This window comes from Mercenaria mercenaria, chromosome 5, assembly GCF_021730395.1.
Source record: "Mercenaria mercenaria strain notata chromosome 5, MADL_Memer_1, whole genome shotgun sequence".
Taxonomy (NCBI): Eukaryota; Metazoa; Mollusca; class Bivalvia; order Venerida; family Veneridae; genus Mercenaria; species Mercenaria mercenaria.
In genome coordinates this window covers 76,100,894-76,161,841 of record NC_069365.1, presented here as the reverse complement: position 1 = coordinate 76,161,841, position 60,948 = coordinate 76,100,894, and the positions used below count along the sequence as shown (strand labels likewise).

Genomic DNA, 60,948 nt, shown 5'->3' with positions numbered 1-60,948 from the left:
ATTGCTGTATAGGAGCAACTCCATTCCCGGGACGCAACCCCATTCCCGATTTTTTTTCCCAATCTTTTCCCAAAAAGCAGCATTTTATGCAAGAATACGTAATTAATATTCATGGCAGTTTTACACGTGTTTGGTCATTAGAACCGTCACATTTCCAGAAAGAAGGCATAAGAATTAAAAACTATTTTTTTCATGATTACATACTTCACGACAGTTCGAGCCAGCAGAGTTTTCGTAATAACACGGCTGATTCTTAAATCAATAAGCTGATAGTTCACGCATATGATCTTTATTCATTTTTGTGTGGAACGTGACATTCTGTTATTTTTTGTTCATGCCAAGATGCTGTATTGGTATGTAGTATGTTTTATGAAAAATGCGGGGATGTTGGTAACTCTGTTACAATTTTTGTTTATGAAAACAAAAACCCTCCTACCTTGATATTTTATATACTACAGCACTAGCAACGGAAGTCAAGCGTATTCCCAGACGGAATTGGATTGCGCATTCACCACCCGTGTAATAACCCCATGGTGGCGAGACAGTTCCTCGGAAAATGAGTTAAAAACCTGTCATTTTATAATTATAACGAGTAGTGGAAACTTCCCGTTCGGGAAATCAATTTATGGTTTTTCCCTACTTCCCGAACTGGAAACTTGTTATTGAATATAGTAACTTGTTTCCCGTTTGGTAAGCGAAATCATCATTTTTGACTTGCTTCCATCACATGGCCCGGTGCATAAGAGTATACATTGTGTCATCAAATTAGATATGCCAATTTAAAGTTAGAAACTTTATCTAAATTTCCATCGTTGTCATAACAAAATTGTTATTTAACTTATATAGTTTTATTTCAGAGGTTCCCGAACCGGAACTGTAGTTTCCCAACCGGGAAACATATATGTATATTTACATTGACTTTGTATTCAATCACAATAATGACCCTTTTCCACTCAGTTTTTTGTTATTTGCTTAACCCAAGTACTCTTTGAAAGACAAATAATTCAATAGACTCACTCTGTCTGATCTATATCATGAGCATCCCGATGAGAGAAGTTACGTTTCCTTTTTTGTGAATTTTTGAAAAACAGTAATTGCAATGTTATTTTCTTGGGATACTTGGCATAAATGCATCGACTGGGTTTTGCATTTTTCTTTTCTTAGGTTGCGTACAGCCATTTTCTCGTTCTAAACTCTTTTTTTTTCAGTCTTACTATTTTTGGTTTATGCAACCACAGAGAGGACTTCGTTTTCTTACATTGAATCTAAAATAAAACAATATTGTTTGTTAGGGAATGAGAAATCTATATTGTTCGAGGACGTTTGTTTCAGTAGAGTTTGGACACACCTAAATAGCGTTTGTATAATATACGAGTTCATACATGAAAACAGCTACTGAAGAAAAGATTTTGTGAGTTAGAAAAACTAAAGAATTGTAACGCATTTAAACGGTATGTAAGTACTAGACATTTATATCAAAATCAGTATTTTTTCAGGAACGCGTATGTTAACACTTTTTCCTTACACCATATATTGTGAAGTCAATATGTTATTAAGTTTACGAACTTTGTGAGTGAAGATGTAGAATAAATAGCTTAGACCCGGTTCTATATACATGTATCGTCTCAAAACCGTCTTAAAATCCGACAAAAACACGGTATGTTACTTATCTAAGTGTTTACAGATTGTCATACAACTTAAAGGGAGTCCGGTGCCATATATTTTGGACAATTTGCATTTGCGAAAAGGACTCCCGTGCTTGTGAAAATACAGGAACCTTATAAAATATGCTTTTTATTCGTTTTACGGAGCAATTGTCTGAATGGTCATTTAGGACTGTGCGTGGAACTAATTTGTTTAACTCTTTTACACTGTATAAAGAGATATTTATACTGTTACTACTATACTTTAATCAAATATTTGTTATGGCTTACATAATACGCCGTGATATGGGCAATTTATTTTCGATACAGACCGTTGTCTTGCCATTCATTGCATTCAATGCATATCATACTACAAAAATAAACGTATCAAAAGTTCCGTGAGACATGGTGAGAGTCTTAATAAATCATACTTATTCTTTATAAAGAATTTTTCAACAGAGTCCCTCATACCTAGTTTATTTTGAGCTGTGAGGCTCCTGTGCCCTGCGTTTCGGGGTACTGGGCACGTAAAATTGCACTACAAGGTATCCTTTACGGATTGACACCGTGATATAGCTATTCTCCAATAGTGACGCTTATGCCAAATTTGGTGAAGGTTTAACCACATTATCTTCTTACAGGTGTATACCTGAAAGCTTATGTTACATGGTAGTATCTGTGAAATGAAATTACCAGTCTGAAGTCATCATTTTATGTTTTATAATTTCAGTTGCATAACTGAGGCATTCATTCGAGAAATATAGATTTGATCATACACCGTTGACATTGAGTCAATCATTTAAAAGTAGTTTCGATACGATTGTACATATAACAGTAAAGCTGTATGTATAATGATACGCTTTCCTCCTGCAGTCTTTGAATAACGACAAGGTTAGTCAGCACGGGTATAAAGAGCACACAGTCCTAAGAAGAGAAAGTAGACTGCCACCCCCGTACCAATGATTTAGAAAGGACATTGATTTTTCACGTTATCATTGTGTTTTACAAACTGCTACACGGCTTTAAAGCGATTTTCTTGCTACATAGAAGCTAACGTTAAAAACGATTTCGATAAAATGTGTATGTTACAGTTATAAAGTACATAATAATTATGTTTTCCTTCAACAGTCTTTCAAAAGGGCTTCAACTATGTTAGCAAATACTAGTATAAGAAGCACACGGTGCTACAGAAAAAAAAAATCATTGTCTTGCTACCGCAGGGTCCGGTATGTATCACACGCTGATATATAGACCATTTCTCCTCGCCCCACCCCAAACCCCTCATCCCCATCACCCCACACATACTCTATTAAAAGAGTTTAATTCCACCACTGTCATAGGAATGATTTTTCCTTGCAGCAAAACTTACCTCTCTAATATGAAGAATGCCATTACAGTATGAAACTATGTCTTAATGTTTAGATACATGTAGTTTCAGTTGTGTATTTGTTATTTATTGTATTTTAATTGGAAGTCAGAACATTGGATTATGGAGAAAGCACTATTCTACTTTGATGTATATTTTTTTCTGATAGAGAATTAAACATAAACTTAAAATCTATATAATATACACTAAATAGTTTTGCTTACTGACTGGTAAGCTATTAAATAAGAGTTTGATTCAATGACATTAAAAATATATCTTCACAGTTTTATTTTTAATTCTTTAATTAATTATCCCAGTAAATATGTGCTGAATATAGCACGGTCATATACCTCGTAACACAAATTCAAATAGTTCTTTGAGCAATAAAAGTAAATGTATTGTAACTTTTGAACAAATGATAATAATATATATAATATATGATGAAATGGCAATTGTCTCTCGGTATTTCCGTTACTTAAATGCACAGGGACCGGAATCTGAAAATGATTTCAGGACTGAAAGTCATTAAGTATTAGAGCTGCGGCTTTCAGACTTCAGGCTTATTACATAATGTACACTGACTGAGTATCACTAGAGGAGAATTCCTAATGGTGTCATAGGTCAAGGTCATATGGTCTTTACTTAATTTCTGGTACCTTCTTTGTTCTGGGCTATACACCACGAGGTACAATAGCTACATCTTTCAAACTTGACAGGATGACCAAGCAACACTTGAGGAGGAATTCTTTTTTAGGTCAATAGGTCAAGGTCAGAGGGACTTTAATTAAATACTTTATTTTTGTTTAAATGTGTTACCGAATTCTAAGTCACAAAGTATATTAGCTACAGCTATTACAGAAAGACTGAGCACCACTTGAGGAGTATTCTGTTTTAGAGGTCAATAGGTCAAAGGTCAAACATAAGCAAACTGTAACACATTCAGATATTAGTAAAATGTAACATAATTATTCTGACCTTTACAAAATGTAACATATTGAGACATTAACACAACGAAACATGTTCAGACATTAACAAAACGTAACATATTCAGACATAACAAACTACAATTATTCAGACATAACAAACTACAATTATTCAGACATTAACAAACTGCAACATATTCATACATTACCAAAATGTAATATATTCAGATCAAACAATGTAATGATGACTGAAAGTTGACACGTGACCAATAACTCTGTTCATTGCCTTGTTTACAGTTATAACAATTCAATAGGCTTTAAATCAAATACTGTTTGTGGAAGGTAAACCAACCGTGCCTAGCTAAAACCCCTACCCCAGAGATATTTTTCTGTTAAGTAGCATTTTTTTCTCTCAAAATTTAGCAAAGAAGAGGAAGTTGTAAATTTTAGCTTCTGACCTATGTAACAAGAGCACCGCCTTGCGGGTGCTGACGCTCATCTGATTTTTTTTGTATAATAGAAATATTGTCCTACCCATGATGTTCTAAGTCTAAAAAGGGCCATCACTCTTGGCAAGCAGGATAGAGTTAAGTTTCTTGATGTACAGTGTCCACTTATGATGGTGAAAAACTGTTGCAAGTTTTAAAGCAATAGCTTTGATAGTTTATGAGAAAAGTTGACTTAAACATAATATTCAACCAAGAAAATGATTTTTCTAAGTCCAAAAGGGGCAATAATTATTGCAAAAAGCAGGATGGAGTTATGTTGCTTGCTGTACAGGGTCAGCTTATGATGGTGAACAAGAGTTGCAAGTTTTAAAGCAATAGCTTTGATAGTTTAAGAGAAAAAGTTGACCTAAGCATAAAACTTAACCAAGAAATCTGATATTTTCTAAGTCCAAAAGGGGCCATAAATCTTGCAAAAAGCAGGATGGAGTTATGTTTCTTGCTGTACAGGGTCAGCTTATGATGGTGAACAAGTGTTGCAAGTTTTAAAGGAATAGCTTTGATAGTTTAGGATAAAAGCTGACCTAAACATAAAACTTAACCAAGAAAACTGATTTTCTAAGTCCAAAAGGGGAAATAATTCTTGCAAAAAGCAAGATGGAGTTATGTTTCTTGATGTACAGGGTCTGCTTATGATGGTGAACAAGTATTCCAAGTTTCAAAGCAAAAGCTTTGATAGTTTAGGAGAAAAGTTGACCTAAACACAAAACTTAACCAAGAAATCTGATATTTTCTAAGTACAAAAGGGGCCATAAATCTTGCAAAAAGCAAGATGGAGTTATGTTTCTTGCTATACAGGGTCAGCTTATGATGGTGAACAAGTATTCCAAGTTTCAAAGCAACAGCTTTGATAGTTTAGGAGAAAAGCTGACCTAAACATAAAACTTAACCAGGCAACGCCGACGCAGACGCCGACGCCGACGCCGACGCCGACGCCGACAACCGCTCAAGTGATGACAATAACTCATCATTTTTTTTCAAAAAATCAGATGAGCTAACAAGAGCACCGCCTTGCGGGTGCTGACGCTCATCTGATTTTTTTTTGTGTAATAGAAATATTGTCCTACCCATGATTTTCTAAGTCTAAAAAGGGCCATCATTCTTGCAAAAAGCAGGATAGAGTTATGTTTCTTGATGTACAGTGTCCACTTATGATGGTGAAAAACTGTTGCAAGTTTTAAAGTAATAGCTTTGATAGTTTATGAGAAAAGTTGACTTAAACATAATACTCAACCAAGAAAATGATTTTCTAAGTCCAAAAGGGGCAATAATTATTGCAAAAAGCAGGATGGAGTTATGTTGCTTGCTGTGCAGGGTCAGCTTATGATGGTGAACAAGTGTTGCAAGTTTCAAAGCAATAGCTTTGATAGTTTAAGAGAAAAAGTTGACCTAAACATAAAACTTAACTAAGAAATCTGATATTTTCTAAGTCCAAAAGGGGCCATAAATCTTGCAAAAAGCAGGACGGAGTTATGTTTCTTGCTGTACAGGGTCAACTTATGATGGTGAACAAGTGTTGCAAGTTTTAAAGCAATAGCTTTGATAGTTTAGGATAAAAGCTGACCTAAACATAAAACTTAACCAAGAAAACTGATTTTCTAAGTCCAAAAGGGGCAATAAATCCTGCAAAAAGCAAGATGGAGTTATGTTTCTTGCTATACAGGGTCAGCTTATGATGGTGAACAAGTATTCCAAGTTTCAAAGCAATAGCTTTGATAGTTTAGGAGAAAAGCTGACCTAAACATAAAACTTAACCAGGCAACGCCGACGCAGACGCCGACGCCGACGCCGACGCCAACAACCGCTCAAGTGATGACAATAACTCATCATTTTTTTTCAAAAAATCAGATGAGCTAAAAATGGCATTTCTAATGTTATATCAAAATAAATAAATAAATAGAAAGGGTACCTACGTTAGCGTTACCATAAACAAACAATACTTTTTAGATCTTACGCTCTGGTCTAAAGATGCATTTCTCTAAATTTTAGATACGGCTTTTTCTATACTATCACCACTTAACACTATCAGAATCAAGCGGCGTTATATTCAGTTTAAGATATCATTCCTACATTGGAGGAAAATAAGTTACATTGTATTACACGAAACAATCATACAATTTGAACAAGAATGTAAGTAATTAGTGATGTCATGTAAGTCTGGCATCATTACTAAATTGCAATTCTAGAATGGTTTTCTTCACAAGCTAACTGTGTGTTTCTTACTGTATATGTATATATTTTCACTCTATTTACTCTCTTCATATGTAGGACAAATTCTGAACAGAAGTCCTCAGTCACTAAGATGAAGCACAGTTATTGTATCAGATGACAAATAGCCAATCAATATACAATCGTTTTTACTATCGTAGCAAAGCGATTCTGGACATTTCTCACTGGGTATTTCCGGGACAAGCTGTCCTAGGCATTTCCCATCCTGACTGAACATTACGATAGTTTTGGATTGTTCGTCTAGAGCATACACTGTACCATCAATCGATATACATACACCAACTGCTCTGGTCAGTCTCTTATCTTGAAATCTATTTTTTATCGTACCATCTCTCCTTAACAGGACGATACCACCATTGCGATCAGCCATGTAAACCGAGTTTTGATAAACGGTCATTTGTCGTATTGTTGCTTTTGCTACGGCAATAAATTTTTCAAAAGTCCCATTTGTGTCATACAAGTCAACTGTGGTTCCAGACGATGTCCAAAACTTTCCATCTGTGTAAGCAATACCCCAACATCCACCTCCACTTTTAACAGAAAAACTTCTTACTTTAGTAATACAGGTACCTACTGATAACACGTCTATTTTGTTATTATCCAGCTTCACTGCTATTTCGTTGTGTCCTGTTTTACAAATTCCAGTTTGATAAATTCTAAGATCAAAGTGAGACTTTACATTGTGATTGGTGTCTATTAATTTCATATTTGAATTTCCCCGGTCAGCTAACATACAAGATCCGCTATCAAGTTGGCACACATCAATTATGCGACAGGTCTTTTTGTCATTCTGCATTCTAACATTAATCTCTTTTTGGCGTTTTATTTCTCTTCTTATTTATCCGAGCTTCATTTAGTTTTCCCAAACTTTTGACTTCTATTAACTGTCCTGTTACACTTGTATTTTCCTCAAAATCAATCGATACTTTACCATTCGATTCAAATTTTGCATGTAATGTTTTGGCATCTTTCATAATTTGCTGGCAAAGCTTCAATTGAACGAAGCGGTTTTCCTTATTCACTTCAGTCGTTGCCTGGAACTGGCCCCTTACTCTCTCCATTTCTGATAATCTTCTGTTCAGTTTTGTGATATCTGATTCAAGCTCATCTTTCACCTTACAATATGTTTCGTTGAGGCTCGTTTTATCTTGTTGTGAAATCATTTTGATATGTTCTACCAAAGCTTCTTCAATTTCTTGCAGCCTTTTTTCGATTGTCTTCCTCGTTTCTTCTACTGAAACGAGATTTTCTTTTTTCTTCTTCTCTGAGATTCTAAGAACCTCTTTGAGAGACTCATATTCCTCTTGTAGACGGTCTGCTTCTATTTGTTGAAAGTCCGAACCTGCTGCATCTGTTAGGCTGGTCACATCACCACAGGACCTGTTTTAAAGGATAAAATACGTTATTCTATTTACAATGTAACATATAAATCTTCAATAATTCTTATGCTGGCTAGGTATAAATGCAGCAATTCTGGCCAATCATATATAATCATGGGTTCGACCACAGAGAGAGGCAGTTTCTCATTGCAGATTTGACTAAAATACACTTTAAGTATGTTACTCTCATGTGATATGGGATTTTTAGACGACAGTACTTTCGACGTACAAGTAAGATCTCCCAAGAAATCAATTACAGTCATGCTAACCATTTCTGCAATTCTTTGGAAAAACGGCATTTGACCAACATAACGAAACAATACCACACACTATAACGAGGTGTTTTACAAATATCAAGCCACCGAGATAGGTCTACTTGATCTTACTTGTTTATACAGAAAACCATGATGTTAAACTCACTCATCAGAAAAGTCAACGAAAACAATGATGACCCTATATCGCTCACCTGTTAAACTTAGCCTTGGAAACATCAACATAAATATTCTGACCAAGTTTCATGAAGGCATTATCATAAATGTGACCTCTACAGTGTTAACAAGCTGTTCCTTTGATTTGAGTGGTGACCTAATTTTTGACCCCACATGACCCGGTTTCGGATTTGGCAAATGAATCATCATGATAAACATTCCTACCAAGTTTCATGAAGACAGGGTCAAAGATATGGCCTCTAGAGTGTTAACAACTATTTCGTTTGATTTAAGCGGGTGACCTAGTTTTTAACCCCATATGAGCCAGTTTCGAACCTGGCCTAGCAATCATCAAGATGAACATTCTGACCAAGTTTCATGAAGGCATCATCATAAATGTGACATCTACAGTGTTAACAAGCTGTTCCTTTGATTTGAGTGGTGACCTAATTTTTGACCCCACATGACCCGGTTTCGGATTTGGCAAATGAATCATCATGATAAACATTCCTACCAAGTTTCATGAAGACAGGGTCAAAGATATGGCCTCTAGAGTGTTAACAACTATTTCTTTTGATTTAAGCGGGTGACCTAGTTTTTAACCCCATATGACCCAGTTTCGAACCTGGCCTAGCAATCATCAAGATGAACATTCTGACCAAGTTTCATGAAGATATAGGGTCATAAATGTGGCATCAAGTGTTAACAAGCTGTCCCTTTCATTTGACCGAGTGAAATAGTTTGTAACCCCATATGACCCAGTTTCAAACTTGGCACAGGAATCATCAAGATAAACACTCTGACCAAGTTTCATGAAGATAGGATCATACATATGGCCTCTAGAGTGTTAACAAGCACTTCCTTTAATTTGAGAGGGGACCTAGTTTTGGACCCCGCATGACCCAGTTTCGAACTTGTCCTAGCAATCATCAAAATGAACATTCTGACCAAGATTCGTGAAGATATGGTCATAAATGTGGCCTCTAGGGTGACTACAAGCTTTACCTTTGATTTGATCTGGTGACCTAGTTTTTGACCCCAAATAATACAGATTCAAACTTGGCCAAGAGATTATCAAGATAAATATTTTGTGCAAGTGTGTATCTAATCAAAGCATAAACGAAACCTCTATATGACTGAAAGGGCCAATATAGTAAAAATTTCCCTTTCAGTGGCAGTAACTCTAGAACCCACGAAGGAATCTAGCCGGTTTTCAAAAGGAACCGAGATATTATTGTGACTCAATATTTTGGCCTTTTCAGGGGTCAATCAGGGACCGTAACTCCGGAACCTATGATTGGATCTGCCGGATTCATCAAGGAATCCAAGATCTATTTATTGTTAAAGATATTTTGCAAGTTTGTATTAAATCAAACCATAAAAGAAGTCTCTATATAGCTGCAAAAGCCAAAATAGCACTTTTTGACCCTTTAAGGGGCCTAAACGCTAGAACCCATGATGAGATCTGGTCAGTTTTCGAAAGGAACCGAGATAGTATGCCAATACAAGCTGTGTGCAAATCTAATTAAAATCAGTTGCAAAATATGGTCTCTATCGTGTTCATAAAAAAGATAAAGTGGAAACTCCACAGGTCGCTCAACACGACAAAAACGAAAATGTTGCAGGCTCGGTTTGATTGAGCCTGTTAATGGACGGCCGTGAAAATGCATGCTACCGTCCACGCCCTCTAGCCCCGGGTTGAGCAGAACTCAACATTTACACTTGCCACAAGTACAAAAACATTTACACAATCCACAAATAGCAAGTTTTGGTCCTTTAAGGGGCCATAACTCTGAGACCCATGACAGAATCTGGCCAGTTTTCGAGATGAACCGAGATATTATGCCAGTACAAGTTGTGTGCAAGTTTTATTAAAACTGAGGTCTCTATCGTGTTCACAAGAAATTGTAGACGGACGGACGGTCGACGGACAAAGGGCGATCACAATAGCCCACAACAAAATCAGATTTTGGCTCACATCAAAAAATAAACGTATTTTTTTTCGGGAAATTTTATATTTTCTTTTTGTTTTGGGCATTTTTAAGACGTTAGAATTTTTTTTTCTAAATTTTTTTTATTTCATCTGCAAAATTTTGCGAAAATACAGAAAATGAAATATGCATTTACTTAAAAATTAGTCGATAAAAATGAATAAAAATTGTACATAACGCGAGTACCTATTGACACAACAACATGTTTACATTTGGTGGCATTTGCCTTATTAGTTATTAAAATATTTAAAAAGAAGGAATATGTCGGACGATTTTTTCCCGATTCCGACACCTGTCCGACTTCGTCCGTCATATTTTTTTTACTTTTATATCCAACAAATTAAATAAATTCTTTCGATTTCTGCTCATATTGAAAATACCTATCGGATGTGTCAATTATTGTTTATATTTCATTATGAAAATGTGATTTTAAGAAGTTTAAAACACTGGTCGGAACTTTTCGTAAAATTTTACGAAAATGAAAAAATGAAAGAAGAGGCATTTCCAAGTCGAAAGAAGATGAAAAAAGAGAGGAAAGTCGCTTTAGTGGGTGTCGTTTACTTATGCTTGAAGTATGATGTTATTATCACCTTAGATGTTTCAGATATTAATTATAATTACCATTAGATTTGAAGAAAATTCACCAATCTACAACAGAAATCAAAATGTGAAGAAAAGTTGTAATAAGGATAGCTCCTTATCAAAAATAAGTGAATGAAATAAAAAGGACCGAGGCAAGATGATAGCGTTGGATATCTGCTTTACCATAGTATCAAATATTTTGGGACCGGACCTGGCAACGCAGGTTGAAAGCGCGGATCCCGGGTTGCCAGCAAAACCACGATATAAATATATATATAACTCGCTTTTTGGTATTTTGCCAATATCTAATAAATTACTGAAAGTATTTCCTTGACATCATGCATAAAATTAAATAAATGTGTTATTAATGTCATAATTAAAAAACAAGGATATCAAATCATTCAAAAATATAATTTAATGCATTTGGTTACTACTACCCATGTTCAAAAGTCACAGAAATACAGAAAACTTTGTGCTTTTAGAAAACGATTTAATTCAAATAATAAGAGAACAGAGATGTATATTTTGAGTTTTATTACGAAATTGTTTAATATAAGCGTTAGGAATGGTTGTAGTAGTATCAGCAGGGGCTGTAGCAAAAACTTTAATTGACAGATGCAGTAAAACTAGCGATAGTATAACCAGCTAGTAGTTTTAGCAGTGAGCAGTAGCAGTAGCAGCAACACTCTCACTGCTACTGCTTGCACTGCTTCTGCTGCTACTGTTTATTCTGCTTATACATCTACTGTTCACTGGTGCTGCTACTGCTGGTAGTGTTTCTGGTGTTACTGTTGGTACTGCTACTAGTGCTACTGCTGGTACTGCTACTGTTAGTACTGTTTCTGCTGCTACTGTTTTTTCTTCGATTTTTAGTTCTACTTCTGCTGCAGCTGCTACTGTTGGTACTGCTAATGCTCACTGCTACCGCTGCTATAAATATTCTGCTGCTACCGCTCACTGCTACTGCTAATATTTCTTAAGCTAATTGCTACTGCTGATTATTACTCAATTATACCATGCTGCTGCTGCTACTGGTTATGCTTCTGCTGCTACTGCTAGTAGTGCTTCTACTGCTACTGCTTACTGGTACTGCTTCTGCTGTTACTGCTTCTGCTCACTGCTACTGCTTGTACTGTTTATGCTACTTCTGCTTACTGCTTCTGCTGCTTTTGCTTCTATTTGTACTTCTACTTCTTATACTGCTGCTCCTCACTGCTACTGTTACTGCTAGTACTTCGTCTGCTACTACTAGTACTGATTTACCCGTATTGCTGGTACTGCTATTACTGATATTGCATTTGCTGCTGCTTCTGCTGTTACTACTGCTATTGCTGGTACTGATCCCGCCGCTAATGCTACTACTGGTATTGCCTTTGCTGCAACTGCTGCTTCTCCTTCTGCTTGTTCTCCTTTTGCTGCTACTGCTGCTTTTGCTTCTGCTGATACTTCTATTATTGCTGGTACTGCTACTGTTGGTACTGCTACTACTGCTAATACTTCTTAAGCTAATTGCTACTGCTGATTATTACTCAATTATACCATGCTGCTGCTGCTACTGGTAATGCTTCTGCTTCTGCTGCTGCTGCTGCTAGTAGAGCTTCTACCGCTACTGCTTACTGGTACTGCTTCTGTTGTTACTGCTACTGCTCACTGCTACTGCTTGTACTGTTTATGCTGCTGCTTCTGATGGTACTGCTACTGCTCACTGCTACTTCTTGATGATACAACTGGTACTGCTTCTGCTGCTAAAGTTTGTGTTGCAATTCTATTACAACCTCTGGTACAGCTTCAGCTGCTAAAGCTCACTGCTACTGTTGGTACCGCTTCTAAGCTCAATGTTGCCGCTGGTAGTGGTAATGCTTGTGCTGTTACCAGTACTGCTTCTGCTGCTACTGTTTCTACTGCTTTTATAGGTTCTGCTTCTGCTGGTACTGTTGGTACTGCTACTGCTTACTGCTACCGCTACTGCTGGTACTGTTTCTGCTGCCTTTGCTGCTACCGCTTACTGCTACTGTTGTTGCTGGTTTTGCTACTGCTAGTACTTCTACTGTCTATTGCTTCCGCTGATTATTACTGTCCACTCATACTGCTGGTAATGCTTCTGCTACTTCTGCTTACTGCTTCTGCTGCTTTTGCTTCTTTTTGTACTTCTACTTCTTATACTGCTGCTACTCACTGCCACTGCTACTGCTTCGTCTGCTACTACTAGTACTGATTGTACCCCTATTGATGGTACTACTATTGCTGATATTGCATTTGCTGCTGCTACTACTGCTATTGCTGGTACTGATCCCGCCGCTAATGCTACTACTGGTATTGCCTTTGCTGCAACTGCTGCTTCTCCTTCTGCTTGTTCTCCTTTTGCTGCTACTGCTGCTTTTGCTTCTGCTGATACTTCATTTATTGCTGGTACTGTTACTGTTGGTACTGCTACTACTGCTTATACTTCTTAAGCTAATTCCTACTGCTGATTATTACTCAATTATACCATGCTGCTGCTGCTACTGGTAATGCATCTGCTGCTACTGCTAGTAGTGCTTCTACTGGTACTGCTTACTGGTACTGCTTCTGTTGTTACTGCTACTGCTCACTGCTACTGCTTGTACTGTTTATGCTGCTGCTTCTGATGGTACTGCTACTGCTCACTGCTACTTCTCGATGATACAACTGGTACTGCATCTGCTGCTAATGTTTGTGTTGCAATTCGTAAGCTTATATTACAACCTCTGGTACAGCTTCTGCTGCTAAAGCTCACTGCTACTGTTGGTACCGCTTCTAAGCTCAATGCTGCCGCTGGTAGTGGTAATGCTTGTGCTGCTACTTGTACTGCTTCTGCTGCTACTGTTTCTACTGCTTTTATAGGTTCTGCTTCTGCTGGTACTGTTGGTACTGCTACTGCTTACTGCTACCGCTACTGCTGGTACTGTTTCTGTTGTCTTTGCTGCTACCGCTTACTGCTACTGTTGTTGCTGGTTTTGCTACTACTAGTACTTCTACTGTCTATTGCTTCCGCTGATTATTACTGTCCACTCATACTGCTGGTAATGCTTCTGCTACTTCTGCTTCTGCTGCTTTGGCTTCTATTTGTACTTCTACTTCTTATACTGCAGCTAATCACTGCTGCTGCTACTGGTAATGTTTCTGCTTCTGCTGCTGCTGCTAGTAGAGCTTCTACTGCTACTGCTTACAGGTACTGATTCTGCTGTTACTGCTACTGCTCACTGCTACTGCTTGTACTGTTTATGCTGCTGCTTCTGATGGTACTGCTACTGCTCACTGCTACTTCTCGATGATACAACTGGTACTGCTTCTACTGCTAATGTTTGTGTTGCAATTCGTTAGCTTCTATTACAACCTCTGGTACAGCTTCTGCTGCTAAAGCTCACTGCTACTGTTGGTACTGCTTCTGACCTCAATGCTACCACTGGTAGTGGTAATGCTTGTGCTACTACTAGTACTGCTTCTGCTGCTACTGTTTCTACTGCTTTTATAGGTTCTGCTTCTGCTGTTACTTTTGGTACTGCTACTGCTTACTGCTACCGCTACTTCTGGTACTGTTTCTGCTGCCTTTCTTGCTACCGCTTACTGCTACTGTTGTTGCTGGTTTTAATACTGCTAGTACTTCTACTGTCTATTGCTTCCGCTGATTATTACTGTCCACCTATACTGCTGGTAATGATTCTGCTACTTATGCTTACTGCTTCTGCTGCTTTTGCTTCTATTTGTATTTCTACTGCTGCTACTCACTGCTACTGCTAGTACTTCGTCTGCTGCTACTACTACTGATTGTACCCCTATTGCTGGTACTGCTACTGCTGATATTGCATTTGCTCTGCTCCTACTGTTACTACTGCTTATGCTGTCACTGATCCCGCCGTTAATGCTACTACTGGTATTGCCTTTGCTGCAACTGCTGCCTCTCTTTCTGCTTGTTCTCCTTTCGCTGCTACTGCTGCTTTTGCTTCTGCTGATACTTCTATTATTGCTGGCACTGCTACAGTTGGTACTGCTACTACTGGTAATGTTTTTGCTGGTAATTCTACTGCTGGTACAGTTACTTCTTACTGCTTAGTGCTTAGTACAACTGCTTATACCGCCTCTGATGTTAATGCTACTGCTGGCAATGAATTGCTGCTACTGCTACTGCTGTACTTCTTCGGCTGCTACTGCATCCTCTCATGTAAACTGCCCACTGGTACCGCCTTTGATGTTACTGCTTCTACTGATACTGATTCTACTGCTTCTACTGCCATTCAGTCTGCTGCTTCTTCTACTGTTGATACTGCTGCTGCTACTTCTGGCATTGCTTCTGTTGCTACTGCTACTACTGTTACTGCTTCTGCCGTTACTACTATTGCTTATGTTGTTTCTTCTGATTCTGCTGCGATGCTACTACTGGTACTACTGCTGTACTTCTCTGATGCTAATATTGGCATTGAATCTGCTGCTATTGTTACTTCTGTCACTGCTTCATTTGCTATTACTTTCTGTTGCTGATGCAGCTGCTGCCACCGCTCACTGCTACTGCTGCAACTAATTTTGCTGGTACGTCTTCTTTTTCTTCTGCTACGGCTTGTACTATACATGCTTGTACTGCTACTGCTGCATTGCTTCTGATAATGACACTGCTAGTACTGCTTCTGCTGCTACTAAATCTACTAATCTACTACTGTTTTCTGCTGTTTCTACTCAAGGCTACTACTAGTACTACTTCCACTGGCATTTCTTTTGCTGCTATTGGTTGTTTTGCTACTGCTAGCTGGTACTGCTACTGCTGCTTCTGCTGTAGCAACTGCTATTAATGGTACCGCTTCTGTCACTACTGCTACTGCTGCCATTGCCATCGCTCACTGCTACTACTGCTATCTTTTCTGCTGGTACTTCTACTGATTCTACTGCTATTGCTGGTACTGCTACAGCTGGTATTGCTACTGCGGGTACTGTTACTGCTTACTGCTATATCTACTGCTCACTGCTACTATTTATACTTCTGCAGGTACAGAAAATGATCACTGGCACTGCTGGTAACGCCTCTCCTGCAACTGCTATTGGTAGTACAGGTTCTACTACTTTAACTACTGGTATTGCTTCTGCTGCTACTGCTAGTGCTGCGGTTGTCGCTACTGCTACGGCTACTGCCGGTATTGTTTTTTACTGCCGCTGCTGCTTCTGCCCTTACAGCAGCTATTGCTACGACTCACTGTTGCTGTTGTTGCTTTTGCTGGTACTTCTACTGTTTCTATTGCTGGCACTGTAACCGCAGGTACTGATACTGCTTATTGCTACTGCTACTTCTCACTGCTACTATTGTTACTTCGTTTTTGGTATTAAATTTGCTAACTGCTACTCCTAAATTTACTGTTGGTACCACCTCTGCTGTAACTGCTACCGCTGGAACTGTTTCTGCTCTTACTTACTTACTTACTTCTGGTATTACTACTTCTGCCTTTAAGGCTACTGTATGAATTTCTTTTTCTGCAACTGCTGCTATTTTTCTGCTGCCACTGCTGCAATTACTGGTACTGCTACTGTTGTTTCTGCTGTAACTACTGTTACTACTGGTACTACTTCTGTCACTACTGCTGTTGCTGTTACTGCCACCGCTCACTGCTACTACTTCTATCTTTTCTGCTGATACTTCTATTGTTTCTACTGCTATTGCTGGTACTGCTACAGCTGGTATTGCTACTGCTGGAACTGTAACTGCTTTTTGCTACTACCACTGCTCCCTACTACTATTGATACTTCTTCTACAGCAGCTGCTTACTGGTACTGCTTGCACCGCCTCTGCTGCTCCTGCTACTGGTGGTACACCTACTACTTCAACTTCTGGCATTGCTTCTGCTGCGTCTGCTGTTACTGCCGCAGTCATTACTGCTACTTCCGGTATTGTTTTACTGCCGCTGCTGCTTTTGGCTTTACTGCAGCTTTACTTCATTGCTACTCCTCACTGTCACTGCTCATTTAAATTGCTGGAACTGCATCTGCTGCTTCTGCTCACTGCTGCTAAAATTTCTGCTTCTTACTTCTTCAGCTGGTATCTCTACTGCACTTGTCATTACTTCTGCTGTTGTTACTGCTGCCTCTTGTCCTGCTATAGTTGCTACTGCTAATGCTGCTACTGTACTTAGATATTTTCTTTGTTACAACTGCTTCCATTGCTGCTGCTGCTGCTGCTGCTGCTATTGCATCTACTGCTAATGCTAATACAGCTTCTGCTTCTTGTAGTGTTCCTGCACACTGCTTCTGCTGGTACTTCTACTGCTCACTACTACTATTAGCAATTCATCTGCAGCTGCTGATTGTTTTAGTTCTGCTTTTGCTTCTACTGGCCCTGTTGCTACTGCTACTGCTGGTATGTCCTATGCTACTACTGCTTTTATTATTATTATTATTATTATACCAGATTTATATAGCTATCGCAGCTTCTGATTCTTCTGGTACGCTGCTACTGCTACTGCTGGTTTTACTTCTGCTGCTAAGCTGCTACTGCTAGCGCTCACTGCTAGTGCTACTTCTTTTAATGCTACTGCTAGTACTCATTCTGCTCTTTACAACTCCTCATTGATACTTCCTACTTATAGTGCTCTTACTGCTTCTACTAATGCTAGTACTGGGACTGCTTACTGAAACTGCTCCTGCTGCTACTGCTACCTATAACTGCTCCTTCTGTACGGGCCCTGCTGTTACTACTCACTGCTTCTGCTACTACTTTATTGATTTGTCAGCAGAAAGCCCCATACCTTCAGTTGATAACGTTTGGAGTTCGGGACTAATCGGCACTTTATCTTTAGCTGGAGACAATGAATCAACGACGTTTTCCGATTCCACATTTTGTAAATTAACATCCTGGCGCTTTGTTTCGACTGATTTTCTTCTAGGTGTTCTGCGCATTTTTTGGATATCATCAAGTGTTAAATGATTCACAACGGGGTTCTTCGCTCGCATTCCGTTCATTCGATTTTATTTTTCATACACAGGGATCTGCATTCGTAATAAGCACGTGGCTACATATTACTTACTTTTGAGCTGCCATCTTTTTCTTCTTTTCTTGTATGTCCATTATAAATAATATCACATAAATACAGTCTGAGTCTTATACACGCCAACAAAGCATGTAGAACAGAGAGAAAAACACTTCGATATACTAATAGTAAATCCTTTTAGCAAAGCAGTAATACATACAAAGCAGTGATACAAATTTGTAATGCATTAGGGATTTGGAAAATTTGTTTATATACAGTGTAGAAATAGATGCAATAAGCATGTGGTCTCTTTTCCAGGCAGCCACATGCTGTTTAAAGATATCGCATGCAGGCATCACTATATATGTCCGCTCTGTGATAAGAGTGCCGTCCTGACTGTCACATATATGTCATGTGTGCTGCGACGCACTGAGACATACGTATGCCCTCTTACCATGTAACTGCAATGTCTGGCCTCGAATCCGTCTTATAAAAATGACCACGGACTCTCGTAAAACTTGGTGATTTTCCGATTTGATATTGACATCGAGTATTTTTATTTATTTTTTTTTTTTATTTATTTTTTTTTTTTTTTTTTTTGCGCAAAACAGTTTAGTTTTATTTCCTCATCAGCATAAAAAACTATATTGCAGTTTTAGAAAACGACTGTTTTCCAATATAACGTGATATATAAAGGAAATTGAACGTTTCCATATGTCATATAGTATAGTTCGCTGGCTACGAATTAATTAAACAATTTAAATTTACTAAAACCACAATGTTTCGTGTAGGAAAATTACCTTGCTAAAAACAGAAAATATATGTTGTATGTATATATACTGGAGAAAGAGAAAAGATCATTCTTATGAATAATTATTGTATCACATGTTAACCAAAACATCATATTTAAAGTCGAATTTTATATATCAGAAGATGAAACAATGGTCTTTGTACTCTCCAACAACAATATCGCGATTTTGACTGGAAAATAAACCTGCTACAGCATTCTTCCACTAAGATTAAATTTCATATATAGAAAGGATTCATGTTTAACCCTGTATAAAAGATCAGTGTTCTGTCTCTTAGATTTCAAAATTTCACAAAAACAAATCGACGGCATGCACAAATGTGTAGATTTATATGCTGAATATTGAATATTTAAAGACAAAATGAATTTCTATAAGAAAATCGCAATTTTCAATTCCTTTTTGATTTTTAGATTATATTATACAAATTACTGAGCTTTGATGTCGTTGAACATGCAATCCATTATGATAACTTTCAAAATGTAAATAATTGTAAAGGTGTATAGTTGTAAGTGTTCTAATAATTTATAGTAAAAAGATGCTGTAGTCACAAAAATAATTACGGAATTTCGTAAATTTTCGAGATTTTCCGACATCGATATTGGTCTATAACATCTGGGAATGAAGTTTCTTAGCCATTTGAATTAATGTTGCCAATCAAAAAAATGAAACAATATAGATTTTTAACACAATCGCTACAAGGCATCTTTAAAGTTAGCTAAAATTTATTTCTAAACTTTTTTGCCAAATAATCACCATTAATTATCAAGTGAGATGTTGTGCATTTTCTGTCAGCTTCGGAAGATAACCACTAATTGATAAGCAATAATACTGTTAGAAATATTTTGTAGTTATAAATATAACAACGGATTCTCGTAAAATTTGGTGATTTTCCGACTTGATAGTGACATCGAGTATCTTTATTTTTTTTATGTCATGTGTGCTGCGACGCACTGAGACATACGTATGCCCTCTTACCATGTAACTGCAATGTCTGGCCTCGAATCCGTCTTATAAAAATGACCACGGACTCTCGTAAAACTTGGTGATTTTCCGACTTGATATTGACATCGAGTATTTTTATTTTTTTTATTTATTTATTTTTTTTTTTTTTTATTTTTTTTTGCGCACAACAGTTTAGTTTTATTTCCATACCAGCATAAAGGCTATATTGCAGTTTTAGAAAAAGGGCTATTGGTTTACAAACATACGTTGTAAATAGTGAATAACCTAAAATTTAAAAATCACCTTAAAATAATTTATGTACAATAAATTCGAAGTTTCTTTTAATTTTCTAAACATCATGATATATCAGAAATGCAAAATTTGGATATTCAACGTACCAGTATCACATATTTCATTTGTGGATTTGTGGATTTGTGGAATATTAGTAACATAGCTATTCAGCCTTAATAAAAAAGAAACCCAAAAGTTTTTACCAGCTATACGGAGGGATTTCATAAAATTCGGTTGGATGGAACCAGGTTTCTTCTTAGCTTCTAGTTGAATTCTTAACGCGACATTTCTGCTAACATAATAATAAGAACTATCTGAGACGCACGTCATACATGGCATTTATTATACATTTATTGACTTATGTTTCAGTCAGTATGTTTTTACGGATCTTTAAAAATGATATTGACCGAAGACGCAGAGTAAATATGTATAGAAACATTTATTGACTGAAACATAAGTCTATAATTGTTAAATAATATGCCCTTCTCAAATGCACTCATTTGACTGACCAATATTTCATACATACGAAAAAAAGTTATTTTACAAGAGTCACCCATTTCGGCCAATCAAATGAGCGCACTTGAGAACGGTATATAACATTTATATTTATTTGACTCTTGTCCACATATATGATCAATATAATACAACGTCAACGTAATTCACACCATAATTTGAATCTATATTACCATTCTATACAAAATTACAAGAGAACATGTTCATACATATTAAAATAATATATTTACATCATTCACGAACAATTTACATGATAACGCCAAGGGGCAGTTTGCTAATCGTGTTGTTGAATTATAATGTAAAACAAATATAATATAGAACAGAACAGAACTTATAAAGCGATCAGATCGTAGGCGAATTGACTATAAAACAGAAACTATGATTAAAAATCAAATACAGCATTATTTACAAAGATAAGATAGATTTTCGTCTGATAAGAATATTGAATTTAAGCAGTGGGCATTAGTAAAAAGAAACACGAGTTTGTTGCTCTCTGGCAAATTAAAATATTCAGCACACTGTTAGTTAGTTATTCTATGATAAGGTGTGCATTTCAGCATCAGAATAATTGGATAATTACCCGTAAGCGATTTTACCAATAGAAACACCTTGTAGTGATGAAAATAACAGCGGACTTTCGTAAAATTTCGAGGATTTCCGACAATATTCTAGAAAAAGATATTGTGTTTTTCAACTTCTATTTTCGTTTTTGCTTTTTATTCGTATTCGCTATTGAAATCTGACATTATATTACTGGTTTTCTTCATCGTATACTTTAAATTTCTATATTTAAAGTACGTTCTTCTTTTGATTACTTCCCCTATAGAACAGTAAACATGAATATTACCACTGCCGTATGAACTTTATCATTTAAAATTGTATATGTATTTGTTCGCATGTATTCACACCATGTAAACTTTGACTCTGAATTAAAGTATTGACTTGACTTGGAAAGTGAAATGTAGTATAATGTAACACATAAATTGTGGCATTGAAGAAACATTATATTTACCCTTCACTCATTCAAACAATGGTTACAGAGTAAAATGTAAAAATGAGTACGACAATATGTACACACTCATTATTTATTTTCTGATAATTTTATTTTTTTTATTCTACACCGTTTAGATAAAAATGAAAAGTATATGATTCCGAATAATAATACGTTCAAAATCGCCCGATACAATTTTATGCTAAAAAGGGAATGCAATTTTCGTGTATTTACAAAAATAAAATGTATTATATATTAAGCAACGCAAAATGTTTTATAACTGACCCTATCGATGTAGAATAAGGGGCATTATAGCATTGAGTATATTTTCTTTTGTTTTGTTTTGGGTTTAACGCCGTTTTTCAACAGTATTTCAGTCATGTAACGGCGGGCAGTTAACCTAACCAGTGTTCCTGGATTCTGTACCAGTACAAACCTGTTCTCCGCAAGTAACTGCCAACTTCCCCACATGAATCATCAGAGGTGGAGGACTAATGATTTCAGACACAATGTCGTTTATCAAATAGTCACGGAGAACATACGCCCCGCCAGAGGATCGAACTCACGACCCCGCGATCCGTAGACCAACACTCTACCTACTGAGCTAAGCGGGCGGGCTAGAGTATATTTTCTGATACTTAAATTAAATAGCGAATCGTTGCATTTATCTCTTTGATTTTACGCAACAAGACGTAAGATTCGAATAACTAACCAAATAATCGTCGTCTATAAAGCAGATAATGTCATATAAGCAATAAGTAGATGTGATTATTTAACAGCGGGATGCTAATCATTTAATTACGGCAAGCATAATATCAATTATCTCTTGATCGTAAGCAATTCTCTAATTACCACTGTAAGATCAGATGAGGCACTTTAACAAAGTAGGCTGATGACACATTTAGTGTTTAAACAAACCAGTTTTATTTAAGTATGTTAATAAGGACACCCAAATTGCCTCCTATTGAACTATAACTTTTTTTTACGTAGTTTGCACATCACAAAAGTGTTGTTTTTTCTTAATCTGCATTTCATTTATCGAAATATTTTCAAAACTTACTATATCTGTTTTTAGACATGAATCTAATAATGAAGGTACGTGCATTCTTTGTAAAAATACGAATTTCGACAATTAAAATTTTATTCTACATAGTCTACATATTCATGTTTGATTTTTTTCAGTTGACTTTTCAATTTTTTCCCCGTTCAAAGCAAACTAAAAATATCTTAATAAACACTTATCAAGGAAGAAATTTTAAATGTTATGCTATTAGATGCATTTTAGAAAGCAAATAGCGTTCTCTTTGTTTCGTTAGGAAAAAGTTCAAAGACTATGTGGACAATTTCGCAAATATATACGAAATGATTTCGTGAGAATTATAACGGCATACATGTGTCTGATATTTTCTAAGACTTCTTTTTAAATATTTTCTGAATATTTACACATAAGATTTCATTAGATATCTATAATCCGCCATACTCAAGCACTGATTTGCTCGTACATTTAATTGCAGATCGAAGAGATATATTGATAAATTTTTCGAATTATTTCGTTCGATTCAACGTTAGTTGTAGACATTTCAAATTTGATTTTAATTTCCATTTTAATTAACAATAAAAAGCATTCCAAATGACTTCATTGTTTCAATCATGTATTATTCCTTATGATTACGCGATTAATATTGCGAGAAAAAAGAAGACTTTATAAATAACATTCTGTATGTTAGATTCAACGGAAAATCCACAAAAAATGCGGGATGGTTTCGTAAAAATCAGCGACATATTTCTGTTTCTGATATTTAATTCATTTAAACATTTTCTTTGAATACGTAAATGTAATAATATGTAAATAAAAATCGTAACACTACCAATAACAAGCACGACTTCACTAGTCATGATCTTTTACCGCAAATGGAAGAGACACGACTTAAAAGTACATTTTAAAATTTTAAAATTGTATTTCATTTTACATTGAAATTATTGAAAGATTAACCGAATCGAATTAATCATTCCAAACATGTACTATTTATTAAGACCACACGATAAATATTTCGGCGAAAAACAATTCTGTTAGATGTGACGGAAACTCGCAAAAAAAGACGAAATAATTTCGTAAAAATCTGCGGCATAATTCTGTTTCTGTTAATTCTTCTTTTAAACCTTTTTTTTTTTGAAATTTAATATGTAAAATATTATTGAGATATCTGTGAATTACCATTATCAAATAGGTATTTGATAGTATCTTTAACCACAAGATGGAAGATACAAGATAAATTACGTGCGACTTTTACGTAAATTGAAAAATTTCAAATTTAATTTATAAGTTAAATATTCCCAGAATCACACCCAAACGATCACATATCGTCAGTTATTAATCATTCATTATGATAACACGATAAAAAATTCGACATAATAAAGTTAAAACATTTTAAAGACAAAAACGTAGAATTTTACGTGAGATTTCCGCAAAATTTTGCGAAATCAGAAATGTTGTAAGCACAAAAGCTCACCCTGTAACACATGACAGGTGAGCTAAAACACGATGTTAAACTCATTAGAAAACTCAACGGAAACAATGTCATTCGGCCATATTTATTATAAGATTCTTCCATTGCTTGTAGGTGCAGATGGGAATGTCCGGTTGCAGTGTAACTGTTTAGGGGGTGACTCGGCAGAGCGAAAGCCGGATATTCCCATCCGCACCTATAACCAGTGACAAAATCTTTTTCTTGCATACCTTAGCCAAGAAATAATAGTAAAAATAAAATCAAACGAATGCCTTTCTTTGCAGCACTAATTTCTTATAGCGCTGTTTTTAAACAAAGCGCTAGAAATTAACGACTATAATCAGGAAAGACGTTATGAAATTTCAAAGACAAATTTCAGACTTTGCTTTATCACGTTATGTATTTTTGATAAAAAATGTGTTGTTTTTTTTTTGTTTTTTTTTTTGTCAAGTTTATTTTTCACATTATCATAGTTATACTAGTAATTCACAAACAAAATATAATTATGTTACTATACCTGTGTTCTGTGGCAATACACATCAGACAGTAGACCATATCGTGTGTCCCACAATACATTTCAATATCCCTATCTGGATGCTGTCGACATTTTATTTTTGCGGTTGTCTTGGCTATCTTTTGCTCGTGCTTTCCTTTTTCTTTTTCTACCAGTTTGTGGTCACGCGATATTTTCATTTTAAGATGGTACTTGGTACATGTTGTACAGAGGTACTCGTCACATTCCAGACAATATTTGATAGCCTCTTCTCTGGTTCCCTCCTCACTACACGGCGTACATGAAAAGGCGATATCGGCATCGGAACCATCCTGGATAGAAAACTGGTTTCCTCCTTCAGCCATGCCTTAATGGTCGTAAATTCCCCAGTTAATCTACATTTGCAATCTACAAAAATAACCACTTCTTAAATAAGGATGTTGATTACGCAAACCAAATTTCGTTTGAATCTGATACAAATATCTAAAGGAGTTGAGTACACAATTTACAAATATTTATCACATGTTTGATGTCGCGGGAGTGTAATAAAGCCATTACATAAAAATGATAATACACTAGAGTAATAAAGCTTTGACGTCGACGTCGTTTACAATATGAGAAACGTTGATCAAATTGACTTGTTTATAAAAGTTAAGGAAAGTAAAGTTGTTGTTTTTATGTTTCGACAGGAAAAAGCTATCATGTGATAAAAAGAATATTACATTTGTGATTTTTTTACACTGAATTTATTAAACTCGTTGAATAAAATTGATAAAATCATTTTATTCAACTCGTTTAATAGAGCCTCGCATTTTATCATTTTATTCAACTCGTTTATTAAATTCAATATGAAAAGACACTCATGTAATATTCTCTGTATATGTAATATCTTAAGGTACGAAAAGGGGTCGGTGTTGTTTTTTTCAGTGACGGGGAAATGGTGACATGGACTGTTATAAGGGTAAACTTCAGTAAAACTGTCTTGTAACGACTAAAATAGAGGAACGGGCCGTTTGCTGATGTTAATATAACTCGTGGCCCAATCCATTTGTATATGTTTCTTTTGTGTTCTTATTATTGTATATATGCCTAATAACAAATACAATAAAATACTATTAAACTAAACTAGAGGAACATCGCCTCGTAATGAAACAGTGTTTGTAACAAAATGTGTTACACTCCAGAAGAAAATTACTTAAACGCTGAATATCTTGTGTTTTAATTGATATAAGCATATCTTATTGCTTTTGTAAAAATGTAACATAATAAGTACACAGTAGAATAGATATGGAAACGTGAATATGTAATTTGTTTAAAGCAAATGTGTCGGACCACAAGTTTTACCAACATTAATGACAGCCCTTCCCTAACAAGGTTAAGTAACAAAATGTTCAGTTCATAGTTCGTAATGTATCTGCAATATTCATACCAAATGAATGAGAGGGGAAAAAACAAGAAAAAAACAAAGAATTTAGTAAAGCAAGAAATTAAAAAAGAAAATTATGAAGTAAGAACTAAATATGAGTGTAAATACCTTTAAAACAAAACAACAAAAGAAAACCCCCCAAAAAAATCTAAAACGAAATAGGAAAACAACCAGAAAAAGAGTTATTTGCTCGCCGTTCCACACCCTACATTACTTGAAGGACTCAGGTTTTCTGTTCTAAACGGTATGGTTGAAATATGTTTTAATATATTTGTTTAGAAAATGTAGTAAAACGTTTTTGGAGGATATGTCTTATCTAAAATGGAGGAAACATACTTTTTGGGGAGGGAACGGGTCGAATTTCGGTTTTGACCCCAAAACATTGCGGAAATTTATCAAGAAATTATATGAAAGTCACGATAATATGCGCATGTACAGTTTATATTCAGGATGTACACAATACAAATATATAAGTTCATTCGATTTGGACAGAAACTGTATATATTTCCTTCTGAGAGTTAATTAAAACATTAAGCAAAGTGTTGTTGTTTTTTTAAACTTAGCATAGGCAAAATCTAACACAGCACTTCATGAATTGTGAATATTTTTACAACGAGCGACTACATAATTTTGAAAAGAAAAATATGTTGTTACTGTCAGATCAAAATGTTTTTGTTTGTTTGTTTGTTTTGGGTTTAACGCCTTTTTTCAACAGTATTTCAGTCATGTTACGGCGGGCACTTAACCCAACCAGTGTTCCTGGATACTGTACGAGTACAAACCTGTTCACCGCAAGTTACTGCCAACGTCCCCACATGAATCAAAGGTGGAGGACGAAAGATTTCAGACACAATGTCTTTTTTTTGTAATCTATTTTTATTTCCAATAAATACAGCACATCTACAACAAATACATCAGTGACAGTTTATTTCTTTTCAATATTGAGAAAGAAGTACATTTTTAATTAATCTTCAATATTCATTTTATTTTTATTATAAATGTCTATATTATTGGAAAAATGTGATAAAAAGGAGAAGGAGAGTAAAAAAAGTAAATTAAAGGAGAGGAAGAAAAAGAATGAAAAAAAAAAAAATAACAAAAAAATGAAGATTTGGATGTTCTCGATATACTGTTATTGATGGAAAAATGCACGTTTTAGCTCATACAAAATGTTATTAAGACAGCTCATATTATTTCTCCAATACTGACCATTTTTGCCTGTGTTGTTCTATTTCCTGTTCTATTTTAATTCGTAGTTTCAAATATAAAATAAAACTGTCAAAGACAGGTAAGAGTTTTCTATTTTTCACCTGAAAAATATAGGATTTCATTAAAAAAGTTTATTACATTTCTGTTTTGTCCGCTTACTAAATGACCAAAACTGATTATTTCTAGATTAAAGTATGATGAGATGTTTAAGGCACTTAGGAAATCAGTCAATCTATTCCACATATGTTGAGCATATTGGCATTCCCAAAATAAATGCTCTCGACTTTCTACATACATGTTACAAAGATCGCATAGACTTGACTTGCTTAATTTTACCTTTAATAGATACTTATTTGTGGAAATAAGACGGTGAATATATTTGTATTGAAAATTTCTCAGTTTTGAGTCTATGGTTGATTTGAATACTTGTCGGTATACATTTTTCCATTTTATTTCTTCTTTATCTAAGACATCTTCCCATTTGGCTTCGTTTTTTAATTTTTGTTTTCCTTTTTTTCATTTGCATTTCATACAAAAACTTATTTGGTGCTTTTGGTTTAGACAATGTTGTAAGTAAAGATTCATTTCTATCATATAATATGTTACTCTCTTTCATCTTTACCTTTATGTTTTGTGGGATACATTTAACTAGCTGATGATAGTTTAAATAATGTCTTTTATCAAATCGTCACGGAGAACAAACGCCCCGCCCGCGATCCGTAGATCAACGCTCTCCCTTTTGAGCTAAGCAGTGGGTTAAAAAATGTTTTGAAAAAATCAAAGCTCGGAATAATATAATCTTAAGTATTTTACGATCTCCAACCATTTTTAAAAGTCACAAACGTGTATGAGGAGTTGAACACACCAAAGCTCTTGACTATGGCCTATCTTGTGAAATTCAGAAAGGGCCATGATTCTAGAAAAAAATAGCCACAGAAAAAAATCCGTTATTTGTGGCAATCTTCACATCAAGGGCCTTCATCTGTGAAACGTTCAAGCATATCCTTTCAATAGTGTTTGAGGAGTTGGACACACAAACATTTTCTCTATATTCTATATAGAAAACTACCAAAGGGCCGTGACTGCAGTAAAAATAGTCACAGCAAAAGTTCCTTCCTTTATGGTCATCTGTACATCAAGCTTGTTCATCTGTGAAAGTTCATCTGTGAAAGTTTGAAGCAAATCAGGCTAATAGTGTGGGTGGACGACGCACGTACGGACGCACGGACAGCAGCAACGCTTACATAAATACGAGGGCATAAACAATGTTATTCTGTCAACGTGAGTATATTCATTACAATTTTCGTGGTATTTGTGCAAATTTGTGGCGAAAATGGTATACCAAATATGTCAAGTGTGTGCCGCAAGAGAAAGAGCTTGTCAACGAATACGTCTAGACTAGATTTCAAGTGAGATTCTATAGTATACTGACCCATACAGAAATGCTGTATGCGGTCTCATGGCCCAACAACCCTCATTTACCATTATTTTCGTACTGTCATAAGATATCATACAAATGTTTTATCTGATTGAGATCCAGCGAACGTGCGGGACAGTCAAAACGTTCGCTAAATGCGCGAGTTGACTTAGTATTATAGGTAGGCGAACCACCATGTATCAGATGCACACTTTAGTTTGCATGCATTAAAACTTATGTAAGAAAAGAAAAATACTTATTATATACCTGTATAAATTCTGTAAAAAAATCGGCTTGTATTTCACAATTAAATATGAACAGACAGACAAAAATTCCGTATTGTACCTTTCAAATTCCGTATTGTACCTTCCGTATTGTATGCTGCCGGACTATTTTCATTAATATGCGTGACCCGACACATTTCTATAAATAGCGCACATAAAAACTTCACTTAGTTCCATTTAATATCGATAAACATTGAAGATTTCGTTCAAGAACAAAACAAGAATCAAAATGGTAAAGGTATATAATAAAAGGGTCATTATAACAGTAGCTAGATCTGGGACTTTGTATTCGGCTCTCGTGGATTTTGCAAGGTCGGATCACACTCGGCGCTTGCGCGCCTCGTGAGATCCGATCTAGCAAAATCCACTCGAGCCGAATACTGCGTCCCAGATCGAGTTACTGTTATAATAACCCTATTATATGGACGATTATCTGATCGATCCGCTAAAATTTTGACCCGACCCTAATGTTGTCGTTTTTTCCACTTGAATATTTTTTTTTTTTTAAATGTCAAATTCGATGGAAATAGAATCTATTATTGGTAAGAAACTGATAGACGACTAATTAAGATGGCATCTTAAACCAGAAAATAACACAAAATAAAACGTTTATTTTTCCATTATTAAGATTTCACACAGAACGTTCACTAAACAAAGCCTTGTTTATGCTTTCAAGACAGTGATTAATATAAAAAAGACAGAGGTACTAGATCTACTGGACGTTGTAACCTATAGATAGGTTTACTGTATCTGATTTTTTTTTAAATGCAACAGTGAGCAAAGTTTTCCGCGTAATGAGCTCACTCCTCAACTGCACACACAAAATATTAATACCCCACCCGTTCCAAGAGCGTGACCTAATCTGTCTTTCACACTTTCTTTATCTGACAGAAGATATTAACATTTTCATTAACTTATTTAAAAAATTAATTTTGTATACTACTAGTAAGTACAAATGTTATTAAAACCTGCTGTAATGATGAAGACTGTCCAGATGTAGGCGATATTATGGAAATCGAAAGTTGAACATGTTTTTTATCTAATAAAAAGACAAATCCCATCAAATACATGATTAAATACAAATGTGAACTTAAATAAATAAAAAAATAATCAAACATAATCAAATTCAATACCTACATTTATTTCTGTCTCGCCAGAAATAAATCAGTTTTGTTGATTGCAAATAGGTCACATTTTCTTCTATATCCACAATTAGGAAACTGCTACGCGGCTTTAAAGCGACTCCGCTCATGAAAAGGCTTGTTGATTCGCAGAGTTCGGATGACACACAACTTTTACGGCTAAACACCGAACTTATTATCAACAAGTTCAACCAGCTTTGTAGAGACCTTATTTCTAATCGCTTTATTCGTTAAATTATTTTTTATGTTTTAACGTAGATTATCTGGTGGAATATCAACTTCAGAAGAATATTTGACTAATTTTTTGCGTAAGGTCTAATTAGATATGTTTGGCTATTATTTAAGAAATAATATATCTCATCCAATGATTTGTCGTTGAATAAATCATTGTTTGGAGTTCAGATGCGAAGGAATTATATCACGAGGGCGCAGCCCGAGTGATATAATAATACGCATCTGAACGACAAACAATGATTTATTCAAGAGCAAATCACTAAATGAGATATATTATTTCGATTCTAACACGTTACCAAGGATTTTTAAGTATATCCTTGACGACATTCATTAAAAATTTGCCCGTTTTCAATCGGTTTCTTTTCCAGCGCGCCGCTATGCCGTTTGACGCCATGACGTAATAATTGTGACGTCAGAACAGTGATTTGTTGTAGTATAATTCACTGTTTTCTGCCTTCTTTGTTTAATAGGAAAATGAATCGGATCGTGTTAGAATAATTATTTTGATATTCTGCTATACGTTAAATTAAACGATGTTCAGTTTTAGTACACAGTTCACATGCTAAACACTGCCAAATACAGTTTGCAAATGCAAAATCTGTAATGCTTTTAGATTTTATTAAGACATCTACATTTCCTGGATAAAGTGTTCTAATTTGGTGTATTCTCCTTAAAGATGGGTGCAGACCGGTTTGTGAGTTTCTTAAAACGGGTATTTCTAGATTCAACACGCACATTTGCTATGGAATAATCACAAATATTGAAAAAATGGGTACAAACTATAGCCTGTTTCTGCATTTGCATATAGCAATACTCAAATTTTGAGGCTTATGAAGGTTTATTACATTAACTTCTTACAGGTGTATACCTGAAGGCTACTTATGTTCTGTGGTAGTATCTGTGAAAGGAAATTACCAGCATGAAGTCACAATTTGGTGTATTTTATTTTGAAGTTGTTTTATTTTAACCCGCAAAATTGAGATACTTTTCCGTCGACCAGTTTTATCCGCGAAAATATAGGTTTGATCATACATCATTAACATAAAGCCGATTATTTAACAACGGTTCTGATAAAAATGTAAATGTAAGAGCAAAAACAGGCTGTTAAAAATAGTAAGTGTTTTTCAAACTGATTGACAATTCCTCTATTGCTTTATACAGTTTAACGTTAACTGTTATAAAATACGTATGCTTTCTTCTAGCGTTTTAAATGCTTAGCCAGCATGGGCATTAAGAACATACGATACTACAGACCAAAATACATTGTCGCCACAGGGGCCGGAATCAAAATCTTTCGGTGGGACAATGATTTATGTATAATGCCCCTGTATCAAAAATGGACTGTATATAATTATACTATATAGGCAATCCACCCCGACCCAGCAAACACCTCTCGAAAAGCGTTTGATTCCGGACCCTGTTGTTGAGTGATTTTTCGAATTACTGTAGCTAAAATTATTTTAACAAACATGCTCTCTTATATAGTTATGATTTCCAGTGTGTGCCATTAAACGATGCAATTATGTTTTAAGTTTTCAATACAAGTAATTTCATTTGTGTATTTGTTATTCAGTGTACCTTGATCGGAGAGGTTAAGTGACTATTGTGCTTTGGATATATATTCTGTTGATAATAAAACGCAAACTTAAAATACACTTATGGAATGGCTTCCCGATCAATAGTTAGAACTATTGCCCGAGATCCAAAGAACCCAGTGCCATTACCGAAAAACTATTCAACAACCGTTTCAGAAATTAATTTCCTAATGTTTATTTTTAATTGAAAATAAATTGAATATACACTTAAATTGTTACTGGGATGAAATACTACCCAACAGTGATTGTATGGAGATCTATGCATAACATTGTGTATTTTCACTGTTAATTTGACTTATTTCAAAGTTTTCGCAGGATTCGTTCTGTTGCCTAACCTAACATTTTTGTGTTTGGAAACAAACAATATTAATTCATGTTAAAGTCCAGTTAGGCTAGCCCTTAGACTTTATTAATATGTTCCGATATACATTTCAAATCTAGCGAATGGAGGCAGTCTGCGTTCCATGGTAATTTCTCCGAGTCTCCAAAATAAACTGGTTGAAAAATTGAAACCTCAGTGTGATGGCTAAAATACAATCCAGATCCTAGCCTTTAACATAAAAAGGTATCTCTGTTTGTTCCATTTTTTATTGTTATGCATTTTTTCCTCTCACATTGAGTGACGATATTGACGTTGTTTATTTGTTTCCGTTGTTGTTAATGTTGTTTCCTCTTTTTAACATATGCGAGTGGCTGTCGGATGAATAAATGAGAGACATATTGATATACTGATTAAGAATGTGTGTATTATTTTTGTGACTTTCTTGCAAACCCCAGATATTAAAATCATTCTAAAGGGCTCCGAGTGCGATATTTGTAAATTTTTAAAGATATATTTTATATGGTTAGTTCTATAACCAGAATGTATTTTACCCATTATAAACATGAGACAAAATCACAGTTTCTAAACATAAGTTAGACATGATCCAAACATTTTGGATGGATATATTGCTTTGATGTTACATTAATTTTGTAGATCTAACTGATATATCCTGAAAGTTTTATAACAATCCATGAACAGATAAAGTCGTTTTTGAGGATACATTCAAAACTAATCAAGAAATTTTGAAAAAGAAATGTCTAATACCACCTGTGGCAACGTTAAATGTCGCAACGCCGCTAAATGTCGCAACCACCGTTAAATGTCGCAAGGTTGACGTTAAATGTCGCAACCACCGCTAAATGTCGCAAAATCGTCTGCCGCTAAATGTCGCACCTTTAACGTTAAATGTCGCAAAAATTTGCCCACCGTTATATGTCGCAATACCAACGCTAAATGTCGCACTTCCTATTTGACACTATGATTATCAATTCCTTGTGTATATTTACTTTTTTGAGTGAAGAAAAATTAACAGGTTTATGTAATACAAATAATTATCTTAATGATAAAGCAACAAGAGGGTCCTAGATCGCTCACCTGAGTTCCACACCTTGCTTGAACAGTCACGCAAGAAATATATTTGTGAAATTATTTTGTAATAGGGCCAGTGTTTTAGGACAGTAATATTCTGAGGTTTCTTCTAACTAAATACGATTTGGTAATAGTGTTGTATGTTTGTGGGGGTTAGGTATGGGTGGGGAACGGGGTGAATAACGACACAGAAATCTAAGACACAAACACACAGCACCAAGACAATTAATAGAAAATATAAATATTTACATTTCTGAAGTGTGTGTGTGTGGGGGGGGGGGGGGGGGGGGGGGGGGGGGGGGGGGGGGGGGGGGGGGCAGAGAGAGAGGGTTAGGTGTGGGTAGGCGGAAAAAGTAGGATAATGAGGGGAATGAGACTAAACCAAACAATTTTAAGAGACTAAAAGTAAAATAATATCAAAATTCCCGCTTTACCTGAAAGAATGTACAGAGGGCCACATAGGATCTTTCTCCATCATTGATGCTTGATAGTTACCTTATGACTTTAAATGTAAACCTCCAAACAAAGAAATAGAACCCATGGCTGATTAATAGAAAACTTTCGTTTTCTACAGCTACAAAATACAGTCTTCGTGTCGCGTTGTGTAACAGGCCTGGATTGTTGCCCGAGCCGATTCCCCGTCCCCAAACCCCACCCTTGTTGGCTTAATAGTGACTTATACTCATCAAAGTTGCACCCAACTATTTTGGAAATAATATTTTCTCAAAATGTAGACCCAAAACGCCCCAGAGGCGAACATTTTATAGTTATATTTCAAGAAGAACCGTTGACCCCTTAAAATGCGGTGGGAGTGGGGGGGGGGGGGGGGGGGGGAGTACCTCTCCAGTACCATAAAATTAAGAAAAATATGCACCAGAGGCAACCATTTTATACCTGTTTTTCAAACTTTCCCGGGGAGAGACCCTGAACTCTCGAAAATGACAGGGATAACCCCTCCCATACACCGAAATTTTGAACACAAACTGCAATAAAGTCCAGCATTCCATACTTGTATTTCAGAACTATAAATGGGAAAAGACCCTAACCACCTAAAATAAGGGGAGTGCCCCTCTAGTACGTAGTTACAAATAGACAAAAATGCACCACAGGCAAACATTTCATACCTGTATATATAAAAAAAATTATTATTATTTATTATTATACCAGATTTATATAGCGCCCTTTTCATGATAAACACGTTCAAAGGCGCTTTACAGCAACTGCAGCCACACAGGGCGCGAAATCATCCTCTACTAGTACAGACACAGAGCGATCTGACCAGAGGGACAGAGTGAGACAAAGCCCCCACAGAGAGATCAGAAATCAGATACAGGCTTGTCCGGCTAACTTAGCCTAGCTCGTTGCGAATAGACAGCCTGGTTCTTTAACGTGCCCAGTGTATAGCACTGATACACGCAAGGATTGCCTGGGTTCCTGACCAGTACACCTCTAGCTGGGTGGGAAACACTGAAAAGCGTTTCTGAAAATTCCCGAGTAGCTGCCGGGGATCGAACCCCGACCTCAGGATTGGAAGGCCAGTGTGCAAACCACTGAGCTATCCGTCCCACAAATACGGACAGAGGAACCCCGTACCTACCGCACGTCGCCGGTGATCTTTTGTTTTAAACTGGTGCCCCCTCAACCCCCCCCCCCCCCCATCAACAATTTCTGGCCCCCGGCCTGCTGTGTAACGAAATTCAGGTCGACTAAAGACATGCGATACAACGCGCGACAATACGGAGCGCGAGCTTAATGTCTCATGAGCTAAACAGGACTCCATAGAATTATATAGTTCAGACCTGAAATAAATCTAGTACTGTGGCGAGTACCACGTTAGTGCTCAAACCTTTAGATATGAAATATATAACGTATGTATGGTCCGAAACCACTGAAAAGCAAACGTGCAGATTAGAGTGAAAGGTCAATTCAGCCCTTCCAAAATCAAGCATGCATTACCCAGTCTTATCTCTAAGTTGTGAAGACTGTTTAACTTATCTTATTTTGCTGTGCGACATTTAGCGTTGGAGTTGCGACATATAACGGTGGGCAAATTTTTGCGACATTTAACGTTAAAGGTGCGACATTTAGCGGCAGACGATTTTGCTACATTTAGCGGTGGTTGCGACATTTAACGTCAACCTTGCGACATTTAACGGTGGTTGCGACATTTAGCGGCGTTGCGACATTTAACGTTGCCACACCACCCTCGGCCTTCTTTTGAATAATGTATAATATCAATGGTACTGTTTCATTTGTGCAGAGAAATCAAGAAAAAAACCTTGTTACAGAATGTTTGATTAAACAATATGTGAATGTCATCTTGAAAATAAGTGTGTTTTACGTAACTACTCTTTTTACCTTATCTTCACTAAGTATAGATTTTATCGTTACTTCTACTACTATTACAACTACTACTATTTAATTCTAGTAGTAGTAGTAGTAGTAGCAGTTAGTAGTAGTAAATTATAATAATTATTATTATTTGTGAAGAGAAATCAGGAAAAAACTTGTTACAGAACTGGTGGATCGCACATTCTAATATGCTTGTTTCTGTTAAAACACGCTTACGCTAAAAATACGTCACGTTAACGTGCGATGACGTCAATGTTTTTTGTTGCGGACAAGAAAGAGCGCAACTATATTTTATCTACTGTAACAGTTTTAGATTAAGGGCATATTAGAACTGAAAAAAAAATGTATCTATAGCAAAATCGTGTTTTACCTAAATTAATATACTCAAAATCGGTTATACGTCGCCAGAATAGGGCTACTACCTCGTGAAATTATTCCGCGGATGTATAACCTCTTTTCGTGTATAATAACGTTAAAACACGGTTTTCTATATATTATTTCTTACGTAAGTGAATGTCATGTTGAATGTCATGTTAAAAATAAGTGTGTTTTATGTAACTACTCTTTGTACCTTATGTTCGTATAAATTTTATCATTATTTCTACTACTACTACTGGTAAGATAGGAGTTGCTTTCAAAATCTGTTAAAATGTGTATTTTCTTGTAGTTGTTTACGGTACTAAAGTAGATCTAATTACTTATCAATGTGCCAAAACAATGTCCAGAAAAATGTACGCAATTAATATGACAGTGTATTTCGCGAGGATTTTGTAACGCTTTTCACCAGTTTCGTTATTTCTCAATGTCAGTTATTGAAATTCTATGTCCTATAACGTTCGAAATTTTAAAGTTACGGGTATAGACTCACGCACAAGGCAAATGTACCTAACCATGACAGAACGTATCATTTCAAGCGGGCACGATCTCTTGTATGTATGCGTGCGAGTGCGTGTGTTTTAGGGGTGCAATTCTTTTGTGTAGAACAAATTAGCATTGGTAATGTGAGGTTATTTAACAGTGTATAGAACAATACTGAATTCTATTGGACGAGTACACAGCAGTAATAGTCCATATTTGGACAAGGCGAATGCCTAGTCTAAATATGAGTTATTACTGCTGTGTACGAGTCCAATTAAATTCAGTATTGTATTCAACACTGTTGAATTACCTCTTTATTTCACACCATAAAAAAGATAGACGTCAAAAAATCCCCCGGAAAATCATGCATTTTAACTGACAAACAACAACACACATTTAAGGTGATGTCACGTTTTGAATTTCCGGTGAATAACAAAATCCAAAGAATATTCAATTCTTTCCAAAAACCGTTATGTTATGATTCAACCAAATAGTTTCCTTTGTCTACCAGAAAGGAACAATTCTTTTATCTTAATATTGAGATTTGGTACCTTTATAATAGACAATAAACTAAAACAATAGACATTCATATGTGACTTCGGTGAGCTCAACAAAGCAATTCCAAGCATAAATATTAACGTGAAATGTAAAGTAAGTTACACACTACAATATCCAACCAAGATACTTTCAAGAACGATGCATTTGCAAAATAGAGATATAAAAATAATGTTGACAGCTCGTGAAAACTAATGACAAATTTTGACAGGTATATGATGACTCATAACCTAATTAAATTGTTTCTGTTATTTCTAACTTCCAGTTTCAATTTCATAAAATGGTTATTCTATATTGTAGCTTACAACTCATAAATTAAAACAATAAAATAATATATTGTTACCTCACTGTCGTTTTGTCTATCCAAGTCACGTACGAATTCCTATTGTTTCAGTCATTTGTCAATAATTAGAGCAACTCACAGTGTTGCAATCATACAAAACACATCCCTTATTTTCACATAGATATTGAGGATTTATCTAATGAGCACATGTATTGGAAACACATTCATTTCAATACCGATTGTGTAAAAAAACCGAAAACAACTTTTCATGAAATTTTGAACCGAAACAATAATCATCGGATAGAAAACGTCCTAACTAAGAAATTGAAAGCTTTATTCCATATGTCTCTTTATAAGGACTTGGAAGAGTTGTCCCGTTTTCTTGGACTGAAGTCAAATATGGAACAAGAGGCCCAAGTGGGCATAAGTCGCTCACCTGAGGCCAACTTAGACCTAATTAGATCTTGCTTGTGACAAAGTATTAAATTTAAAAAATAATTAAAAAAAAAATTAAATTGAAAAAGACTTTTAAAATGTATTTCTATTTTTAGCTCTAGCGGCCCCTAAAAGGGGTCAAGTGCTCCCATTTGAACAGACTTGGGAAAGGACCATATAATTATGCTACATACCAAGTTTGATGAAGATCCATCAAGCAGTTCATGATAAGAAGTTGTTTAAAAGGTATTTCTATTTTTAGCTCTAGCGGCTCCAAAAAGTGCCCCATTTGAACAAACTTGGGAGAGGACCACATCATGATGCTTCAGACCAAGTTTGATGAAGATCCAGTTCATGATAAGAATTCCTTAAATTTGTAAGAGGACCTTATAATGATGCTACAGACCAAGTTTGATGAAGATCCATCAAGCGGTTCATGAGAAGAAGTCGTTTAAACGTATTTTTATTTTTAGCCCTAGAGGCCCCTAAAAGGGGCCAAGTGCCCCCATTTGAACAAATGTGATAGAGGACCATATAATGATGCTAAAGACTAAGTTTGATGAAGCTCCATCAAGCGGTTCATGTTTAGAAGTCGTTTAAATGTATTTCTATTTTTATCTCTAGCGGCCCCTAAAAAGGGGCCAAGAGCCCCCATATGAACAAAATTGGGAGAGGACCTTATAATGATGCTACAGACGAGATTTGATGAAGATCCATTAAGCGGTTCATAAGATGAAGTCATTTAAACGTATTTCTATTTTTAGCTCTAGCGGCCCCTAAGAGTGGCCAATTGCCCCCATTTGAACACATTTGATAGAGGACCATATAATGATGCTAAAGACTAAGTTTGATGAAGATCAATCCAGCGGTTCATGTTAAGAAGTCGTTTAAATGTATTTCTATTTTTAGCTCTTGTGGCCCCTAAAAGAGCCAAGTGCCCCCATTTGAATAAACTTGGGAGAGAACTTTATAATGATGCTACAGACCAAGTTTGATGAAGATCCATCAAGCGGTTCATAAGAAGAAGTCGTTTAAAGGTTTTTCTATTTTTAGCTCTAGCGGCCCCTAAAAGGGACCAAGAGCCCCCATTTGAACAAAAGTGAACAAGGACTTTATACAAATGCTACATACTAAGTTTGATGAAGATCCATTAAGCGGTTCATGAGAAGAAGTCGTTTAAATGTTTATCTATTTTTAGCTCTAGCGGCCCCTAAAAGAGGCCAAATGCCCCCGTTTGAACAAATTTGATAGAGGACTATGTAATGATGCTAAAAACTAAGTTTGATGAAGTTCAATCCAGCGGTTCATGTTAAGAAGTCGTTTAAATGTATTTCTATTTTTAGCTCTTGCGGCCCCTAAAAAGGGCCAAGTGCCCCTATTTGAACAAACTTGGGAGAGGACCTCACAAGGCTGCTACAGACCAAATTTGGTGTTGATCTGACCAGGAGTTTCAGAGAAGAAGATGTTTAAGTAAAAATGTGGACGATGGACGACGGACGACAGACGACGCACGACCGAGGCTGGGCAATCCACCCTATCCTAATAGCTCACCCTGAACCTTCAGTTCATGTGAGCTAAAAATTATGGAGTTTGTGGACTGTATATTTCGGATGTTGCTATATATACTTAAGAAAATGTGACTGCCTTTTAAATCACACAGTACAATACTTGTTTCTATTGTATTGTCACGTGATAGTAGGAAAAGCTTCCAATTGGTTGAAAATATGTAGGTGTGTAATAACAATATTGCACTCCAAGTAAATTAGTCATAGACGGGTAACTAGCTGACAGCAAGTAAAAATGTTGTTTTCTACATTAGGATATGTTTTCGGAATATGACATGAAATCGTCAGAGTAACAAATGTGATTAGTCACTTTAAAAAGGACACTCCGGTTAAATTTTCAAATATTCAGTTTTAAGCATATAATTAACTGTATAACGATTATGTTTAAGGACAGGCCGTAGATATTTATAAAGAATAACAAAATTTAGAAAATTTAAATATACTCAGCGTCACTGAAAAGTTACCACCCTGATGGCCCTTATATTTTAAAAATCGCATTTGACTGTGTTAAAAGCATAACACGACTACATATTTGACGCAACTGAGACGTCACTGGTGTAAAGATTTGTTAAATTCGATTAACTCCATTTGAGGCAGGGCTGCCCGTGCGAAATGACTTTTTCCAGCAATGTCGACATGTACGAAAATTCTATCACAAATCATTCATCACACTTGAAAGTTAGTCGACAGATTAAAAGGAATACGTTAAAAAAACAGAATATCCTTGCTAAGAATGCCACGTTTAAGGCACGATCAACGCCATCAGGCCATTGGCATGGTTGACGCCGAACTTCCATGTCGTGCAGTTGCACGTCGTATGTGCTGTTCTCACCTGACAGTCATGAAATGGGTTAGGAGATATGATCAGACAGGGTCTATGAGTAATAGACCGCGCATAGGCTATGAAAAAGTGACGTCGATATTGTATAAAAAAAGTAAAGAGGTTTATATGAAGTGGTAACTTTTCAATGACGCCCAATATACTTACAATAAAAGTACTTTAAACGTTCCTTCTTAAGGTATCCGGTCCACAAATAAGCAAATTCTATATAACAGTGCTATTAGAATATATCAAAAACTGATGCCTGGTAAGCTCAAATAATTTTGGTATCATCTGAAAGTGTATTGTCCAATGAAAAAAAAAGTATAAATTACATTACAAAAATATGTTATAGAAATTTTATTGTTTTACTTTATAGTTTTCAGTGATTACAGTTATTACAGTGTAAGATTTATCATTTCGCAGTCAAAAATCATGACTGAAATGATTCTTGTATATTGTATATGGTCATCTTATTTACTAATTCTTGTTCATTAGGCACAACTCTTTCAAATGATACAAAAAAAAAAAAAAATAAAAAAAAAAATACATGGGGTCACAAGGCATCAGAATTTACCTATTTGTGGATCGAATACCTTAATCAGACGTCGTTATGGTTCCCCTTTAATGTGGCGGAACCTATCTAAGATATAAAGTACAGTATATCTGTCACCAACAAGGATGAAACAATTTCAAAAGTAGATGTCAAAACACTTGTCCGATTAGATAAATAGCCGTCTGCTACTTCACCTGAACATTGTCCTCTTTTAGTCATCTGGGCCGGTATTCATAAAGAATCTTAGAATCACCTCTAAGATAGTTCTTATCTTAATTTTTTAGACTTAGTTAAGAGATATTCTTAAGTTCTTATTCATAAAGCGACTTAGAAAAATCTTAGCGAAAAAAGTATAAGATTATTTTTTTCTTAGTTTCATTTCTATGTCTATATTTAATAAGAAATTAGGAAAGCCTGTCACAAGTTTAAATTAAGCTTAATATTCTAATAAGTCTATACAGTAAATATGCAATTCATGAAAAACTGTTAATTGCGGTCATTTGCGTCCATTCTATTTTTACTTTTCTAAGATAATTCTTAAAAGTTAAGATAAATGGCCACCTGTCTTAAATTTTAAGAGAAAAATCACCTACTTAAGATAATTTCTAAGCCAAATTTTGTTCTTAGTACAATTCTTAGGCAAAAGTGTTTCTAAGACACATTTTAAGCCAAAAATGAGAAAAACTTAGAAAATGTTGACTTCTAAGAGATATTTCTATCTAAGATTCTTTATGAATACGGGCCCTGATGTACGGGATGACCACACTGCCCACACTTTGACGGGATTTCTATAAACTGTATAAGATCCTCTGCAGTACGATGACCAGATCTACACGAACCGTGGACGAACCCATAATGAAGAGGATCTACAGGCTCCCCGGTAGAGTACCCGCCCAACCTCCGACTGAAGGTCCTTCATGTTTTCATCAGTAAAGCCGGTAGGCCAGTGGCTAAACTTGTCAGTGGATCCGTGTCCCAATTGAAACATTGAAACAAACCGGACGGTTTTGGAATGTTAACGTTCAGGTACAGGGACGCATGTTGCGTCATCTCCGAAAATTGAAACTTGTAGAATGCTCAATCCTGGGTAAATGGTGTTCAGATTTTGCCAGCAGCTAGAATGCCCCCGAATTTTAGAGAAGAATGTACATTGTTTCGTCCTAGAAAGAGTGTGGAAATTGGATGTATTATAGTATATATGCGTGAATCGGCAACATATCTATTGCTGATTGTTTTTTCGGTGGCAAAGGCGGGGAGGATTTTACTTCTCGTTGTTGTAAGACTACAAAACTGAATGTAGCGACAAAAAAATAAGCTTCAAACATTCCTCCGCCATCAATAAATACTCTGACCGAATCTGTACATATATCCCGAGCCTAAATTCTGTTTGAATGCATAATAAATTCATACAAAAAATATTTTTAGAATTTTCATACTTTTATTCAGAATATTATATGATCATATATGTATGCTTTGGAAAGGAGAAGGCAAATCTAAGCTGGAACACTACAATGTTTTTTGGGGGAAAAAGGCATGAATACACCAAAAAATACCTTTATTAAATTGCATTTTATGTGCATGCATGAAATATATTAGAATTGGCGATTTCGATTTAAAGAAAGAATGGGTTATGTTTTATTAAGACATAATTATCAACTTGATGCGAAGTCCTGTCCATAATCTTGTAAAATCATATTATATGATTTATGTGGAAGGTCTAATAGTGGTCCTGCCTTATAATTGAATAAGTCGCCTTGCCAGGTTAGGCGATTTATGTTACAACTAAAAACACACCTACTTAGAGATTATTCTCTTTACACTGAAAATCGAATTAAATGTAATTGATTGAAAACTCCAGTCTGAATTGATTATTACCATGCAGTGATAACATTATTGAAAATACCCTTAAAATTACCAATTATTGTTGCGACATTTCTTAAAAGGCTTTATGCATCAGATCCTTATTTGATATATATACGGTATACGTGAATAAACAATAGATAAGTAACCTATAAATAGTTAATACAAACAACACTAGTACTGATAAGATATATTGACTTTGTTTATCTCTTTGACATATTAGCTTATTAATATAATAAGGGTTATTTTCCAACATGTTTAAATTGAGGCTTATTGACCTAATATTGTAACAATAAAACATTCAAAATATGGCTACAACACCAACATTACAGATCTACGGGGAAGATCTAGGCGTTATAATTTATCTAAATGTGCTTTAAAGCACTATTACTCTTTATTATCCCCTGATCTTAATTTCTTGTTGATGTAGAAATAATACAAAATAATAATACTGTATCTGCCAGACATTCTGATGTGCGCAGTTTAACATAACTGAATATCTGTGAACAGTTTTCTGATGGAAAAGTATGGAATAAATGCGTATTGTTGCTTAATTTTTAATTGTTCTATAATGATTTTTCAACTTTTAGAGAAAATGAGCTTTATAGTCTTAAAATTGAATATTTGTATTTACTTTTGTAGAAAAAGACCGTATCAGGTTGATGTATCATTATTTGATTACTGTCCGTATCATATAAATATTTGTTTGTTGTCCCCTCTCATTTAATCTTTTTATCACTGTCTTTCTCCTTTATAAAATAGTTTAGACATTTACAAAATGTAACACGTTCAGATATTCACAAAATATAACATTCACACATTCACAAAATGTAACATATTTTTCACACATTTACAAAATGTAACATACTTTCACACATTTACAAAATGTAACAATATTATTCAGACACTTAAAAATGTAACAAAATTCGACATGTGCAAAATGTGTGACATAAACAAAATGCAACAAATTTAAACATTAATAAATGTAACACATTTAGATATTATCAAAGCAAACATATTCAGACATTAACAAAATGTAACATATTCAGACGTTAACAAAATGTAATATATTCATATATTAACAAAATATAACATATTACATAATAATGACCGAAAGTTGACCATATGGTCAGTTACTATGGTTATAGTTAGAACAAATCAGTACTTACGCTAATAAATATTGTTTGCTGAGAGTAACCCAAGAATATCTAGCAAACTCTTCTACTCAAGAGATTTTTCCCAGTTTTGTAGCAAAATTTTCAAAATTCAGCAAATAGGAGGGAATTTCAAAGGGCAATATAAATGCAAATTGACACTTAATTAGCTACTTAATTTTTCAATATAATCTTATGTTTAACAATGACCATTATAATTTCTATTAACAAATATTAAAATGAATTAAAAAATCTACCTACGCTACCTACCATTTTTGTACGTTACCGTAGACAAACAATATCTTAAGGCCTTACATCTGGGTTTAAAGCTAATCTTTTCACCACACTTTCTCAACACTATATCGAATCACGTTGAAGGAAACTAAATTACATTTACATTTTCTGAAGCGAAACCAACCATACAGTCGTTAACATAAGTTTGTACAAGATTTTGTAAGTAATTAGTAATGCCATTTATGTCTGGCATCATTCTGAAGCGCGAGGACGGCTTCATTCGTACTCTAACTGAAATGAATTGTATGTTCCTTATTCTCTGTGTACGTCTTCTCACTCTATTAAGAAAACTTTATCTACATGAAGTAGTTTCCTCAGCCACTTAGATGAAGTACAGTCATTGTATCAGACGACAAATAGCCAATTAATATACAATCGTTTTTACTATCATAGCAAAGCGACTCTAGATCTGGAAGTTTCTCACAGTGTATTTCCGGGACCAGCTGTCCCAGACATTTCCCATCTTGACTGAACATTAAAACAGTGCTGGAAAGTTCATCTAAAGCATATACTGTACCATCATTGGAGATATACACACAACAACTGTACATTTACTTAAAAGTACTTTAAAACACTATTACTTTTCTTAATACTTCGTTTCCTTGATTACTAATTGATGTAAAAATATTAAAAAGTAATCCAGACATTCTAATGTGTAACTGAATATCTGTACAGCTTTCTTAAGGAAAAGTATGGAATAAATGCTTATCAGTATTTTGTTGCCTAATTCTAAACTGTGCTAACAGGAATTTTCAACTTTTAGAGAAAATAAGTTTTAAAGTTTTATATCTTTGTTGTCTGCCATCATTTTATCTTATAATCACTTTTTTCTCCGTTATGAAATATTTAAGACATTTACAAAATGTAACACGTCCAAAAGTTCACAGAATATAGCATATTCTCCAATTTACAAAATGTAACACATTTTCACACATTTACAAAATGTAACATATTATTCAGACATTTACATGTTACAAAGTCAGACATGAGCAAAATGTAAATGTTTAGACATAACTGATTTAAACAATAAACAAATTGTAACAAAGTCATACATTAACAAAATGTTACACATTCAGACATTAACAAAACATACTACATACAGACATAAACAAATGTAACACATTCATATATTAACAAAATGCAACATATTCAAACATTAACAAAATGTAACATATTCAGACATTAACAAAATGTAATATTATCAGATATTTACAAAATATAACATGTAACATTATAATGTAATAATGGCTGGAAGTTGATCATATGGTCAGTTACTGGTTTGTAGAATTATAAAACAATACTTACACTATTAAATATTGAGAGTAAAACAATCATATCTACCAGTAGATAAAAACCCGTACCCTAGAGATTTTTCCCAGTTTGGTAGAATCTGCTTTTCAAATTTAGCAAAAAAAAAAAGAGGAAATTTTAAGGGGAAAATTGTTCATGCTTTTTGGAATAAAAATATGTTTAAACTAAAACAAATGAAATAAATTAACAAGAGGGTCATGATGACCCTGGATCGCTCACCTGAGTAATATGAGCTACATGTTTCAAATGTCAAACTGATGCTCAAATATTAAGAAAGTCAGTAGGTCACATTCATGGTCAATGAAATTCAGTTTTACGATCGGTGTGCAAAACTTTACATGTCATCCAAATTTCAAGGCTGTATTTTAAAAAAAGAAAGTAGGTCAGAAGGTCAAGGTCACAGTCAAGTGACATCATATTACTTAGGGTCATCAGGTAATTATTATTTAACACTCTTGGAAATAGGATCAGATAATTTTTTAGTATTTTTTCCTATATAACTCATATAATAATTAAGTGACCCCGAGGCGGGGTCTCTTTGAACCCCAGGGGCATAGTCTGAACAATTTTGGTAGAGGACTACTAGGCAACGCACCATACCAAATATCAAAAGCCTAGGTTGTGTGGTTTCAGACAAGAAGATTTTTTTAAAGTTTTTTCCTATATAAGTCTATATAAAACATGGGACCCCCAGGGCAGGGCCTCTTTTCACCCCAGGGGTACAATTTGAACAGTTTTGGTTGAGGACCATAGGACAATGCTACAAACAAAATATCAATGACCTAAGTCTTGTGGTTTCAGACAAGAAGATTTTAAAACTTTTTTTCCTATATAAGTCTATGTAAAACTTGGGACCCTCAGGGCAGGGCCATATTTGACTCTAGGGGGATAATTTGAATAATCTTGGTAGAGGACCACTAGATGATGCTACATACCAAATATAGAAGCCCTAGGCCGTGTGGTTTTGTACAAGAATATTTTCAAAGTTTTCCCTATATAAGCCTACATAAACTAAGTGACCCCAAGGGCGGGGCCATATTCGACCCTAGGGGGATAATTTGAAAACACTTTGTAGAGAACCACTAGATGATGCTACACACCAGATATCAAAGCCCTAGGCCCTGTGGTTTTGGACAAGAAGATTTTTAAAGTTTTTCCTTTCGGTTGCCATGGCAACCAGAGTTCTGCATGGAATTCAATTCTTTGAACAATTTTGAAAGGGGGTCACCCAAGGATCATTCCTGTGAAGTTTTATGTAATTCTGCCCAGTGGTTTTCAAGAAGAAAATTTTTTTAGAAAATGTTGACGGACACACGACGGACGACACACGACTGACGACGGACGACGGACCGGTCACAAAAGCTCACCATAAGCCTTTGGCTCAGGTGAGCTAAAACGCCTTACTACGCACCCTACCATTTTTTTGTACGTTTCCATAAACAAACAATGTTTGCGTATTATATCCGGGTTTTAAGCTTATCCTTTTACCCAGCTTTCTCAATACTTCACATTGAGAATCAACGACGATATATTAAATACTTTCCTACGCTGAAGAATTGAATTACATTGTATTACATGAAACAAATCATACAGTCATAAAGAAAGATATGTACAAGAGTTTGTTAGTAATTTATGTGTGACATCATTACTGTACTGCAACGCGAGAACGGCTATATTCGTAATGTAACTGGAATAAATTGTAACTATGTTCCTTATTCTCTACGTACGTCTTCTCACTTTATCTAGTAACCTGTCTATATGTAGTAGGATTTCTTGACCGAGAAGAAGTCCTCAGTCACTAAGATGAAGCACAGTCGCAGTATTAGACGACTGATAACCTATCAATATACATTCGTTTTTACTATCGTAACAAAGTGACTCTGGACGTTTCCCGCTGGGTATATCCGGGACTAGTTGTCCTAGACATTTCCCTTCTTGACTGAACATTACGATAGTGATGGAAGGTTCATCTAAAACATATACTGTACCATCGTTCGATATACACACACCAACTGTACATTTCAGTTTACTATCTTGAAATTTAGTTTGTTTTGCACCATCGCTCGTCAATATGACAATGCCGTCACTACGATCAGTCAAATATACCGAGTTTTGATAAACGGTCATTTGTCTTATTACAGCACCTTTCGCAAATGAGATAGATTTTTCAAAGGTTCCATTTATGTCATACACGTCAACTGCGGTTCCAGTCGATGCCCAAAACTTTCCATTTGTGTAAGCAATACCCCAATACCCAGCTCCTCCTTTAACAGAAATACTTCTTACTTTAAAAATATAGGTACCTACTGATAACACGTCTATTTTGTCATTATCCAGCTTCACTGCTACTTCGTTGTGTCCTGTTTTACAAATTCCAGTTAGATAAACTCCAAGGTCAAAGTGAGACTTTATATTCTGATTGGTGTCTATCAATTTTACATTTTTATTTGATCGGTCGGCTAAAATACAATCTCCGCTGTCAAGTTGGCATACATCGATTAGGTAGCATAGGGTCTTATCATTCTGTATTCTAACATTTATCTCTTTCTGGTGTCTTAATTCTCTCTTTTTACATATCCCAGTTTCATTTATTTTTCCCAAACTGTCAACTTCCATTAACGGTCCAGTAACCCTTATATTTTCTGTAAAGTCAATTGATACTTTACCATCATATTCAAACTGTGCATGTAAGTTTTTTGCGTCATTTATAATTTGCTGGCAAAGTTTGAACTGAACGAACCGGTTTTCCTGGTTAACTTCAGTCGTTGCATGCAGCTGGCCCTTTACTTTCTCCATTTCTGATAATCTACTGTTCAGCATTGTGATATCTGATTCAAGCTTATCTTTCACCTTAAAATATATTTCACTGAGGTTCGTTTTATCTTGTTGTGAAAGCATCTTGATATGCTCTATCAAAGCCTCTTCAATTTCTTGGAGTCTTTTTTCGATTGTGTTCCTCTTCTCTTCTAATGAGTTCAGATTTTCCTTTTTCTCTTTCTCTGAGACTGTAAGAACCTCTTTGGTAGACACATATTCTTCTTGTAGACAGTTCGCGTCATTTTGGTGAAAGTTAGAACCTGCCGCATCTGTTAGGCTGGTCACAGCACCACAGGACCTGTATTATAGGATAATATACGTTATTCTATTTATCATATAAATCTTCAAAAAATCGTATGCCGAATTGGCTATGTATAAATGCAGCAATTCTGGCCAATCATATAATCATGGGTTCGACTACAGACAGAGGCAGTTTCTCATTGCAGATTTGACTAAAATACACTTAAGGTATATTGCTCTCCCGTGATAAGGGACTTTTAGACATTACTTTCGACTTACAAGTAAGATCTCACAAGAAATTAATTACAGTCATGCTAAGCATAGCTGAAATTATGTTGAAAATTGGCATTTGACCAACATAACGAAACAATGCCACACATTATGAGGTGTTTTACAAATATAGAGTAATCGGGATTCTTGATCTTTCCTGTTTAAATCGAAATAAAAATGATGTTAAACGCATTGGAAAACTCAACGAAAATAATGTCACCCGGCCATATTTATTATAAGATTCTTTCACTGGCTGTAGGTGTAGATGGAAATACCTGGTTGCAGGGTAGGAGAGACCGGGGCACCATGGGGCATTGGCACCATGGGACATCAGATTTAATTTTTTTCTGGAAAGTAAACTAATCTATCTGAATCGCTAAAAATATTGCCATTTTTCAAGCTGTTTTTTATACGGAGTTTGAAGGCGGGAGGATTTAAAATAAAACTTCAGTTGAGTTTTTTCATTTTTTTACTACTTTGAGTAAAAAACAATTTTCACAAATACTGTCACATAAAGTTCTGCAGTGAACTCTTTGAAATCATTTCTATATCACTGTTTATAAAGCACACATTGATTGATAATTTCACAGAATGTTTAATCCCAGTGAAGCAGATGACCTTCATATTGTTTTGAAACTGTAAGGGTGGTGGGGTTTGGGCACGACAGATATGTGTGTTCATTTAATGCTGTTGTATTGTTTTACCTACGGCATAAATGCTGTTTCAGGTTTAAGGTAAATCTGACATTGTAATTAATGACATTTGATCTGTCTGTGTCTTGATGTTGATGTTTTACAATTGTCATTGCAGTTAAGACGAAGTAAAGTTCATAGATTTGTTTATATTTAAATTGAGTGTCAGTTAAGGTTGTTTCAAGTTAAAGGTAGGGCTGTCGTTGTAATTTAATGTCAATCTGATTAGTCTTTTTCTTGATGTTGCTGTTTAAGCAATTGTTATCATTGCAGTTCAGATGAAATAAAGTTTATAGATTTGTTTATATATTTATGTCATTGTCCCATGTTTGCCATGATGTATCCCGTAGTGCCCCGGTTTCGGAGGTACATTTTAGTGCTAGTTTTCTACGATGCATATCTCAGACACGATAGCACAAAAGATGACCATTGATTACCCTTTATGTACATGAAGGATTATACTTTAAAACAGTATGACAATCACAGAAAGTGAATTCAAGATGTTTTTGAAAAATGAAAAAATATAATTTTTGCCCCAAGATGCCCTAGTCTCCCCTAACTGTTTAGGCTATAACTCGGCAGAGCGTAAAAAATTACCCAATAGCCGGATATTCCCATCCGAACCTACAGCCAGTGACAGAATCTTTTTCTTGCATACCTTAGCCAAAAATAATAGTAAAAATAAAATCAAGAGAAGGACTTTCTTTTCAGCACTAATTTCTAATAGCACTGTATTTAAACAAAGAGCGGAAAATCAACGACCATAAACAGGAAAGACGTCAAGACGTTTCAAAGACAAAGTACAGTGTTCATTTCAGGCTATGCTTCATCGCGATATGTATTTTTGATAAAACAAGTGAATGAAGTATTGCCATGAAATACCACGTCTCCTACTGGAAGGCTCTTCATTTTTTCTACTGCAGTATAACATAATGAACTGATATCTGTCAATGATGTATCAGCAATATTGTACTATAATATACAATATGTTATAACACAACGCTTGGATTAAAATTTGCATATACAAAAATCTACAATTGTTGATTGTTTCATAACATCTATAAATATAAACAAGATCTGTCACTATAAGTGATAAATGCTCCCGAAATGGGCCCAAGACTGCTACAGTTGTCTGTGCAAAATATGCCAGAATAGTTTAGGTATGAATCATTTGTGATCAGACAAAAAAAAGTTCTCCAACGGTAACCTTGACCTTAGAGCTATGGGTCTGGGTCTTGCGCATGACACACCAACTCATTATAGAGAACATGTTTGCCAAGTAATTTTAAAATCCCTTGATAATAGGCAGAGTTATTGACCGGACAAGAAACAGATCATGTTAACTTTTGACCTTGGAGCTAGGGGTCTTGGTCTTGAGCACGACACATCAACTCAATATAGGGAACATTTATGCCAAGTAATTTTAAAATCCCTTCATCGATAGCAGAGTTTTGGACAGGGCAAGAAACAGACAATGTTAACAATTGACTTCTGAGTCTGACCTTGACCTTGGAGTTAGGGCTCTGGGTCTTGCGCATGACATGTCGTTTCATTATGGGGAAAATTTATGCCAAGTAATTTCAAAATCCCTTGATGAATGGCAGAGTTATGTTCCGCACACGAAACAAATCCTGTTAACATTTGACCTCTAAGTGTGACCTTGACCTTGGAGCTAAGGGTCTGGATCTTGCACATGACATATTGTCTCATTATGGTAAACATTTATGCCAAGTAATTTTAAAATCCCTTCACGGATGGCAGAGTTATGGACCGGACACGAAAGAGACCCTGTTAACCTTTGACCTCTAAGTGTGACCTTGACCTTGGGACTAGGTGTCTTGGTGTTGCGCATGACATGTCGACCCATTATAGTGAACATTTATGCCAAGTTATTTCAAAATCCCTTTATGGATGGCAGAGTTACAGCCCGGACAAAAATTTACACGGACGCACGCATGGACGCATGCAGGCACGGGCGGACGGACGGACAGTGCGATTTTAATATGCCCACCTTGATGACAGAGTTACGGACCAGAAGGGAAAAATAATCCTACTGACCTTTGACCTCTGACAGTGACCTTGACCTTTGTGTTAGGGATAAGGGGTTGCATAAGACACGTTTTCTCATTATGGAAACAATTGTGCCAAGTAATATTAAAATTCCTTCATGGATGACAAGAGTTATTTGCCATACAGGAAAAAACCTATCGACTTTTAACCTACAAATGTGACCTTCACACGTGAGCTAGGGGTCCGGATGTTGCGCATGACACATCGTCTTACTATGGGGTATATTTGTGCCAAGTAATATTAAAATCCCTTTAAGGATTGTTGAGTTGCAAATCGGACACAAAAAAGCCCTGTTGGCCTCAGACCTCCAAGTGTGACCTTGACCTTTCAGCTAAGGGTCCTGGTTTTGTGCATGACACGTTGCCTCATACAGGGGACTATTTCTACCAATTGATATTTACATCCTGTTTTCCATGTGCCCCTCCGTGTACTATTTCATCACAAGCGGGCACCTGGGTAGAACCACAGACCTTCCGTAAGCCAGCTGGATGGTTGCGTGTAAAGGTTGTGTGATCTTGACATTTGAGCTAGGGGTTCGGGGTTTGCGCATGGCACGTCGTCTCATCATGGGCCTTGGGGGACATTTGTGCCAAATAATATTTAAAATTCCTTCATGAATTACAGAGTTATGGACCGGACATGAAACTGCAGTTGGGCGGGCGACAGGACGGACGGACGGGTGGAAAAGCGAAATCCTGTAGTCCCCGAGACTGGTTTTCAACCAGAAGGGGACTAATAACGTTTTTGAATCGAGAAATATAATTTAAGGAACAAAGAGGACCCAACAAGGTAGATATATTTTATCCCGATTTAATGTAATAAAATATAAATTACTGCATAAATCTTCTACACTTATGCTGTTCGCTATACGTCACTTACAGCACGAGAGTCATCTTACACCCCCTAATGTAAGATGGAGTTTTCCAGCACAGGTGAAAACAGCGGAAATCCGCGTCTGGTATACAAGAATGTAATATTCTGTAGGTGCAGATGGGAATATACAGTTTTGGCGGTAACATGGTTCCAGGTAAACTGTTACTCGATAGTCAGATATTCCAATCTGCACCTACAATCAGTTATTATTTTTTTTTCTTGCATGCCACAACAAATAATTGTAAAAGTAATTCCAAAAAATAGCACATTTTCTTACAGCAGCGTATTAATTAACAAAGCGCGAGAACTCTACGTCCGTAAACAGGAAGTACGTCATGACGTTACAAAGACAAAAGCAACGTGACAGTTCCGGTTTTGTTTGCATATGCAGTGAAAAGTAATGTTTTTCTGTAAGATAACGTTGTTTTTTTTAATCGAGAATTAATTTATGAAACAAAGAGGTACTATCAAGGTATTTGATTTTTATCCCGTTTTACGTAAATACACAAATCTACATGTATGTAATTGCAGCTTGTTATAACGTTGTTTTTTTTTAATCGAGAATTAATTTATGAAACAAAGAGGTACTATCAAGGTATTTGATTTTTTATCCCGTTTTACGTAAATACACAAATCTACATGTATGTAGTTGCAGCTTGTTATACGTCATTTACATCACAAGAGTAATCTTACACCAAAGGGTGTAAGATGGAGTTTTACAGCACCGGTGAAATCACCGGAAACCCCAGTCTGGTATGCAAGGATAGTTTTTCCGCGACGAATCCTACATCGGCTCACCGTTGGAACCGCGGCTTCTACATAAGTAATAAACAGTGTAAGATATGTTATACAAGTATTGCGAATGCGATATATAGGTAGCACAATACAGCATAATTTTTAATTTTATATACTACTTTAGTACCACTTTGAAAAGGATGTTTATGGGTGTATTTTTCATCTTATCATATAATTCTCAAACAGATTGTATGTAACTTACAATACCTGTGTTCTGTGGCAATACACATCAGACAGTAGACCATATCGTGTGTCCCACAATACATTTCAATATCCCTATCTGGATGCTGTCTACACTTTATTTTCGCCGTTGACTTGGCGATCTTTGACTCATGTTTCCCTTTTTCTTTTTCTACAAGCTTGTGGTCACGTGTTGCTTTCATCTTAAGGTGACATCTTGAACATGTTGAACAAAGGTACTCATCACATTCCGGACAATATTTAACAGCCTCTTCTCTGGATCCCTCTTCACTACACGGCGTACATGCAAAGGCAATATCGGCATCGGAACCATCCTGGATAGAAGGTTGGTTCCCTCCTTCAGCCATGTCTTATAGGTCATAAATTCCCCAGCAGATCTACAAAAAAAACAACACTTCTTACATGAGGAGAAAACAGAATAATGTTAATACTGACACTGTATGGTGCAATCCCCGTGAAAATGTTACATCGGGTAATATAAAAAGTAAATATAGACCTTACTCCGAAAAGGTAATCGGACATGCAAGTGCCAACATTAAGCATGTCCACTTGAGGTTGATTACGCAAACCAAGTTTCATTTGAATCTAATATAAAAACCTAAAATATTTAAGCATACAATGTACAAATGTATACGTAATATCTTAAAGTACAAAAAGGGGACAGTTTTATCTTTTCAGTATCAGGGATGTGGTGTTACGAGAGTAAAACTGCGTTGTAACGACTTAACTTGAAGAAAATCGCCTCGTAACGAAAGAATGTTTCTAACAAATGTGTTACACTCCAGAAGAAAATTACTTAAATGTTCGGTGTCTTGTGTTTTAAACAGTATGGTTTCAGTATGTTTAAATATGTTTGTTTAGAAAATGTACGAAAAAGTTTTTGCAGGATATTTCTTATCTAAAATGGAGAAGAACACTTTGGAAGCGGGAACGGGTCGAATTTCGGTTTTGCCCCTGAAACACTTGGGGTTATATTCAGACATAAAAGACATGATAATATGCGCATATACAGTTAATAATCGGGATGTACACTATACAAGTATATAAGTTCAGTTGAACGTAATAGAAGCTGTATAGCTTTTATGAGAAATAATTAAAACACTAAGCAAAGTGTTGGTTCTTTTAAGCTAAGCCTAGGGAAAATCTAACATGGCATGGTGTACTTGATTTGTTTTAGGGGGGAGACTTCGTTGCGAAAAATGTGTGGGATTTATTCGGATAGAGAAAACACTACCGTTTCGTACGCCGTTGCTCGCTCGTGATGCGTAAACGGGTTGGAACTGGGCTTTGAAGTAAGGTTTTTCTGAAAGATTATTCTTTTGCACAAAAGACGGCCAATCACTGATAAGGAAATATTGTTTTGAAAAAAATATACGGACCTGGAAGCAATGCACATGTCAAACTGTTCTTACCTACCTTTCTCATGGCTCATTGTCACTGGTGCATTTTTTTTTCAAAACGGCTTTTTGTCATTTTTTTCCTAAGAAAATATTATAATTGTAGTAAATTTAAGTGCATATGGCTCATGGACCCATACTGTATCCTAGGTACGTTAGTGCCACCTGTGCCCCCCCCCCCCCCCCCACCTAAACTTAGGGGAGTACCCCACCAGTACCTCAAAGTTCAGACAATAAGTGCACCAAATCTCGAGGCACCATTTCATACCTGTATATAAAAAACTTTCAGGGGTCTCCCCACTCTTCCCCTCAACACGGTCAGAGGTCTCCCTCACGTACCTGCGACTTCTCGGCGCTATGCACCTCGCCGGTGAAGCCTTTGTTGTAAACTTGTGCACCCCCCCCCCCCCCCCCCCCCCCCCCCCCCCAGTCAAATATTTCTGGATCCGGGCTTGCAATACAGTGATTAATATAAAACAGACAAGAACTTTTAAAAATGTATCCAATTATTTGAAAATGCAAAAGTGAACAAAGATTTCTGTGTAACGAGCTCCAACCGCAACCCCACCGCGCGCGCACACATACCCACACCCACCCAGGCATTTCAAGATCGTGACCTCATCTCCGATTTAGACTTTTAATTAACAGATGATATTAACTTTTAAAGTACAAATATTACATACTCAACCATTCAAAACCTGTTTATTTTGATAGACTGTCCATGTATCTGCATATTTTCACTAACAAAATTCAACTTTCGGTTTCACAGCGGACAATATGGAAATCGAAAGTTGAACTTGTTTTTATCAAATAAACAGATCATTCCCGTCAAATTCATGATTAAATACAAATGTGAACTGAAACTAGATACTAATAAAACATAATCAAAGTCAATACCTGTATTTATTTCCGACCTAACTGAAATAAGTCGGTTTTCTTGATTGCAAACAGGTCACATCCTTCGTCAGTATTCACAATACGGAAACTGCTACGCGGCTTTAAAGCGACTCAGTTAAAAAAGTGACTTCACTTTCGTGGGTAAATTAAATTATTCACGTTTTACATCGTCTGCTAACTATTTTTGTCTCCATTTCCCGGTAGTTATTTTACCGCGTTTTCTGCTTGCAAAATTCACGACTTTCTCATGTTTTCAGTGCACTATATAAGTGATTGTTAACTGATATTCTTCACTCGAGGTTGAATATTTGACAGCATAACAAGTATTTTGATTATTTGTTTATTCTCGTAAGAAAACTTGACAAACCCTCCTGAGACGAATATTCAATTTTTGGACATCATTTGCATCTGGAAATGAACACTCAACGTAATACTCAGCGTAAAAGGTAGCAATTTCGGAAAGGTAAAGATTTATTACTTTTTTCTGTGTTCCGTAGTGTTTTGTCAAAATGAATATTTTGAGATTGAAATTTTGACACGTGTAACGGGAATGTCCTAGAATTTATCAACATACTGTTTCCACAAAATATGACATTTCATATTGCTTAAAGTTTTGATTTTGGATAGAATATCTTTTACAAAGATTACTGACATGGTAAGGTTCATCAACGCTAAGGGATATGTGCTAATACGGATTTACAAAATATCTTGTTTTGATTTCGGCCTACTGTGTACTTGAATTAGTGGAAATGTTGGCTGTAGAAATTTGAAACAGTTTATCTGTAAACATTTTGAATATTTTAAGCAGGCTGGTAACATTGCCCGATCGGGCTTATGACACAAAAAGTAATATTTCTTGAAAAATAATGAAGATATTTCTTTCAAACTTAGTCCATTTGTTAAGCATAACAAATGATACAAATTAGAATAAAAATAACTTGGTTGCCTTCAGTTTTGGTAGAATTATTTCCCCTTTTCAGATTTTTATGACGCATAATCTTTGAAGTCCAAAAAAAACAATGTTCTAATGCTAAGTTTAAAACAAAAAAGGGTTAAATGGCTTTCTAATGCTCTAAATTATTGCGCTAGTACATGAATGTAAACATTTTACTCTGCTTTCACTTACAACATTATAGAAAAATGTTAGTCCTAAACAAATTGCTCATACATCTGCACTAGAAACAAAGTATTTACCCTAAATATATAGAATAAAGGTATTGGCGCACAAGTTTGGAGCACTAGAAAGCCATTGAACCCTTTTCTGTTTTAAACATTGCATTAAAACATAATATTTTTGGACTTCAAAAATTATGCATCATAAAATCTGAAAAAGGGAAGTAATTCTAACAAAACTGAAGGCAACAAAGTTATTTCTATCTTGATAAGCATTATATGTAATGCTTAATAAATGGACCAAGTTTGAAAGAAATATCTTCATTATTTGTCAAGAAATATTACTTTTTGTGTCATAAGCCCGATCGGGCAATGTTACCAGCCTGTTAAGCGGCGGATATGTTACCTATATAGCAAAATTGGAAGTGGCGAACTTCATAATCCTTTGTGATTCGGCTTTTATAACCGCAGGTTTTGTAGTGTCGGGTCACGAAGTTTTCGTGCAAATGGTGCAACAAATTACTCCGTCTGGTCAGAATGTTCAAGTAAAGAAAACGTGCATATTAAAATTTGTTATCTGTTTTGTATATTTTCAGTTAGTTTTATGGTACATGTGCACAAGGTTTGTATAACTCATATAGATGCTTTTATTTGTTTTTCTCTGTGACTTTGCAGATATTTTCTTGCTTAATGTGTTAATGTTATTTAATATAAATTCAGAATGAAAACAAACCCGCTATTGAAATAAAGTAAATATTACACGTACATACCTCTGGGGCGAGTTTTATGAACTAGTATATAAAAGGTGTGCATATTGTATCAGTAAGTAGAAGCGAAGCGAAGCGTAAGTATTCGTACTTTAATTTATCGGGAGTAAATGATTCAGTAGTTACAGCTCGGTCGTATTTAAAGCGTTTACAATTCTATTTAATATTAGATATGTTAATTATTCTTTTTTTCAGATGATGCTATTAGCTTTTAGCATAATCAGAGAAAACAACAATAGAAAGATGCTGATTGATTTTGAATCGTGTGATGTTGTGGTTAGTACAGAAGCTTTGACTTGCTTAAATGTAGACCACATGGTGGATATGTTTTCAAGAATGAAATTGCAGTGAAAAGATAAGTATATGATTGTTTAGATAAATATGGTTTTTAAAGCTACTTGCCCATAGTTTAGGTGAAAAAATTTCAATGTTAATTTCCGCCATGTTTGGCATAGAGTGTATATATGACACTGAAAAAATGATGAAGTGGATGAAAATAAAGTTAGATATTGGAAAAAATGCAAGAATAATGTTTAAATTGGCTGCATTACTTTAAAAGCGTTGAAACGGTTTGTACCTTCTGCATTTTAAAGAGGCACCACAAAATAAATGTATTCTTTTGTATTTCCATGATGGTAATTATACATGCTTTGCATGAAGAAAATGAGAAATAACAAGTATCTAGTTACAAATTGACAGAGACATATATTAGGCCAAGACAATATGTGTAATGCCTTCACATTTTATTGAATTACTGTAGCAATATGTACATAAATCAGTGTATTTAGTTAAATTTCGATCACATTTTGTTTCTACAGTATAAGATAGTTATTCATATATATTTTTGAAACTATGCTGAAAAAAAGAGATTTCCTGAATTAGTTTGCAGATGGAGTTGTCAAAACACATTTATTCAGAAAAGGCCTAAACTGTCCACCTAAAATTTTGTAGTATAGCTGTATTTTAAGAATGATTTTCATGAAGATTAGTAGGTCACTAGGTCGTGGTGGGTCTTTAAGAGTATCTTGCAAAAATCTTATGCCACAAGTCACTTCAGAGTACCCTCTTGTTATGGAATTTTGAGAAAAATTATTAGAGATGATCAGCTTAAGGTGATGTCACTTTTTGAATTTCCGGTGAATAACAAAAAACCAAAGAACATTCAGTTCTTTCCAAAAACTGTTATATTATGATTCAACCAAATAGTTTCCATTGTCTACCAGAAAGGAACAATTCTTATATCTTAATATTGAGATTTGATACCTTTATAACAGACAGTAAACTAAAACAATAGACATTCATATGTGACTTCGGTGAGCTCAACAAAGCAATTTCAAGCACAAATATTGATGTGGAATGTAACGTAAGTTACACACTACAATATCCGTCCAAGATACTTTCAAAAACAATGCATTTACAGAATAGAGAGATAAAAGTAATTTTGACAGCTCGTGAAAACTAATGACAAATTTTGACAGGTATATGATGACTCATGACCTAATTAATTTTTTTCTGTTATTTCTAACTTCCAGTTTGATTTTCATAAAATGGGTATTCTTTATTGTAGCTTACAACTCGTACATTAAAACAATAAAAGAATATATTGTTACCTCACTGTCGTTTTGTCTATCCATCTCTCGTACGAATTCTTATTGTTTCAGTCATTTGTCAGTAATTAGAGCAACTCACAGTGTTGCAATCATACAAAACACATCCCTTATTTTCACATAGATATTGAGGATTTATCTAATGAGCAAATGTATTGGAAACACAATTTCAATACCGACTGTGTATTGTAATAATGCTAAACTATCTCAGCCGTGACATCTCCTTAACGTAGAGATCGTTTATTGATGTGCAATTCAGCATTCAGAATTGGTTAGACTATGATGAAAATTAAGTATTTGTTTTTATATTTTAGTTGTAACATGAAGTCACCTAAACGTCAGTTATGTTGATTTTGAATCGTGTGATGTTGTGTTTAGCACAGAAGCTTTGATTTGCTTAATTGTAGACAACATGGTGAATATAATTGCAATGAAAAGATAAGTATATGTTTTAGATAAATTTGGTTTTTAAAGCTACTCGGCCATAGTGTAGGTGAAAATTTTTTCAATATGTTCATTTCTGCCATGTTTGGCATATGACGCTGAAAAATGATGAAGTGGGTGAAAATAAAAGTTAGATATTGGAAAAAATGCAAGAATAATGTAAAATGTCTGTATTATTTCAAAAGCGTTGCAACTGTTTAATACTTCCTGCACAATATATTTGGTTATTTATAAGGGTATCTTGCAAAAATCTTATGCCTGTAAGTTTGTACCACTAGTCATTTCAGAGTACTTTTATGGATTTTTGAGACAATTTATTACTGAGTTAGCTATGTTGCTTTTACTTTGGCCGTACTTCGAAAATATGAGCTATATATTTCGTGCATTAGTACGTTTCCTGCCATTAAGTCATGCATTATTGTGTTGACTGTCTTATTACAGTTGTGTGAAAAATTCAGCTACAAAAAGAGGTACATCTGTGAAAGATAATGTTTTGGTATATTGAGCTGTTTTAAAGAACGACCGTGCTATGATGCATTTGTTTTTACATTTTTGCCGTACTTTGAGACCACTGACCGTTTTATTTTTGTTATACTATGAGAGTTTTACATGCAGATCAATCTTCAATGTATTGATTGTTGTTTTCAGATGTCGTGATTAAGAAAACGTTGATTGGTAGATGATATGTATTTTAGAAGTTGTTAGGCTAACAAAAAACTACAATGCAGGAAAAACTGCTATGAAAATATGAAATATCTAATACATAATGTTCTTTTCAATGACGGATTATTACGTTTTGATATATTCAGTTGTTTTTAAAATACGACCGTGCTGTGATGGTGTTTGTTCTTGTAATTTTTCGAATATGAGGCTACTGTCCGTTTTACCTTGGTTTTTACACCAAAATATATTTATTATTTCATTAATTATTTTAGATGTGATAACCGTAACATTGTTTGGCTGACATATATTTCAAACGTTTTCAAACTGTAGTTATTAGCTTAACGAAGAGATTGTTTGATTGATATACTGTTCAGATGTTTTAATTAAAAATATGTGAGAACTGCGACGGAAGATAAGTATTTGGCTATAATGCGGAAAAAGTGACCGTTTTACTTTGGTCATGCTCGGACAGCTTTTGCGTTTCTTGGTGAAAAAGGAACCTTTTACTGTGGCCGTGCTGAGAAAGCGTTGGCTGTTTATTTAAACCGTACATTATTGCGTTGAATGCCTTATAGTCAGTGTTGTGAAAACATTAGCCATGACACTTTTACTTTGGCCGTATTTTGAAAGTGTGGGAAGCTTTGTTCTAGTCGTGCATAACTGCGTTGACTTCCTTATTATTGGGTGTTGTGAAAACGTGAGGTATTGTAATTTACGTCGGCTGTGCTATGGAAGTGTTGGCTGTTTTATTTTTGTCGTATATCCTTTTGTTGGCCGTTTTAT

The 60,948-nt window shown here is 35.4% G+C and overlaps 2 protein-coding genes across 2 annotated transcripts; both read right to left on the bottom strand.

The window, feature by feature from the left end:
* Nucleotides 1-6,298: 6,298 nt before the first annotated feature.
* Nucleotides 6,299-30,110, bottom strand: LOC123557663 (E3 ubiquitin-protein ligase TRIM33-like). Its single transcript, XM_053544019.1, has 3 exons — nt 30,028-30,110; nt 24,583-24,966; nt 6,299-8,047 (listed from the first exon to the last, which is right to left on the bottom strand). Exons 2-3 carry the CDS (start codon nt 24,921-24,923, stop codon nt 7,471-7,473), a joined length of 918 nt encoding a protein of 305 aa, XP_053399994.1. The 5' UTR covers nt 24,924-24,966; nt 30,028-30,110; the 3' UTR covers nt 6,299-7,470.
* A 13,451-nt stretch (nt 30,111-43,561) lies between these two features.
* LOC123557662 (E3 ubiquitin-protein ligase TRIM71-like) lies at nt 43,562-55,669 on the bottom strand. The gene is made up of 3 exons (XM_053544018.1): nt 55,572-55,669; nt 53,284-53,654; nt 43,562-48,434 (listed from the first exon to the last, which is right to left on the bottom strand). The coding sequence occupies exons 2-3, from the start codon at nt 53,622-53,624 to the stop codon at nt 47,111-47,113; spliced, it is 1,665 nt and encodes a 554-aa protein (XP_053399993.1). The 5' UTR covers nt 53,625-53,654; nt 55,572-55,669; the 3' UTR covers nt 43,562-47,110.
* Nucleotides 55,670-60,948: the final 5,279 nt, after the last annotated feature.

Bases quoted from the DNA above. Each gene is read 5' to 3' on its own strand.
- LOC123557663 (XM_053544019.1), bottom strand. From the start codon at position 24,923: ATGGCTGAAGGAGGAAACCAGTTTTCTATCCAGGATGGTTCCGATGCC. The intron at 8,048-24,582 runs GTATAGTAACAT...CCTTTAAAACAG, and splicing joins TGTATTGCCACAGAACACAG to GTCCTGTGGTGATGTGACCA.
- LOC123557662 (XM_053544018.1), bottom strand. From the start codon at position 53,624: ATGGCTGAAGGAGGGAACCAACCTTCTATCCAGGATGGTTCCGATGCC. The intron at 48,435-53,283 runs GTATTGTAAGTT...CCTATAATACAG, and splicing joins TGTATTGCCACAGAACACAG to GTCCTGTGGTGCTGTGACCA.